Source organism: Lonchura striata, chromosome 6 (genome assembly GCF_046129695.1).
Source record: "Lonchura striata isolate bLonStr1 chromosome 6, bLonStr1.mat, whole genome shotgun sequence".
Classification (NCBI taxonomy): Eukaryota; Metazoa; Chordata; class Aves; order Passeriformes; family Estrildidae; genus Lonchura; species Lonchura striata.
In genome coordinates this window covers 4,308,677-4,379,712 of record NC_134608.1, presented here as the reverse complement: position 1 = coordinate 4,379,712, position 71,036 = coordinate 4,308,677, and the positions used below count along the sequence as shown (strand labels likewise).

At 42.1% G+C, this 71,036-nt stretch overlaps 2 protein-coding genes across 3 annotated transcripts; one reads left to right on the top strand and one right to left on the bottom strand.

Annotated features, from left to right (window-relative positions):
- Positions 1-11,882: 11,882 nt before the first annotated feature.
- Positions 11,883-21,606, bottom strand: AP5M1 (adaptor related protein complex 5 subunit mu 1). Its single transcript, XM_021534641.2, is given in 16 exon segments — positions 11,883-12,053; positions 13,066-13,162; positions 13,406-13,521; positions 13,629-13,714; positions 14,423-14,497; positions 14,499-14,560; positions 15,029-15,192; positions 15,195-15,255; positions 16,564-16,650; positions 16,652-16,702; positions 16,704-16,780; positions 16,783-16,890; positions 16,893-17,038; positions 17,040-17,201; positions 21,547-21,576; positions 21,578-21,606. Coding segments are annotated over 16 exon segments (1,434 nt in total). The 3' UTR covers positions 11,883-11,970.
- Positions 21,607-21,770: 164 nt separating this feature from the next.
- On the top strand, positions 21,771-47,837 carry EXOC5 (exocyst complex component 5). Of its 2 annotated transcripts, XM_021534639.2 has the most exons (19): positions 21,771-21,921; positions 26,398-26,489; positions 28,781-28,928; positions 29,284-29,478; positions 33,685-33,749; positions 34,196-34,224; positions 34,371-34,480; positions 34,967-35,011; positions 35,119-35,259; positions 36,328-36,410; positions 36,857-37,066; positions 37,315-37,350; positions 38,232-38,379; positions 40,414-40,522; positions 41,211-41,331; positions 41,731-41,817; positions 44,053-44,161; positions 45,107-45,322; positions 45,474-47,837. In XM_021534639.2, the coding sequence occupies exons 1-19, from the start codon at positions 21,895-21,897 to the stop codon at positions 45,660-45,662; spliced, it is 2,160 nt and encodes a 719-aa protein (XP_021390314.1). In that variant the 5' UTR covers positions 21,771-21,894; the 3' UTR covers positions 45,663-47,837. The 2 variants fall into 2 exon arrangements, with proteins under 2 accessions (XP_021390314.1, XP_021390315.1); XM_021534640.3 differs by lacking the exon at positions 37,315-37,350.
- The last annotated feature ends 23,199 nt before the right edge of the window (positions 47,838-71,036 follow it).

Below are 71,036 nucleotides of genomic sequence, written 5' to 3'. Positions count from 1 at the left end.
CAAAAGTTCACCCCCAAAAAGTTCTTGCCTTTCTAGAGAGAGGTGGCCAAGAGCAGCCAGCACACAAATCCTACCCCTGGGACCAACTCCCTCCTTGCTGATGGTCTCTCTGGTCTTTCCTCCCATACCAAGAGAAAGAGAAGGAAACACAGAAAAAGAGACAAATTCTTTCTGTGAACAAGCACTCCCTCAGCTCTTGTCTGTGGGCCAGCAGGACGAGCAGCAGGAGAGAGTCAAGGGATTTGGGGCATAGCTTCCCCAAATAATTGACAAGGACACAGCTGGACTTGAGGTCGTTACTGCAGAAAGCACCAAGGGCAGCCCTGCCCTCTGCTCTGTGCCAAGGAGGAGGGTGCCAAAGGGGATTGTCCCCTTGCAGCAGCTGTCCCAAGGTTTTTCGGGCAGAGCCCTGGAGATGGTGCACCCCACTGGGACATCCCCAGACATAGGAGCCTCCATGGGACCAGCACTGCCACGAGAGGAGCTTGATCACTGTGATTGTTCTTCCAGTTCAAACCATCCATTGGGTCCTAGCTGGGCATTTTCCCTTTTCTTTTACACAGCATTTTCTCCTTGAAGTACATTGGTGCTTTATTATCTATAAAATAAAGCCTGGGGCATAATTCAGAAGAAGGATGTCTCATGATGTGCTTATGATTTCCCGCTTGTGTCCACTCCCCCAGCAGAGATTCCCTTCCCTTTCCCTCTCCACAGCTCATTGAAACCTCAGTGAAATTGCAGCTGTGAACTTGGAATTATTCTTTTTACAAACTAATGAGTTTCCCATGAATATGGAGCTATACAACCACACACAATCAAACAATGCCCACACACAAGTTTGCATCTGTACAGAGCATTGATTGGACACTTTGAATGAATTATTTGCTGTGTGCCCTGGTCTCCATGAAGGAAAGCAGCAGGACTTTTGCGTGAAGCACATGTTAAGCCAGACATATACATAAAGTGACACAAAATTATTTTTGAAGAGAACTTAATTTAGAATCAGAAAAAATCCTCCCATAATGTGCTTTTTTTTCCTTAAAAAGAGTCTCTGGGGACAAAAGCTTTCTCCTGAGTGTAATCTTCAAAATCTGACTATCCTTTCCTTAGGCTGGGAGCAGGAAATATGATTTTATTTTTTTTTTTCCCCCCACAATAAAATGCTTGTTCCCACTACTCTCCTCTCCAAACGGGGCAGCCCATCCCGAGCGGCCAAAGATGAGACTAATCTACCTCCAACACTCCAAGAAATAAAATGTAAATGTTTGTCTTAAGAATACCTCCATTGTCAACCCCATCCCAGGATTTTTCAACCTTTGACTCCCAGCAGTGACCGGCTGAGTAGCAACAGCCGAGTGCTGAAAGAATTTTTCAACAGCAATTTGCTCGTTCCAATTTGCTTTTCAGGGCTGCTGCTCAGGATTGCTGGCCGGGGCTGTAAAAGGATCTCATCCTATTAATTTGGCCCAGCTTCCCCTCTTGTTCTCGTCATATTCAGTTTCTCTGGGAGTTCCAGTGAGTAAGTTAATTGAATTGGAAGTGCCACCAGGCGCTGGCCGCCGGAGCTACGGTTTCATGTCGGAAAAGCGGCTCCGGCCGGCCGCAGAAACAGATCCGGGCACCTGTGGAGGAGGTGAAGAAATGTCTGGAGATGATTTATTCCCGTGGCAATAGCCCCCAGCTCTGCTCTCTGGTCAGACACTTCAGCTCCCTTCACCTGGCACCGTTCATTCTCCAGCCAGATCCCCGGGCAGGCACAGAGGAGGCTGAGGAGCTGGGTGGATGTGTCGGAGCAGGGATTGGGAGAGTTTTGTAGGAATGGGCTGATGGTTGCTTCATTCTGCTTGCTCTCTCTGTGGCTCCAAGCCAAATGTGTGTGTTTTAGCAATGTAAAATGTTATTTCTCCTCATTGCCCAGCCTGCGATCCCAGCTCGCCCTCTGGTATCAATAAATACAACCTGCCTGACAGTGATTCTACTGGCACTCAGTAAAACTCAGGGGTAAGCGTGGCCACGCTTTTTCTGCCAGCAAGTAGAAAATCAGAAGCAAAAATCATTTTCTGATGGCTGTTGCGTTTTTAGTGGGGTTTAGGGGTGAAAGGTGCACAATATTGCATTCCTGAGTCTTGAAAGTGGGAAAATTCTTCTGAAAACAGGAAGAAACCTTGGAAAAATCCTGCCAGTGGCAAAGTGATTCTGCAGAAATTCATGAATATAATCCTGAGTCTATCTCTAAGCTTTGTTCAGATTGTTGTAGCCACCAGAGTGAGGCACCTCTGCTCCCTGGGCCATCCCAGGGAGCTGCTGTGGCCCGGGATGAGGCTCGCAGGGTTCAGGAGCTGCTGTGCCATGAGGCTGAGAAGGACCTGAAACGCTTGCAAAGGCCAAGCTGTGATAGCAAAATAATTCCCAACCTTCTCCTATCCCCAAAACAAAGCCAGACTTGAGGAAATGTCTGCCTGGATGAGAAATACATGTCAGAATAAAATAAAAAAGGGTGAGGATGAGGGTGGCTGAGTTGAAGGAGCAGAGGGAAGGTGTTTGCTGTGCTCACACCATGGAAAGCTGCAGCAAACCAGTCACAAAATCATAGGAAGGGAAATTAAATCTCATCCTGTTCCACCCCCTGCCATGGCAGGGACACCTCCACTATCCCAGGCTGCTCCAAGCTCTGTCCAGCCTGGCCTTGGACATTCCAGGGATGGGGCAGCCACAGCTGCTCTGGGAAATCTGTGCCTTGCAGGGAAAAATTCCTTCCCAAAATCCCATCTAACCTTCCCTCTGTCCCTTGGAATCCACCCCCTCTTATCCTGTCACTCTGAAAAATGTAAAAATGACATTGGTAAAATATCCTTCCCCTCAAAATAAAGTGACCAAGCGGCCTTCAGACAGCCCAGACCCCAAAGAAAAAAATGAAATAAATGAAATAAATGTCAGACCCGGCTCCATCCCTTCCTGCCTGCTTTGGGGCTGCAGCGCTGGTTTGTGCCACCACAGGGGGGCAGGAACGGCCTTTGGAGAGCATCAGCCTTTCCCAGGAAATCTGCGGCAGCGAGGAAAGTTCTGCCACCATTATTATTATTATTATTATTATTATTATTATTATTATTATTATTATTATTATTATTATTATTATTATTATTATTATTATTATTATATTAATGTTATGATTAATGTTATTATTTTTATTATTATTACTATTATTACTATTACTAATACTATTATTTTTTAATTATGTTTATTAATATACTTCTTGATATATCCCTGCCCTTTATTGAAATTGGGAGGTTGACCTGCTGCACCCTGCATTTAAAGCAGAGCTCTGTGAGGTGGTTTAGGGTGTTTCTCCTCTAGAAATACTGCTGAGGGCTGAGAAATAGAAATTATTCACATTTCAGAGGTGTTGGAGATGCCTCCTGGTTTTGAACAAACCCCTCTTTATTAAGCAAATAACCATCAGATTACTATAAATAATTAGCACATAGCTTTTAATGTAATCAGCATAAAACAACATCCTATACTATTTATTTGATGAAAATTTTTTTATTGCACCCTTTGGGGAAAACAGCCAACAAAACTGATAAATGCCATTCAATTTTGCCATATTTCCCATATTATTTATGCACTTATATGTGTATTTATTGTACAGACACAAGCACAGACTCACACAAATATCACAAAGCACAACACCCCCACTTTTCTTTTTGCTCAAAACAGGAGTGAACATTTTCTGAATCTCGTGCTGATACAACCCAATTTTCTAAATAATTTAATGTACATCAAATTTACTAAAATTATTTTCTAAATAATTTGATTTAGCTAAACCAAGTCATCAATTATCTGTCACTGATGAGGCACTACAGAGACCAGCACGGGTTTTGTGTCTCTTTGCTTTGACTGCTTGCAGTCCCTCTGTATTTATTATTCAGACAACAATTTGGGCTTATTTTCACATATAAATTTCTCTCCTTCACTGGCTCATTGTGCAGTTCATATAATCAATAAAGCAAACACAGAAAATATTTTAAAACCCTCCCATCTTATTTTTTCTTGACTTGTAAGTGGGTAAACTTCCTTTGGAAAGCACATGTAACATTATATTTGTTAGAAAGACCCCAAAGCCTTATGGACTATCACGTTACTCCAGAGTCTGGCATTTCTTAAAAGGGATTTTTTTCTTAAAGCCACTACACTGTAATGGCTCTTGAGAAGCTGTTACTGTCTGGAGTGCAAATCCTTCTTAGTTTGTGTATTATTGACCTGATCAAGTGTGATGGGGGCCTTCGATGAGCCTTCGGGGGGGATTTTTCAGGCTGTGGAATCCCACCAGGAAATTCTCATTGGGAGTTAAAATTTCCCTGCCCGTGGCTGGCAGGGGGATGGAACTGGGTGATCTTTAAGGTCTCTTCCAACCCAAACCACGCCAGGATTCTGTGATGCTATAAAATGGGAATAAATGAGGAGGGGATGCAGCAGGTTCCAGAACCTTTGTGTGGAAGAGCTCACCCTGCAGAGCAGATATTTATTCATTCCAATTATTTCACATAAAGGAGTAAAAAAATTACAACATAGATGAGGGATGGTTTACAGTTTGCCCATGGAGTGGAGAAATACCCAAATACAGCCCCAATTCTGCAAGGACTTACAAAAAAAAAAAGCAGAGTTATGCTTTAGGAGGTTGATTTTAACAGATTCTACAGAAAAGGGATTTGTTTAAGCAGCTGCCTGATATCTCAGGATGGGCAAAGCCAAAAAAGTGGAATAAGATCATTTCCCTCCCCTCTCTCAGCCATATTTACATACAAACAACCCCCTTAAAATCAGCGAGTTCTGAGTGGAAATCCCAGCAGCCACTTTCACCACGGGGAGAATCCCACAACTGATTTTGTTCTGCCTTTCCCCTCGGACAGGGAAATGCAGCTTTGTGCCAATCCTGTAATCAGCTTCTCACGGGCCGACCCAGCTAAGCCCAGCTCAGGACCGTGCTCCCGTGGTCGCTGCAGCATTTTTGGAGTTGATGCTGCTACAAAATGATGCCATAATTCAGCAAAAAGGGAAAACACATCAGTGAATGGATAGGCAGAGTGAAGAAATGCTTTGTTTCAGATGTCAGGCAGCCACGGAGTAGTTGTCTGATTTTTTTTTTATTTTAGGGGATGTTTCTGTCATCTGTAGCGATGTATTTTCTTTCATGAATAGGTTTTGGCACAAAGATTTTACACCATGCCTGCTGGAGGTATAAATATATAAATATAAGGAGGTATAAATATATATCCAGCCATATAAACCTGTCCCAAAGATCCCACAAATGGCAGCAGGCAAGACCTGGTGTTCCTAAGACAAAGGTCAAATAAAAAAAGGGATGCTAATAAACAGCACTTCAGTTAGAAAAGAGTTTTTTTGGTTCTTTTTTTTTTTTTTTTAATAATTACATCTTAAATTCCAGCAAATCTGATTTAGGAATTACTGAAAGTGAGATTGATCTATAACTCAGCAAAATTTTGTTGTTTGGATGTAATTTGAGTGGTTAGCTCTAGTATCAGTTTTTAAAATAGATGCATTTATAATACATGTAATATTCATTAATACGTTACATCTCTTATATATTAATAAATATGTGTACTTGCTGGAGAAGTGCAAATAGGATTTTTTAGCAAAAAAAACTGTCACTCTGATTTTTAAGATTTTCTAAAGCCTTCTGAGTTTACATTCTGTTAGAAAACTTTCCCACACATTTTCTATAAACAATATATTATTTTGCATTCCTTCGTGGGGGTGGAGGAAGTTGATGTACTGGTGGTTTGTCCAATGTCTTTGGAGAGGTGGCACATTCACTCTCCAATCCACTGTCACCTTTGGAAAAGTATAAAAGTTGGAGTCAGAGAATAAACCTTCTTCTTTTTTACCTTGCCATCGCAGTGGCTCGTGTTGTGCTTTCTCATGTCCTATAGCTACAAAAAAATGAAGAAATAATAGCCCGAAAATGGGGAAATAACTCAAAAAGAGCACAAAACTGGGAAATATCCTCTTTGCCCAAAAGCAAAGGTGTCATGTGCTGATCCAAAATAAACAGGCAGCAAGAAGAGTGGAAACCTGGCTGAAAACGGGGCCAGAATAAAAAAAAAATACCCCAAGGAGTGGGAATATCTCTGGTCAGAGCTCGGTCAGGACCCAACCCCACTTGGTATTCAATTGACTTTCTAACTCGGGAGACAGGACTTTCCATCTTCAAATAGTGGCAATAGATTGCATTCCTGGCCCTTCCCTTTGAAGGGCTGCGCAGGGGGAATAAACGCCGAGCCCGGGCGCGTTCTGGTGATCTCCCTAATCTGGGTTGCACTTTGTCAGGACGAGGTAACTGCTAGTTAAGTGAAATACCTTAGATCAAAGGGGGATTAATCGCCAACTGAATCCTTGCTGAATAAACCTGTCATTCAAGAAAATTATTTCCACTGAACTTAGCAGAGGATTGAAGGTATTTGCATAACAGGGACCCCACCGTACTTCAGCCAGGTTAAAAGGTTCAGAATTCAGGCAGTGTTTAGCTTTTTGGCTCCTTTTCCTTTCAGCGGCCCTGTACAATGGTTTTTAATCTGATAATGCAGCTAACTATCTAAATGATGTCAGAACAGGAAAGTATTGCAAAGTTTGGCTGAGGGATGGATCAATTTCACTTTCAGTAACTCCTAAATCTGATTTGTTGGAATTTAAGATGTAATCCGTAAAAAAAAAAAAAAAAAAAGGAAAAAAAGTCCCTTTAAACCGGAGGGCTGTTTATTAACCTCCTTTTTTTTATTTGACCTTTGTCTTAGGAACACCAGGTCTTGCCTGCTGCCGTTCCTGGGGTTCTTTGGGATGATTTTGGGACAGGTCTAGACCATCAGTGATGCCCACGGATCTGTGCCAAAGATCAGGTGGATCTGGGCAAACACACAAACAGATTTTCAGGCTTTTTGCTGCTTTTATTTTTTTTTTCCTAAGCCCATCTTTCTGAGGTCACACTGAATTCGAATGTAAGTGAGAGGGAGATAATTAAATAACGGGACCCAATAGGCTCCCATCATTTTCTAGGATCAGCCCTTGGAGGAGATTTAAGCACCACAGCCTCGCTCAGGGTTTGTGGCAATAATTTTAAACCTCACAAATTATCCCTGTTTTAAAGCAGCTGCTTTTGGCAGTGGCTTTTCATTGCAAATTCATTTCTCCAAGAGTGAAGAGAGGCCCTTCCAAGACTGGAAGGCTTATTAATCTGTGCTATAAAAATTGGGAAAAGCTGTTAAAAAATATATCTATTTCTGGAGAATGCTTTATGTCATGTCCCTTCTCAGCTTTCCTGGGGTTCATTTGCAAGAGCTTCCACCTCTCCTTCCTTTGGGGCATGAGGAATGATGTCAAGCTACATGGAGGACGTCAGGTTTCATAATCAGATTTTGACAACAAATGGAATTTAGGCACTTCTGCATCCAGCCCGAGCCTGACACCATTCATTCTTTCGGTGGGCACAGTTCATATTCATCACAAACTCAAAGCATCTTTCAAGTTAAAAAAATCACAAAGAATGGTTATCAAAGAAAATGAATAAAATCCATATTGAGATAATTTTTTAGAAAATGATTGAAGTTTTAACCCAAGAAAGGACTCTTAGAGTTTCTTATAGCTTAGAATAAGAACATGTCAATCACGATTAAGCTTCTGGAATTGGAATCCCTTTGAAATGCAGCTGTTTCTTCTTTAATTGTGGCAGCGGACTCAAAAGAAAAGAAAGGTCCAGCCTTAAAGATGAGTAAGGAATACAAAATAGCTCAGGATTAGTTGTGGAGTTCAAAGGTCGCTAATTACACTAAGGAGTTCCCAGACACAGGGAAAACATTAAACAGGTCACCTACCAAACGGGAAACAGACTTTGACTTCAAAAAAATAAAGAAAAAGGAGAAAGAAAGGTCCTGAAGAGATAGGTTTCTAGAGAAAATCAAAAGTGACCAGCTGATCTCATTGGGAAGAAAATGGGTTGGGTTTAGCTCTCTGCTGTTACGTGTCTCTGCAAATGGCATCAGGCTTTCAAAAACTTGTCTACAGCTCGACCAGGTTTCTTGGAGGCCTCATAAAAGCAAGAAGGAGAAAAGGGGACAGGCCTGTGGCTTAAAATAGTTGATTTTCAGTTGCACTGTGGGTCAGGAGCCTTTAGGAAAAAAGCATCCCTGAGGGTTGAGATCTGCCTGTAGTATTTGGTTTGATTTGTTGAGGGTGTGGCATCCTGGGGGACAGGTGCATCTTTAATGGGGAAGCTTTTGGGGGAGCCCTCTGGCCCCTTTGAGGGCAGTGAGGTTTGGTTAGGGGAGGAATGGGCCGTCCCAGCCCTTGGGAGAAGGACAGCTCCTCTCCTTTCCAGCTCCTCCCTGGCCCCCTTGACTTGGGAGGGAGTGGTGGCACTGCTGTCCTGCTCACATGCAGCACTGCAGCTCCAGGGGTGCTGCTTTCCTGGGAAAGCCTCTTGGGAATCCTGGCTGGCTGTCCTGCCTGCTGCAGGGCTGCAGCAACGACCCCACAGTCCTTTGGATCTGGGTGTGGGTGGAGAGAGACGCTGCTTTAATGCCAGCCTGCTCACAAGACAGAGAATCCCATTTTTAGGGGAAAAGAGCTTTTTTTCCTCTCAGGTCCTGCTCACCTGCAGGGGGAATTACCACATTATTGAGTTACCACCTTATTGAATTACCACCCTATTGAGTTACCACCTCATTCCTGCAAGAATCAGCACATTGGTGCATTTTGGGAAACAGGAGATTTGGGGAAATAAAGAAGAGGAATTTTAGGTGGTCAATGAGTGGCACCTATCCCCATGTTATGGGTCCCCAGGATGTCCAGGGGAGCCACAGTTAAATCTTTGTTCCCTGCACTTGAATTGTTGTGTTGGGTTTGTGTGGCAAGATTTTGGTGGCAAGAGGGGAATGAAATTTAAAAACAAACCCAAGGTGCCCCTGTGGGATTGCCACTGACAGCCATAAAGAGCTACAGCAGCTCTTCCAGGGAAACTTGCACTTCCCAAACTGGGATGCACAAAATTCTCATCTAATGTCTCGTTTGGGATCGAGGGCTGCCCGAATTTCCCACCATGGTGCCCTCAGGATGCATTCAGCCTTGTGTGGGCTTGGTTTTCCCCACTGTAAAAGGTGTTGAAATAAAAGGTGTTGAACAGGTGCTAAAAATAAAAACCTTTTATTTTGTCTGTCCCCTAGGGATGAGAGAACAGGGAGGTGGTGGTGAGGGAGTCAGCCAAAGTAGTGAGGGACAAACATGGACTTACAAACTCTCTTCTGGCTTAAATCTCAGCAGGGCTTGTACAAATAGGACAGAGTGTGGCCAATTCCTAGGACAGCATGAATCAACTGGGGACAGCCATGGAATGTTGAATGCTTCGTTGTTTCAGTGTTTACTGTAACAAATGGCCACAGCAATTAACACTGGTAAAAATAGCAAAAAAATGCAGGGAATAGCTGAATTACATGAAAAACGTGATGACTTCCAAATTATCTAAAGGAACAGGATTTACCCCAAAATTCCTCAAGAACTGGTATAAACCATCTTGGAGCTGTCACCAAATACCCTGGGGGAGGAAAGGGCTTCCAAAAAATTGGAAAACCATCAAATTCCTGAGTAGTGACCATTGACAGATTTGACAACATGGAACTGTGTTAGGGGGACTGGTTCCCCACTGTGGTGAGAGGAGCAGGAATTGCAGCTTCTCAGCCTCTGGGAACCTCAGTGCAAATTCCCCATTTCCCTCCACACCTTCCACAAGTGTTCAACAAAACAGGTTTGATGAGGGTTTCCCAATACCACTGGATTTGGAAACCTCAGCCATTTTTGCTGTGTTTAGTGGGTTATACATGGATTTTGCATTATGTTAATTTCTTGGAGATCTGTTACATCAATTCTCATTGCCAATGAATGTTCAGTCTCACCTCAAAAGCTTCGACAGTGTGTATTTGCTTTAAATTAATTTTAATTGCTGTTTCTTACATTACTCCCAAATTTTAATGAAATGAAGCAAATGAATTTCACTAATGAAGTGAGTTCCATATTTACTCCTTAATATTTATACCCAGTATTTTTTTGAGTGGTGGCAGGGGGGAATGTCATGTTTGCAAACCATTATTTAAGTCCTTACATTTATTGTTTTCAGTTCTTTGCATCTTAGTTTTCTTCTGGCTCTCTAAAACAAAATACAAAGTCTGGAGAACTCTTTGGCCACTTCTTTTGCATAGTCCTTGTGCTGTTACCTTCACAAAGATCTCATATAATCTATGCCTGGACAAAATGATAAATAGAAGCACTTCAAGCAGCAAACACTCTAGTAGAAGAAACAGCACTCTGTACCAAAAGAATTTTTTTTTGTTTTTTCCCTTTAACGCATTTTAAAAGAGACTGTTCTATTAAAAACTTGTTTATTTTATTAAAGAGCTAAAGGAATGCCATGAGAGAGTCAGAGACACGGGCAAGAGGAAAACGCAAAGGATCAGGATTTAGAAGAATCCTCTTCTATTAAGTGCCAAGATACCATGAATTTAGGCAGTGCCATTGCTTCCCAGAATTTACTAGGGAGTGTTTGAGTAAGAAAAGCCATTCCTGCAGAGAGCTGCTGTGCAGAACAGAGCTACCACCTTTCTCATGGGCAGGTGGAAGCCAAAGCCCGTGGCCTGGTGTCCAGAACAGGCTCCAAACTCTTCCAGCAGAGAGCTCCTCTTCCCACTCACACCGTGGTGTCCAGATGTGGACAACTCCAGCAGGGACAGGCTGGGCCATGGGTAGAATCACAAACTCACCTTTTGCTGCTAAAAAAACAGACACATCACCTGTGTGAGACAGGGCACAGCTCTGTTCTCTAAGTTTGCACAGCATTTTCAGCTCAACAGCATCTCACAGGAACGAATCCACCCTCTAGAACATTTAACCAACCCAACAGATTACTCTATCAATCTAAAGATTTTTCAGATTATAGCTTAAAATTCCCTCCTTGCACAGTTCCTGATCTGAGTTACCCCACAGAGCACAGTGAAACACAAGGCAGGGCAGGAGCAGCTCTGTTAGGAATCAGCATCCCCTGCTTTTGTGCTCTCCAGGTTCTGGCACCTCCTCACCAGCCCTTCAGAATCTGCACATTTCCTGATAACTCTCCTAAGGTCCATTCCCAGTGTTTCTGCAGATCTCAAAATGACAGGTTTGCATCTGTACATTGAGACTTTTTCCACTTGCTTTTCCAGGAAAAGCAGCTCAGTGAAGGTTTCTGGATCTTCCAGCAAATGTTGCTGTTTTTGCCTCCTCAGAACCAGTCCTGTGAGCTGAAAAACCCAGTTCACACCTCTGCTTCCAGAGCAAGCAGTTCACAGGCATGTGTGCAAGGGAACTCACCACTTCTGCTGGCAGAGGCAATAAAGATTCCTTCAGTAAAATTGCCTCCACTTTCAGAAGTGCTGCTCATGCCATACTCCTCCTCTTGAAAATCCTTGTAGTTATTGACTGGTGTGTATTCTGTACGCATCTTGTAAAAATAACAGAGCTTCTGCTTTGAACTGTTCTCTGAATCTAGAGTTTGGTGAGATTCTTGTGACTTTAGGACAGGAATAGGATGTTGAAACCTTTCCCATCCTGCAATGGGAAACCAGTGAAGTAAGTGGGAATCTCAATGTCTGTACCTGTAACACCAGGTACTTATTTTGTATCAGTTAGAAGGGAAAGTAAAACCAGCCACAGTAAGTACATTTCAAATTGCCCTCTCCAGGCTGTCAGCCAGAACTCAACAATTTAAGCCCAACTCACGTTTTTAAGACAAGTGACCTCTTCTTTTCCACCAACAGAAATTTTTAAGAACACGAAGAAAACAAAAGTGATGAAGAATATTTATTTTACTGTATCATGACATAAATCTAATTAACATTGTGCTTTGTTTAAATATAAAAATCATTCCCAAGTACATTAGTCAAGTAAGGGTTTGTACACCATAGATGCTGGTGCTTTGGAATTCCAGATGTAGTAATCAGAAGAAATTAATTCCCAGGCTAAAGGGAAAAAACAGGCAAGAAAAATAAGCATTACAGGGTGCCTCACAATCAGACATTCCTTCATCCAAGTTTAAGTGACTACTAATCCATCCTTACCAGTTTACAGAAAAGGTATAATGGCCTCTTTAAACTGTAAGACTCTTACTATTATTTGAAAATCATTTCTGATAATGAGACATTTAAAGTCTCAGCTTCAATTACTTTACTAATGTATCAGTCATGAGCTTAAAATTCAAACAGAGGTTAAGTCAAAAGCAGGTGGATGGCTTGGATTTTCTTCAATGAATATAAATTGCACACTCAATATAAAACATGAAAACGCTGCTTTTTCTGTGTTACAATTTAGGGCTGAGTGTGACCTATCACAAAATTAACAGTGTAGACCATGCTTTTCAAAAGGCATTTACAGAGTTCTGCTACCATGACTGGCAGAAGTTGCAACAGAGAGACAGCTACAAATAAAAGTGCTTCCATTAGGCAGAGCTGCTCAGGTTTAATGAGTGCTTTCTGTGTGCTATTTAGTTATTTTGGTGCAGGCTTGGCAGTGCTCATGTGTTAACAAAAAGCAGATTTGGGTTCTGCTTCACACGTTCAGTGCAGAGATCCACCTAGAGGTGCTGGTGTGGTGACACTGACAGCAGCAATGTCACCTTGTATGCAGGAGCTGAGTTCTGTATCTGGGTACTGCCAACCCACCCAAAATGTCTCTGACCAAGGTGTTCTAAAAAAGGGGCTAGATTAAAGAGAATCATTCCCTGTGTCCCCCCAAAAAAGTTCTGCCATTATGGAGAGCATAGGAACCACCTCAGGGCAGAGGGGAGAGAGCCCCAGAGAAAGGCTGACTTGGTAAGAGATCTCATTTCAAAGGGAGAGGCCAGTCCCTACTCCAGGGATACTTTAAACATCACAAAAAAACTCCAAATCAACAGCAGAGTACAAAAGTCCAACTTTAGTAATGTAATTTTAGTCATTGATAGTTCATAACTGCAATTCAATTTTAGCAACTCACATGCAGTAATTTTGGGCTTCCCTGGAATGAAAATCTGAACAGAATGCTGGTCTATGTAACATCCAGTAAGTGTAAAGTCTGGGATCCTAAAATACAGCTACAAAAAGAGAGGGAAAACACAATCAGATGCACATTGTCACCCTTGCTGTGCAAATCCTGGCAGTCTATGTCACACACTCTGCGTGTGCAAGGGTACTCCAAAGTGACAGGATGTCAAATCCTTTAGGCAGGTAAACAAAAATCCATGCTGAGAATATGAGATTTTAAATCAATATATCTTCAATTGAAGACAATAAAAAAGTGGCTCCTAAGGCCTCTTTTCCCAGAGCTTGTGACTTACTTTTACATAAGCAGTGTTCCCAGTGCACACATAATCAGTCGGGTGCTCTTTGCCTGCGGTGCCAAAAGACACATTTCCAGTCAGGGAAACCTCCAAAGATTTGGGGAACTTCTGTCCTAAAGGCAGAGACAGCATCTATGTCACACAGATGTCACACAGCTGTGCCCAGGCTGCAGAGAAGGGGCTGGGGAAGGAAGGGCAGGCACAGGGGGGTGGTCCTTACCAATGACCCAAAGCAGGAGGCTCTTCTCCCGGGACAAATCCAGCTGGCCATAACTAACTTTGTACTCTAACTGAGCAGTGGGGCCCCTAGGTGGGAGAGAGGAGAAATAAAACCACTGCAATTACTAGCATTCAGCATTTGTTAATGCCTGTTTTGTTACACAAAGCCAGGAAATGCTGACAGACATTATTTATGTGCATACACCTATCTGAGCACACTGCTAATTTATGAGAAAAAATTACAGAGCAGGAGGAAATCCCTGTGCTCTCAGCCCAGTAATCATGAAGGAGCTGTTGATGTTTCAGTTCACTGTTAGTGTTTTACTAACACTGTGATCAGCATCAGCAACTTCGTATCATTACATCTTTGAATTTTCATGATAATTAGGTGGCAGCGTGGTCATGGCAGCTGTCAGAGAGGCTTAGATGAAAACTATCGTTTTAATTTGAAATAACTATATTTTTGATAAGCTGATCTGTAGCTAGGATTGGCAGTCTTAAGGAACAGGTAACCCTGTTGGGTTGGAAGTGATCCCCAGCTTAATCCACCTGGGGGATTTTGGCAGAGTTTCATGTGAGAAGATACAACAGGCAAACAGGATGAACAACATAAGTGTTTGGAATGTCACCAGATATTCTGATATAATTCTGTATTCTGCCTCATTTCACCACGCTGGTGTTCACTGGTAGCACCCTGAGGGAGCATAATCTGTTATACTGACTCCTGACAAGTTCATTCTGGGAAGATAAATGGAAGAAATGGTAGAAATTTATTTAGGTTTTCTTTATTCTTACCTGTTGAAGAAAGGTATATGAGCTTCACAGTACTCAAAATAATTCTTTATGCTTTCATGGAGCTTTAAATTAACTTATTTTTATCTGTGATCCCTCTTCAACGAGTTGATAACATCCCAAAATTGGTGGAACAGGAACCTGGAAAAAACTATATTCATTCTCAAGATACATTAACACCATCATCACAAGATCAGTTATATGCTGTTTTCATTGCTAAAGTACTTTAAAAAAGACCCCAAACACATATTAATTAGAGACTGTGCTAAACTCTTCAGGCTGCTTGTGATAACAGACTTGGGGGGCATGCACTTGACATCTCAACCTGGATATAATTTGCCTAATTCAAGCATTTTAAGTGGCTGATTTAAAGTAAGAGCAGCATTGCCAAGCAAAGATATCAGTAACTCCTGAAGGTGATTCAGACAACTCAAGTCCTCGAGTGCTTTCCAGGCAATATATTACACAAAAACCATTTAATATAATGTTTTGTTATAAATGTTGGACTCAAACTCACTCCAGCATGTCCATGTGGGCTGATGCCCACACAGGTGTTTTTATTTCTGTTTGAACACTAGAAAACACCACGAGTTGGGAGTGTGCTGTTACCTGGGAAGTGTAGTAACAGAGGTTGAAGGAATCTGAAGGAGGAATGAAAGGGAGTTTGTAAGGTCCATTGTGCACAGAATCATGCAGAGGCTCAGCACTGGTGGACATGAGCATGGCAGGGTCCACGGAGCTCACACAGTGATGGACCACGAAGTCTTGGAGCAGGGCATGTTCATTGGGAGGGTCAGGCTGAGGGTGACGTTTGGTGCAGATCCCTCCGTGTCACACTGGGGAAAAGGGAGTCAAGACATTATTCTAAAACACCTGAACCGAGTCACAGTGAGATGTTCAAAAAGAAACCACATTTTTAGCATTAAAAAGAAATAAAATCCCAACCGATTTTCAGTTGTCTTTGATCATTAGTACCAACCACCAGTACTAAGACATCAGTCTCACACACTTGCTGAGAATTTAATTAATTACAACAGCCACTTAATGGATTCCAGCATGCTCTGGATGGTCTCTGTGGTCCCATGCCAGCTCTGTCACAGCAGAGTGTCCCTTGTCTCATCCCCAGCAGGCCACGATCACACCTGGGCTTTCTTCTTGTGTAAGGCCATCCACCCACCCTGCAAAATAACCTGTGAATTGTCCCTCTGAGAGCAGGAAGCTCCTCACCCACACAGTCCCTACCAGCATGGCAGGTGGGAAATGACCCAGGCTTTGGAAGTGCAGCATTTAGGTCGGCCTCCTTTGGAGATGAGATTCCCACTGCATGCAAATAATTAAATTACCACTTTATTAGCAGGGCTCTCTCTTTGTAAAACACTGGCAGTTACAAATACAGTATGCCAAGATAATATTGTGTGCTTCCTAAGCATTATTCAAAACAAGAATGAATGACAGTACAAATTAGAGTTACAAATTTGAATATATTTCATAATTATGATGGATGTATTTAGTCAATAGTCCTCAGTTTGCAATATTAAACAATGAGGTATTTCAATATTAAACAATGCCCAGGGAAGCCCATCTCTAGAAGTGTTCAAGGCCTGGTTAGACAGGGTTTGGAGCAAGTGGAAGGTGTCCCTGCCCATGGCAGGGAGTTGGAATGTGATGATCTTTAAGGTCCCTTCCAACCCAAACCATTCTGGGCTTCTACAATGAAAACCACTGTCACATACAAACCATCCAAAATAATTATACAACCAGTTTCTTTCACTAGGTTCTTTATCAACTGTTCTTATGTCGTGAAATACCAGCATTTGTGGGATCAAAATGTTGTTGTAGTAGAATAAGAAAGAACAGAAGAATAAATTTCCATTTGGCAGGAAAAATAATTAAAATGCTCATGGAAGGACACTTGTAGAAGACATTTAGACATCTCAGCCTGGATATATTTTGTCTAATTCAGGCATTTCAGTAGTTCATTTAAAGTAAGGGCAATGTGGCCAAGCAGTCAAAGGTACCAATAACTCCTGAATGTGAGTCAGACAACAAAAATCGGGAAAATTTTCAACTCAGTATATAATTGCACATCAAATAAGTATTTACTTTGCACAAAAACTACTTTGCACATATCAAACATCTCTCACCTTGCAGTTCACAGCTCCATAAACTTGCCACGTATCCACCACATCCCTCCACTCATACTGCATACACTTGACCTTCTCAGTGATGCCTGACATGAACCTGAGGTTTGCCCTTGTAGGTGCTGGATCTCCAGGGATCTCCAGGTTGGCTGCTCCTTATCTGCAGGCATCTCCTGGATGTCCTTGAAGGAGCTGCTCAGGCTGCGGATGTTGGTGTTCAGGGGGTGCCCAGGGGACAGGCCTGGATCAGCAGATTTCGGAGCTGCCTGACCTTGCTGCTCAGCTCAGCCTCGTTTTTCCGGCTGGGAGAGACGTAGTGCATGATGCCCACAGCAGAGCCAATCCCTGTGAGAGCCCGCTGACAGTGAGGAGGGGTGGCCGTGGCTCCAGGGTCCCCTCCACCAGCGGGACGCAGCCGTAGATGAGGCCGCTCTTGCGGAAGGCCAGCACGGGCCAGAGCTCCCCGGCGGCGGTGGACGTGGTTGATCCTGGTGCAGGTGTCCTGCTGCTCCACGAAAACGTGCTCGTCCACCAGCCTCAGCTCCAAGAGCAGGGCCTTGAGGAAGGCGCTGTGCGAGGGGATGGGGACGTGCGTGGAGCTGCTGAAGGTCTCGGCACGCACCTCAACCGTGGGGTAGCGCCTGCGGGGAGGGGATCGGAGAGGCTCAGTGCCACCCAAAACATCACCCCAAACCACAGCGTCCAGGGACACAAGCACCCAAGCCCTCTTCTGGCTGCAAAAGCATGATAAATATCTTGGGAGTACTGATATTGGGTTTCTCTTCATTGTTCAAACAACTCCTCAAAACCCACCGGGCCTACAAATAAGCTCGTGTACGTGGAAGCCTGCAGCAACCTGATAGAAGCAGTGGTGGGATCGGAACATGAATCACGGTCAATAAAACCATTCCATGAGTAGTTAGGATTCTTTCCAGCAAGTAAATACATTCTCATGAGTAAATACCTACTTTTTAAACTAAGTGTGAATATGTCCATCTATGCTGTCACACAAGGGTACAGGATTTTTGTATGACTCCCACCAGTGCAGAACTTCAAAATATTTCTAAGAGGTGACATCACACTGAAGACAAGTTCTCAGATATTTAAGAAAATTTATGTTCTATGTAACAAAATGCAACTACAACAGCTTTTTGCCTAGATATAGAGTCTACTATATGTAGATAGTGCTACAGCTTTGCTGCTATAACAATAATAACTCCACACTGCACATACAATATATGTGACTTAAAGCTTTTATGACTTTTTCATAATTTCATTTTATCAAGTATTTAAGATGTAACAATAATGTCATGGACAGAGGTTTTGTACAACTTAGAATTGCTATGTTGTACCAATACATATATTTAATTTCAAATTTTCTAGAGATAATATTTGAGGAATATCATATTAACTGTTTAAAACTATATCTGGGATTTTTATGTCCTGCAGTATTGTTGTTTAAAGGGGAGTGGGATGAATTTCTTTTCAAGGTAGCCTAAGGAGGAACTAAGGAGTTGACTTTTAATAAATAGCTGAGAAAATAAAAAAATATTACTTCCATGACTGCACTGGTTGTGCCCTGGTTTGGAACTGCAGACTCCCCTGAGTGTCTCTTACATGAAGTTTGCTGACAGCCTGGCTTTCCTACATTCTGTTTTGTGGATTCCCTCAGTAGTTATCCACAGACCCTCAAAGTGCCCCTCACAGGTCACACACACAAAATTAAATCACTTTATGGATCATCTTGAAGCAGATGTTCTCAGATGTTTGTTTGCACTCAGACCCAGGCTTGCATGCCAACATGGAAGAAAAAAACTGCACAGATATATAAAGGCTCTCATTTGCTGTCCCTTTTATACCGTCTTTTTTAGGACACATTGACAGCCTGCTTTCCAAACTGCCATGGAACTTGCAATCCCAGCAACGTGGGACTTTGTTTTATCTATGACCTCCATCTGCAGCACTTCCCTCCTGCTCCTGAGCACTTCCATGGATCTTATCCTCTTGCCTCTAAGTGCTCTACATCATTTTCTCTTAACTGAGTAGCTGGAGGCAACTACACTTCCTCAGGCTTATTTACCGTGACTGTGATTTTTTTTTCTTTCATTCCTAATCAGGCATCAAGGGCTTTTGGGGTTGTTTTTTTTATTTTTGTCTAAACATAGACAGGGCAAAGCCACAGCGACAAAATTCGTAAACAGGATACAGATGACAGCAAAACACCTCCCTGTGGTCCCACATTTTATTGTGAAGAGCAAAGAAACCAAGTGGGTTTACAGCTATAAAATTTATGAGGCTTTGCAGAGCCAGGGTGTTGATAAGAGGTTATGTGCAACCTTGGTGAGCAGCTCTTCTTTTTGGCCAACGTTTCCAAAACAAGGGAAGAGGAGATATTTCAGTCTGGTTTTGTCTTAGTCAAGTCCCAGTCTCTCTGCTGCATTTGCTGAAGCTGTCCCCACACCACAGCAGCCTCCTCCTCCCACTGAAGTCATTAGATCATTAGTTAGCCCTTCAAATCCCCGTTTTTCAGTATTCCCTTCTAGAAAGTGATGCAAACTTAAAAAAATAAAAAAGACAAAAGTTTCCAAGGATGAATGAACTTCGGTGACTCAAGAGGGAGACCATCCTTGTTGCCTGAATTAAGTTATGATCAGCTAAAAAAAAAAAAAAAAAGAGGGGGAATGCTTTGATGTCCCCGATGTCTTCCCTGAGGTCAAAGATCAGGGCTCACGTATCTCCAGCTGAGTGCCTAAGTCCTGAAACCAACAGTTTCCATGTGATCCGGGCATTCTTTATATTGTCTGCGTGCTTTGTTGAATTTAAGGTCAGTTAGGAGGATAAACTTGGGGCTTCCACAGCCCTATTATTTCCTCTGGGAACTTGAAAGATCTAAGTCTGGAAATCACTTGAAGCATCGAGGATAGTTTGCCCTTTTCAAAGGAGTGCTACTCCTTGTCTCTGCCGCTCACTGTGTGACAAGTCACTTCAGACACCCCTGTCAGCAGCCCCCCCTGCTCCGTGGTGATTACACTCTCCGAGGTTTTGGGGACAAGGCTTTCTCTTTATCTGTGTTTGTAGAGGGGAGGCCTCATCTCTAGTCCTGTAGGTAATACAAGGACCATAATACTAATCCTAAAACAATCAGAGGAGTGTCCAATGGAGAGATCTGTCTGCACCTGAAGATGGAAGATAGTTGTTTTTTTTATTTTTACTCCTAAGTTCTCTCTTTGCTTTTACTAAATTCAGACTAGGACTGTAGGTCACTTTATCCAGGACTTTTTTTTTTTTTTCCCCACAAACTTTCCCTAGCCCCAGTTATTTTTCTTCTCATTATCTGGCTTTCTCTGAAGTCACAGAAGAAGAGTAACAAAAAGGGTAACAAATCTTGCCAGCCCAATAACAGTAACCCGCTAAGCCAAAAGTCTTCCTTTATATCTGCAAGAATTCTGTATAAAAACTGTTCCTTTGGAGAACTCTTTAGTATTCAATAACTTAAAAATCCCCCAATAACTTTTTAAAAAAGTGTTTATATGCACAAATTAGCATCAAACAGAAAGCTGAATTTCTGTCTGAAAGTACTCTATTTTACCTACAGCTACAGAGCAACATGAAAAAAATATAAGGAAAATACAAGCAATAATATATGCTTATATATCTGTTTTGCCCATTTTTGTTAATCTGACAGTATTTCACAATCACTGCCTTGTCCTTTACCATGTTAGGAAGGAGAAGAGCTGGGCAAAATGTTTACAGTGACAAAAAAGAAAGAGGAACGGAGCAAGGAAACTCATGCAAAATGCAGAAGCTGTGAAAAAGCTCCCATATTTAGTTAAAAGCACATTATGTGACTCTGATTCTGAACTTTCTAAAATTGGAGTCAGAAATGCACAGCATCCAGCGGCGCTGGCACGAGACGAGGAATTTATTCAGTATCAGATGGTTTTGGTGGTTTTTGCATCCGTTTTGGGGGCAGCATCCTAGACCCACAGGGCAGCAGTGTCCCCCCAGGACACCCAGACCCCCAGAGCACCCAATCCCCCCAGGACACCAGAATTTTCTGCAGAGCCCCAGAGCACCCGATCCCCCCAGGACACCAGGATTTCCTTCAGGGCATCCAGACCCCCAGAGCATCTGATCCCCGCAGGACACCAGGATTTCCTTCAGGGCATCCAGACCCCCAGAGCACCCAATCCCCCCAGGGCACCAGGATTTCCTCCAGACCCCCAGAACACTCAATCCCTCCAGGGAACCAGGATTTTCTGCAGACATCCAGAGCACCCGATCCCCCCAGGACACCAGGATTTCCTTCAGGGCATCCAGACCCCCAGAGCACCCAATCCCCCCGGGCACCAAGATTTCCTTCAAGACATCCAGACCCCCAGAGCATCTGATCCCCGCAGGACACCAGGATTTCCTTCAGGGCATCCAGAGCACCCTAAACCCGCAGGGCACCGGGATTTCCTTCAGAACATCCAGACCCCCAGAGCACCCGATCCCCCCGGGACATCAGGATTTTCTTCAGGGCTTCCAGACCCCCAGAGCACCCGATCCCCCCAGGATATCAGGATTTTCTTCAGGGCTTCCAGACCCCCAGAACACCCGATCCCCCCAGGATATCAGGATTTTCTTCAGAGCTTCCAGATCCCCAGAACACCCGATCCCCCCAAGATATCAGGATTTTCTTCAGGGCTTCCAGACCCCCAGAACACCCGATCCCCCCAGGATATCAGGATTTTCTTCAGAGCTTCCAGACTCCCAGACCCCCCTCAGGAACATCCGCGCCCCCTGAGGGCATCTGCTCTCCCCAGAGCGCCCGCCTCCCTCCAGAGCACCCGGACCCCCCAGAGCATCCGCTCCCCTCAAGAACACCCTTCCCTCCAGGGCACTCGGATCCCTCAGAGCACCTGGATCCCTTCCAGATCACCGGGACTCCCCAGCCCGACCCTCGGACTGCCCAGCTCGCCGTGCCCGCGGTACCGTCGCTACCTGGAGAAGAGCACGGCGCCGCCGGCCGCGCCTGAGGAGCCACAGCGCCCGCAGGGCCATGCCGGTGGCGGTGCCGGTGGCGGCGATGGTGGCAGCGATGGTGGCGGCGATGGTGGCAGCGATGCCGGCGGTGCCGATGGCGGCCGGGGAGGAGCCGCGGCCGCGCCGTGGCCGCCCGGCGCGGCGCCATTTCCGGCGGGCGGAGGCGGCGCCGCGGCCGCCGCTGCTGCTGCCGGGGCGGGGGGACACAATGGGCGGCAGCGGCGGGGCGGCGGCGGCCACGGGGCGCTGAGGGGCCGCCGCCCTCCTTCCCTCTCTTTCCCTTTCCCTCCCTCCCTCCCTGCGGCCATGGCCACCACGGCCGAGCTCTTCGAGGTGGGTGCGGGCCCCGCGGGCGGGGGGCCGGCTCGCCGAGGGGACGCGGCGGGCTGTCGGCGGGGCAGGGCGGGCGGTGCGCGGGGCTGGGGAGCCGCGGTGCCGCCCCGCGGGGCGCGGTGCCCTCCCGGCCCCGCTGCAGCGCCTCGCTGCCGCACGGCCACGCCGGGCCCGGCCCCGCGCTGCCTTGCCCGGCCCCGGCGCGGTGGGAACGGCGGGGATGGAGCGGAATAAAGGAATAAAGAGTTTGCCCTCCCTTTACTCGAGGCGAGGAAGGGGAATAGCTCGGCCAAGGCCACGCAGGAGCAGGACGGGAATAGCAGGAGTCTGTCAGATTCTTCCCGTGGGATTGCGGAATGCCCTAAGTTGGAAGGGATGCACGAGGATCGTCTCCCTCCTGAAGGGAGCCTGCCAAAGGGATGGAGGGGGAATTCTTACAGAAATGTGTAGTGACAGGACAGGGGGAATGGCTTCAAGCTGAAAGGCTGGATATTAGAATACTACCACTCTCGACTGTGAGGGTGTTGAGGCCCTGGCACAGAGAAGCTGTGGCTGCCCTGTCCCTGGCAGTGCTCAGGGCCAGGTTGGATGGGGTTTGGATAGTGGAAGGTGTCCCTGCCCATGGCAGGGGGTTGGAACAAGATGATCTTTGAGGTCTCTTCCAACCCAAACCCTTCTGTGATTCTGTGGCTTCAGCTTCTGGCCTGGACCATGAACTCTTGTGATGTGGCCTGTGTTAAACAGAAAGTGTGGTGTCCCCACTTCCTCTTCACCCCTGTGTCATGGTGTCATCCCCAGGTGTCCTGTATTTGCTCTCCAAGTCACTCAAGAACTGTTTGTTTTTCTGGTGGGTTATTATTGGGACTCACATTGCCCAGCCTTCAGGAAAGGGTCTTCCATTTTCTCTGGAAGAACCCATCTCTGGGGTTCATGTAAATGCACTGTGTGCATTTGAGTTTGTGAATCATTGTGATGGCACACGAGTGTTATGACTCACATCTTTTGGTTTGCATAGCTTTAAAAAATAGCAGGACTAAAATACTGTGTTCCTGTGGCTGGATGCCAGGTTTTGTACCCTCCCTACACCACTCTAGGAGCCCCTTGATTTCTCAACATGATGACAGTGCCATTCTATTCTTTGTGGGGTGTTGAGTGTGAGGTGATTTGAATATGGAAAGAAAACTGTGTTTTGGCTGATTTGGGTCGTGCAACAGCTTTTTCCATTTTGCAATAGCAATAAAGATAAAATTGCAAATTAGGTGAGACTTTTGCCTGGAGATTGGGGCTAGAAATTATGCCTTTCCAACATGGAATCCAGTATTTCTGTCTCTCCCACTTTCAGTTCACTTTCACTCCAAAGGCAAGAGAGTTTTTGTTGATGTCCGCTAATTTAATGTTGCCTACTTGGTTAGTTTGAAATTTTTGCCTTATATAAAAACATAAAAATCTGCTTGTTATGGGAGTAGCCCTTAGCTGTCTGCTGAGGATGGAATTTGATTACCATATTTTCATGAGTGTGTGTTTTAAGTATATTTCAGTACAGATATGGGAACTTGTGCAGCAGGATCTGTGTTGAAAATGGGCATAACATGGACTGAATTCTCCCTCACATAACTTAAAGCATAATTTAACAGTGGATGCTTCTAAACTGGTTTTTAAACTGGCTGTGTCCAGTGTAGCTTCATTTGTAAACACCAGATCAAACCAGGTTATGACCCACTTCAGGCATATCTCTTATTAAATCAGGAGTATTGGCTGAATGGATGGGATCACATTAATTCCTCTGGAGCCAGAGGGAAGTTCAAAGCTGGAGAAATTGACTGTTGGGGCTCATCTGATAACAGGCAAAGGACTTGCAAATGACATTTGTAATAGCTGATTTTCAGCAATTTCTGCAGACCAGGATAGGGGACTTAAAATAGGAGTTAGGCTGTCAGCTATGAGGAACCCTGTTATCAAGATAGCATTTAAAAAAGCAAACGTGTATGGAAGATACAAACTAAAGTAAGAAGTTTTGGATCTGCAGTGGAACCTGGAAAATCATGTCTTAGAAAGATACTGTTGAACTTCATTTATTCTATATAAATCGAGTAGATTATTTCTAGCACACCCTCTGTAGAAAATTGAAAAGGGAAGCTCATTTTATTTCTCTGTTGATCCTGCACATAATAGCCACTGCAGTTAATATTTCTTAAATAATATAAAACACTATTTATATGATTTAAAAACTGAAGGACAGGTCTCCTGTGTAAGTATTCTTGAAAAATCAGGTATTTTCCAGGAAAGGAGGTACAGGTTTGTGTACACATGAACTCAAGGAATATTTAGAGGTATATAGAGGCATGATGGGGTGGAGAAAGATTGGCATTATAATATTGTTTTGGGTTCTGAGGCATCTACATCAGATTTCCTTAGGGGAAGAGGCTTGCAGAAAAACTTTATGAGTGTTGTTTTACAAAAATGAAAAAATATTTAAAGCCATTATATGTGTGTTGGTGAATTATCTTTTAGTATGAACATCTGGGAAAGGGAGAAATGTAGAAAATGTTATCTGCACACACAGAGTGTTAGTAAACCCTTTATTCAGGGTTCTTCCATACTTGGCTTTAGCATCCTTGTAACCAGAGTGGTACCTCAGCTAAATTACAGGATCTTCAGAGGAAAAATTGGGGATTTTCATATAAAGGAGAAGTCCTGCAAAGAGCCCTGAGGTAATTGGGAAGCTGGAAGCCTCCCCTGAATGGAATGTTACTGCACTGAATGACTCATTTCACCTGTAATTAAATTACAAAAGTGTTCCAAACTTTTAGATCTCAAGATGGCATAAGGAGGGAATTTACACTTGGCATGAAACGTGGCATTGTGGCTTTTGATGAAGAGGATTCTTGTAAAGGAAATTTCACGTTGTGTATCAGGAAGGACTTGGTTAAAGAGATGAGTGACTTGTAGGGAAATTGTTTTTATGTGGTATCAGCCAGTTATTTTTAAAGTGTAGCCAAGGAGGCTGAGCACAAAGTAGTTACTTGAGTCAGTCTGCATGAGGAGTTACTGAGTGATAACATTTCTGCCATGTCTATCAGGATTCAGCGTGTGACAAAGTATATTTAAAAAGCTTTTATCTTCCTGGTTAGTGGCTGGGCCTGACTAGATAGGGCATAATTTGTTTCTGAGGAACCAGACCTTGAACAGGCAATATTTGCTTTTCAACTCTTGGTTTTACTTTCAAGACTAACTCTGTAACACTATTTTTCCCCTCCTTATTCCTTGTGACAAAGATTCAGAGATATTGATACAGTAACCAATGTAATACCTGTTTAGATCTCTTTATTTTTTACTATTTTCATTTTTTTCAACCAGTTTTATCAAAATCAGTGGTGGCATATTCAATTGTTTCATCAAATACTCCTATTCACCAGAGCCACTCCCAACTATGTTTTGGGTTGTTTCACACTTCTAGAACTGTTGTTTCTTATGATTCAAAAGCTTTCTATAAAATCCTAGTGGTTGTGGGGATATTTTCCTTCCTGGTCTTACCAGTGCTGATGTTACCACCTAATCACTACTGCTGAAGTGATAAATACTATTTTTATTAATGATAGAAATTGGACTCTGTTTAGAATAATTTGGTATTAACTATGTGATAAAATGTTTGAGCTGGTGTGATTATTAGGCCAGCTAAAATAGGATGTCTTGAGTTTTTAAATGAGGCCTCTGCCTTCAGAAAATGTTGCTGGGTGGAGAAATAATCTTAATTCTTTACCCTTGAGTGGTATTTTTATGGAAGAACCAGCAAATATTATGGAAGAAACTTGTGTAACCTTGAGTTCTAGTATCACTCATACCCTGTTTTTTCTGCATGTGGAAATCAAATTCATCCTCTGTTTTTATGCCTCTTTTCCTCATTTTTATCTGCTCCGTTTCTGCAGATAAATGCAGAAACAAAATGCAGTGGGGTTGCATTCAGTGCCATCTCATGCTGGGTTTTTTGGGCTGGGATTTTTGGTCAGTTCTGTGTGTGGTGCCGTGGTGTGACAGAGAGTTGAACAACTGTAAAAGCCCCTTATTTTGCCACGTAATTTTTGTAGGCAGATGAATTCTCTGATGTGTTTTGCTGTGCAGCTGATGGCTGGCTAGGGTGGTGTAACCTCTCAAATCAGCTGCAGAGCTCAGGCACTTTGGAATGAAAAGCCACAAACTCAGCTGCAAATAATGTCATTTAGAGCCAGCTCTTCACAGACCTGCAGCACATTCTTTGCAAACTCTCTGATAATATCTAAACCTGATGTTCCAACTCATCATATTAAAAGCAGTGTTCTCAGCAATAAATATGTAAGCCCAAAAGGTGATGGAGTAATTGCCAACACTGTACTTTTGATTATAGTAAAGCTTCTAAACACTTTCAAAATGAGGTGTGAGCACCTGCTGAAGGAACAGCCTGCTGTGACACATTGTAAAGGTTTTTTCCTCTGTGGCCAGGAGCCTTTTGTGGCAGATGAATACATTGAACGCCTGGCATGGAGAACACCTGGGGGAGGTTCCAGAGGTGGAGAAGCTTTCGATCCCAAAAGGTAAAAAATCATCAAATTGCACAATGGTCAAAGTGGATGTATCTCTAATTGTACTGTTTTATTCCATAGATTTATTCCACACAAGCCTGTGTGCAGTGGTGCTGTGTGTCCAAGGGGGTTTCCATGTGGGAGAATTGCTAACATTTGTGACCATGAGTCAATTATTCAGAACTAATTTTTCAGTAAAGAGTACGGAAAGTCACTTTGTGATTGAGACCTTTTGAATGAAGGAAAATTGATATTGTTTGTGCTTGTCAGACAGTTGCTAGATTCAAGTATAATATGAGGCTTCACTGCTATGATAGTTAATGAGTTAATTTAATGAGTTTCTTACTTTAGTTTCCTGACCTGCCTTGTTTTAAGACACAGTAGTTTGCAAATAAAAGGCACAAAAAGGTAGAACAGCAAGAGAGGCAGCTCTGGGGACAAGATCTTGTGATAAAATAACCTGACTTACTAAAATGTCAGCAAATGAACCTGACACAGTCAAAGGACATTTATTCTGGAACACTCTGGCTCTTTGGAGGTGTCTGAGAAGAGAAAGGATGTTTTTGAATTTCTAGCAAGTTGCTGAACTCTTGACATTCAGTCTGAGGCCTGTATCCTATGCAGAGCTTTATGTGTGACTGAAGCAGGAAGAAGCCTGGAAATACACAGCATTATTCCCTGGAGCTCTTTCCCTGTGCTTCTGCCCAGTATATACATTAGGGTAGTTCATGATTTGCTCAAATTCCTACTTAATTTTACAGATTTTCTGTATTTCTTCTGGTTTGCTTGTGTGAACTTCTGGAAGGCACTTCCATATTTTTCAGGACAAGCAAGCAAAACCTGCAACTGTAAATACTTTTCTTGTGGCATCTTCTAGTATTGGGCAGGGAGCCAAAATTAATCTTAAAAAAGAAACAGATATTTTTGTACCTATTTTTTTCTTTTCTATTTTGGAAGATGCTGCTTTTGTTTGCTAGAAAGGGCATTGGAGTCTTTATTTCTCATCTGTAAACCTGACCAGCAGCTGCTTCTTCTGCTTCTTTCCTTTCTCAATATATTGAGCACTGCTGCTGAATAAGTGCAGAGTTGACACAAGACCTGTTTAAAACACAAACCCCAGCCTGAATCAGTTTGTTAAAATTAATAGAGACTGCCTGAATGTCTCTAGGCTTTTGTTTGAAAGAATGCTTTGTTGTTTAAATTTGATATTCCATATACTTCTGTAAACTTAGATGTGTTCCTTGTGGTTTTCTGTGAAACCTGCTGCAGTGTCCTTGCTCTTGGGCTTCTGGCAAGCAGGGAGTGAAGGAGAGGAGTCACCAGCTTCTGCCTCAGTCCAGTTTTCTTTAAGAAAAAGAAAAGCTCTCAAGTAACTGACTGGGCTAAAAGCCTCTTCTGACATTAAACCTGGACAGCAAAGTTCTGAAATGTTTCAGATGTTTTCCATTTTTAGCATGAGTTTTATGGCTGTGGAGGATCTGGGAGTAATCCTTTCCTTGACCAGTGACTGGGATATTTAGAAAATAAGAGCTGAAAATATGACTGAAATGGGACAGAATGAACAAAACCAGGAATGAGGAAGAGAGATGTTGAGAACAGAATGAAAAGGACAGAGGGAATTCAAGAATGCATTCAGATGTACTGTGATTGGGAGGAGTAAAATGTGAGTCTGAAAGAAAAGTTATGATGGGAAAGGGCAGAAAAACCCTCTAAAATGGGTATAGGAAGAAGTGAAGTCAGAACAACATGAAATTATGGCTGTCTCAGTTACCTATTAATAATTACTCATTGTAATGCTGATTTCTAACTTTACAGTAACATGTAGAATAGAGAATATTTTTCTGTTGTATCCCTTACAATGTAATGGCCTAAGCTTTCTTTTTCCATATTAGACTTATTTAGGGAAGATGGGGAAGAAGGGAATTCTGTATCTGTGGCAGAGCCATGTTCTCAAGTGATTGATATTTTGGTGTTCTTCTCTTCTTTGGCCTTCCATGCTCAGAGTTTTTGTGTTGTCATAGAGTGGTACACAACCAGGGTGATGTAGTTTTAGAACAAAATTTTAGAAACAGAGTTTTTCTAAAATATTGAATGTTATATATAATAATAGTATTATTTTCTAAAATATTTAAATAACATTTAAATTTATTTATTTAAATCTAAAATATAGAAACATGTCTAAGTTGAACATGGTTTGATCAGCCTTGTATGCAAGTTACTTTTTTTTTGAGGTGTTTTAAACTCCTCAGAAGACCGTCTCTTTCAAACTAAAGTCTGTTTTCCTGTATTTTATTCTAAATCAGATTATTGGAAGAATTTGTAAATCATATCCAAGAATTACAGGTAATGGATGAAAGGATTCAGAGGAAGGTGGAGAAACTAGAACAACAGTGCCAGAAGGAAGCAAAGGAATTTGCCAAGAAAGTACAAGAGCTGCAGAAAAGCAACCAGGTAAATCCAAAGGGTAGAGTCAGTGGGAACCCGTGCAAGTTTTCAAAGCATCCTGTGCCCCTTTAACTTTTCTCGGTACAGGGTGTTGCTGTTTGAGATAAGAATAAAGAGGGTTTGATGATAATTCCTCCTGTCAAAGGAGGCTTATCTGCATGTTCCATTAAGAAAAAAAAAAAAAAGTGGGGAGTCTTCACAATAATTTAAAGGAAGACTAAACTTTGAGTTGTGTGTGATTAATTAATTAGAACTTCTGAGATGCAGCACCTGAATTCACTGGGCTTCTGCCTGAAGGAAATCTTGTGTTTCCTGAAGTATGTGAAATGGAAATCATGAGTTTAATGTCTGTGTTCTCCAGGTTGCCTTCCAACATTTCCAAGAACTGGATGAGCACATCAGCTATGTAGCAACTAAGGTCTGTCACCTTGGCGACCAGCTGGAGGGGGTAAACACGCCACGGCAACGGGCTGTGGAGGCTCAGAAGCTGATGAAATACTTTAATGAGTTTCTGGATGGAGAGCTGAAGTCTGATGTTTTTACAAACTCTGAAAAGGTAAGAGCTGTCAGCGGGATGAAAGCAGTTCAAAGCAATAAGGGGGACAGCCCTAATTACAAGCTGCTACCATGACTTACCATGGTCAGACTTCAAACCACTCAGTGACTGACTTGTTAAAGTTTCATTGTTCTGAAATGTAAATTAACAACACTGGGCTGCAGATTGCTGATAAAGCATTTGTATTCAGTGATGCTTAATGTGGCAATGTTGGCATTTTTCATTTTATGAAATTATCGGAGATTTGGGAAACGCTGGGAGGGCAACTTTGGAGTGCAATACAATATCTGCCTCTTTCCTTTGAACCCCTTGCCTCAGATCCATCCTGTAAAGCAGAACGTTTCTGAATGCAACTTCTTTGTGCAACTTTGCTCTGTTGGGTCAGTCCACTGGCCTTGGATACCTTTTTGTCACAGCATGCCTTTGGGCTTTGTATAGTCCTGTGGTTATGTCTCCACCCTTGGAATTTAGAGGAACCAGGCAGGAAAACTTCAAAGAAATGTTCAAGCATTTTGTTTTTCTTGTGCTTCAAGAGTACGTTTATGAAGCAAATACAATCTGAGTGGTGTGACAAACAGAAATAAACTGCAGGAAAATAATCCAGCTCTAAGCAAAAGGACACATTGGATTTTCCAATGCAGTTTAAGTAAAGTTGTTGGTTTGGGTTTGTTGGTTTGGGTTTTTTTTATGTGATGTATCCTGAAGAATTTTCCTTCTCTCCTTAAATTCTGTGCAGTGGTATGGTTGTAGTCAGGAAAAAAATTATAATATGTGGAAACAGCAAACACTTGATTTGTACATTCAGCAAAAAGATGTGCTTGAAATGCATCTCATGGAAGACCTGAGAACAGGTTAATAGTCACCCCTCCCACTGAGCCGGAGGTGTCTCTCAGGGAAATGAAAAGCTAATCATTTTATATAGTTGTATTCCCAAGGAGTCACTTGCACAGTGCCTTTTGATTCATAGTCTGTGGATATGTGGTAATTACTAGTTGATAGCTTGCCCTAATTCAAGAGAGAGCAGAGAAAAACTTCCCTGATTTCCAAGGGAAACAGGTTTCAGCATAAGGAAAGTTCTTCTATGGAATGCCTTTCCCAGAGCTGCATAAATTTTTTCTTTTCTTTTTTTTTCCTTAGGAGTAATAAAACATTCATTTTACAAATATTTAGTGGCAGCATGGTGAATAACAAAACATAAGTTAGAGAATGATGTGTTGTCTGCTCAAGAGGCTCAAAGAATTCAACTTCTACTTTAATTTGTAAATTAAAGTTTCATGATTCATCCTGTTGGAGAACCAGAAAAATTTGGTAGATAAATAGGGTGAGTCTGGGAAATTTGTAAACAAATGAATCTCTGTACACCCCAAAGAATAATAAGATACTCATCAAATCTGGAGGAAGACAAATGTAAAGGCCTTGAGTGTTGTGCCAGTCTGCAGCAGGAGGGTGTGGGCACACAAGCAAGAATTTCTGGATACAAGTTATCTTACTGAGGCTAATTTCAGCCAGGCGGATTCTTGAACTTTTTGCCTCCTGGTTTCAACAATAAGTTGAAGTGTTTGTAAAAGAGCCTGCCCAGACAGGAGCTGTTACATCTTAATGCATCTTTGTACTAAAAATACTTCTAAAGTATGAGATGGTAACAAATATTCTTAAGTGTGAACCCTTAGTGCTTTGCCAGTGTCTTCTGATCTTCAAACTGATGGGGGGTTTAGATAATGTTTTAGAGGATGTTATGATTTTTTTGTGCTCTGCCAGCCCTCAAAAGTGTGGACTTTTCTTTGAGACATTGAGGGGACACTGGGAAAGGAGAGGCACCAAAAAGAATATAGTACAGTTATGCTCTAATTGATACTTTTCTCAGTAGTGTCTGTTCTTAACATCTGTTGGATTCCTTTCTTTCTCTACTCTCTATTTGTTGCTTCCCACTTTCTCCCAGCCATACTGAGCAATTTCTGACTTACCTCTGTGAAAGTTTTCCTTGCTGGTTTGTCCCTTTCTGTGCATTGTGTCTTCACCCTCTGAATCCTTATAATCCTTGTGCTGCTAGCTAACCAAGCTTTCTCCTGCACTGAACATTCTTGAAGTGAGCAAATCACTCCAACACAATTAAACTATCAAAATGATCAGCAGCTCATTTGGTTTATCATGCAATAACCTTGTCCTGCTTAATAGGTTTACTGTTATTCTCATGTCCATTTATCTGTTTATGTTCTGTACTTAATTTCATTATGCCTTTTCACTTGTGCATGTTTTGTGTTAAAATTCTCCCTTGCCATTATTTCTCCATTATTTTTCAGTTGTTTTTTCCCAGATACATTATAGCCCTTAAGTTGTATTTTACAAAATCAATATTTATTTTGGTTTTAATGGTTTACAGAAGCCTGATTCAATTAAAAATTAAAGATGTCCGGGTTCAAGCAGAAACTGTGGAGAATTGATTTGTCATGGCTTCTCTTGTGCATAGAAAAAGTCCTGAGTTCAATAAAATCTAAGTTAGTTAACAGCTATTGTGTGAAGAGGAAACAAAGAAAATGATGTGTTTGTGGGAGTTCTTGGTTGTATTTTGGGTTTGTTTTTTTTTTTTTTTTGTTTTGATTTTGTAGCTTTGGTGAATAACTGCTAATATATAGACAATTGTATAGACCCCAGTTGTTAGGTATTAATGTTGCTGCAAGCTAATAGAAATAACTGCTCTTTCATTGGATTTATTTGAGGAGTGTAGCAGCTTCTGCCTTAAGAGGCTATTGTAAGCTGACAGTTCAAAACATAAGCTGCTCTTAATAGTCAGAATGGATACACTTTGAGTGCCCCTATTTTTGCTGAACAACCAGCTTGGTGTGATGCCTGTGCTCTCTATTCTTACCTGTGTGTCTGCTTCTATTCTTGAAAAGTTTTAATCCAGCCTGCTCTAAGTGGTGGCAGAATAGGATTTCATTACTTCCTTCCCTCTCACTTCAGTTCCCTGGATCATCACTAATTGGAAGAACAAGATAAACTGCAAATTCTGCATGTTCTCTATTGTGACAGCTTACAAAGCTTTTAGTCATCAAATAATTCATGTTGCAAAAGAGCTCTGAGACCCTCAAGCCCAGCCTTTCCTCCAGCACTGCCACGGCCATCGCTAAGCCATGTCCCCAAGTGCCACATCCACATGGCTTTGAAATCCCTCCAGGGATGGGCACTCGACCACTGCCTTGGGCAGCTGTGCCAGTGACAACCCCTTCCATTAAGAATTTTTTCCTAAATCCTCCCATGGGAAAACTTAGAATCTAACCCTCCCATGGGACAACTTGAGGCTGTTTCCTCTTGTACTGTCCCTGTTCTCTGGGAGCAGAGCCAAATCCCCCTGGCTGCCCTCTCCTGTCAGGAAGTTTTGGAGAGTGAGAAGGTCCCTCCTGAGCCTTCTTTTCTCCAGGCTGAGCCCCCTTAGCTTCTCCTCATCAGATATGCTCCAGCTGTGTCAGGTTTGGCCCAGTCAACACTGCTTAAATCCACTCAAGTTCAGTTGCAAGCAGCTGCCTTCCCCACACTTTGAAATTTGTGGTTTCCATCATTTTATTCAACCTAAAGAAGCAGTCATTAAGCACCACTTAGATGCATGTCCTGTGCTGATTGATGGTGGAAGAATAATTGATAAAAGGTTCTGCTGCCCAGAGCAGAGGACAGATTTGCATGCTGTGTTAACCTATTTATTAACTTTTGTATTCATGCACCTGTTCTTATTTTTTAGCTTTGTAATTACCTGATTTCCATCTTGATTTTTACTTTGGACCTCAGAGTTTATAATTTCTAATACATCTTACATTTCTCCTTTGGGAGCGTGCTCTGCTTTGATCCCCTTTTTCCCCTTTCTTCCATCTCCATACCAAGCACAGTCATGGCTTTTTTTTTTGGTATGAGCTGTTTGTCCAGACAGCTCACACAGACATCCACAGACATTTCCAATGTAATGGAAAAGTCACATGTAATGTGACTTTTCATCATATTTTGACCTATATTACTTTATGTTAAAGAAAAATACCTTAAGCATCTTAAAAGTACATATGGGAACTTGGAGGGGTTGATCTCTTCCACGGGTATGTCAACTCAACCAGCTTTAGGGATAGGAACTTTGTGTATGAAAATTGGACAGTGCAGGGGGAGGAAGGAACAGCCCAAAATCAGAGCTTCTTTAACAACTCTGTCATGTTTTCTTCTCGCCAGATTAAAGAGGCAGCTGATATTATTCAGAAACTGCATTTGATTGCACAGGAACTGCCTTTTGACAGGTAAAAATCTATCTGAACATCTTTTTAAGAAAGTAAATCTTCACACAGCTATGATTTTTCTGATGCTTCCCTTGTCTCCCCTTTTGGTGCTGTGCTTCAGGATTCGTGGAGCTTTTGAGCTGGATTGTGTACTTATTTCTCTTTCCTCTATTCTCAAATTTGTGTTCACGCACTCATGTTGTAGGATCATCTTTACATACACATCCTAAACTGCTTAACAGACTTTTAATGGGATAATTTTGCTTTGCTGACTTAATGCTAGATTTGAATTAGATGCTTGTAGGTTTTTAGGGATATAAAGCGGGGGGGAACTTTTCTGTCGTCTTTGTGCTGCATGTTTTCATTTTTAAGCAGAGTGCCTGCTGTTCATGATCCAGGATGCCTGTGATTTCTCATGTGATGTGGATTTGAATTTAATCATGCTATTTTTTTTTTGTTGTTAACAGGTTTTCTGAAGTAAAATCAAAGATAGCAAGTAAGTTATCTATCCAGTTCAATCCATATTGCTGTATTTGAATTGTTAAAGATTATTAAAGAAATAAGCGATACTGTCAGTATTACAGTTTTTGCCTGAATTACGTAGCCTGATGGGTTTTTGTTGTTATCCCCTTTCCTCTCCAGGTAAGTACCACGATTTAGAGTGCCAGTTAATTCAAGAGTTTACCAGTGCTCAGCGCAGAGGAGAAATCTCCAGAATGAGAGAAGTAGCAGCAGTTTTGCTTCACTTTAAGGTAAAAGCTGAGGGGCTTAATTTAAATATGTGAATAAAACCGACCCACGGCACAGTAAGTGCCTGTTTTGATTGAATGTATTTGTGTGGGCACAAGCCTCACATCAGATAGTGTGTCACTTCTGGACTGAGGTGTTCAATCTGAAATCAAGTGCAAGGGAATAAGAGGCAGATGAGAGAGATTTGGGGCAGCATCAGTGGAGAACTTTCTAAAATAATCTCTTCTTGCATGGATGTGGCCTGACTTCTATGCTTGAGAAAGAATGCTGAAACTTGAGGTATAAATCCATGTAGAGTGGAGTTATGTTAGATATGTAACAAAAATGGGTTTGGAAAAGTCTGTGCTTTAAATTAATTCTGTTTGTTTTTTGTTTTTTGGTTTTTTTTTAATTAATTCTTTCACAAGCTTTGTATTTTCTAGATTTTGTTTTGTACTGAAAGCATGAACAGCCTGGTCTAACACTAAGTTGTTTTGCTCCTTCCACAGGGCTATTCCCACTGTGTTGATGTGTACATAAAACAGTGTCAAGAGGTAATGCAGTTTGTTTTACATAATTTCTTTATTCACATTGCATTATTGATTTATTTAGTCCTATAGGCTGTTGTAAATATATTCTAAAATGTGCTTCTCAATGCTAGGGTGCATTCCTGAGGAATGATGTCTTTGAAGATGCAGCCATTCTCTGCCAGAGAGTGAATAAGCAAGTTGGAGAAATCTTTAGCAATCCAGAGACCGTGCTAGCCAAACTCATTCAAAATATCTTTGAAGTTAAACTTCAGGTATTTCAAATTTTAACACATTGAAGTTCATTGAGGAGACTCTTAATAAAAAAATATTTTATCTAGTGATAGGAATTAATTTGCAGTATTTATAATCTTTGTATAAGGGTATAGGATCAACTCATTGCTCTGTAACAATTAGGACAGATAATCAAGCCCATATAAAATAAATCTCCTTGTGCTCTGAATACAGAGCAAATACTCAAACTCAATATGTAAAATTATTAGGGAATTGCTGTGTTCGTTGGGTAATTCATGAGATATCATACTCAAGTTTGATTCCTTCTCTATGCCCCCTACCAAGAATATGTCAGGAAAAGAACTTCCATATTTCATATCTTCGATTTGCTCATTCTTGGATTTGGTGTGATATGTGAGGTTAGCATTGAATAAGTGGAAATAATTTATGTTGTGAATACTGTCTTGCATCTAATGCAATATTTATGAAAATCTAGAATAATTGAAAATACTAAGTTTTTCATCCTGCAAATACACCCACTTAAGTTCTTAAAGTCAACAGCATGACTTTCCTTGCAAAAAGCAGTTTCCCTGGGGATGTCGTTCTCATAATGTAGAGATGGAGCTTGTGTTTCAACCCCAATTTTGTGTGTCAGTTTTGAATTGGTTTTTTATGGTAAATTATATTTTTGTCCAAATATTCAGTGATAAGAAGGCTGTAGGCTTGTATCTGCTTTGTGTGTGTATTATGACAAGCGAATATGTAACCATCTCCTTTTCCTTGTCAACTGCAGAAAGGCTCTGAGGCCTCTGGTGCTTTTGATTCTTAAAGTGAGGGGATTTTGTGTTAGTTGGTCAGACATATTTTCAAAGCCATCTGTCTTTTGTCTTTGCTTCATACAGTAATATTTTGTATTATTAAATCACTTTCTTCTAGAAGTGTGTTTAACACCCTGTGTGGAAAATGCAGGAAGTGTAAATCAGAGATGTAAGGGAGAGATGAATTTCCTTTAAGTAAGATCTACACTTTGCAGGAAATTCCATATAATGTAGGAAGTAGTGACCTGTGGTTGTCAGTTGATCTTCTAACAGATGTATCAAATTTTGCAGAGTTATGTGAAGGACCAGCTGGAAGAACACAGGAAATCAGATGCAGAACAGTATCTTAAAAACCTCTATGATCTATATACAAGGTATTTATATATCAATGTTGAAATAATTGGATTGAAGCTATTGGAAAATAAACAGATTCATTGTCAAGAAAAAGAAGCCAAAAATGTAAACTTCTCATAAAAGCTGATTTTTTTTTTATGTCTATTAACCTTTACAATGATGGGTTTCCTGAGGCAAATTTAAAATGGCCATTATTGTTTTCAATGGGTATTATTGTGATCTTCAGGAGTAATTTTAAAACTGCAAAAGCCAGTCCTCCCCATCTCACTGGCAACTTGATTGCAGTGGTGCTGTGTGTAATTAAACATGAATTATGTGAAATTCTTTACTTAAATGTGAAACTGCTCCAAGTCTTAATCACCATCAGGGTTCTGTTGTGCTGTGTACTTTACAAACGTGTAATGCTGTAATTCATCCACATTCAACCTTTTCCTCCCCTTCCCTTCTTTGTTTCTTTTGCATAAAGAACCACTAATCTGTCAAGCAAATTGATGGAATTTAACTTGGGTACTGATAAGCAGACTTTCTTGTCTAAGCTTATCAAGGCCATTTTCATTTCCTACTTGGAGAATTACATTGAGGTGGAAATTGGCTATTTGAAAAGTAGGAGTGCTATGATTCTGCAGCGCTATTATGATTCCAAAAACCACCAGAAGAGGTCCATTGGCACTGGAGGGTAAGTTCCTTTTGGGAAGTTTGATAATTCTGAAGTGGAAGGGAGGTGGTGAGGGGAGAAAGGCTGTACTTGCCATGTCAGATGCACAGTGATAAACTGCCAAAGACCTACAGCTTTTTATAATTTGCTTTCACTTTATGTTCTGCTCAAAAGTGTGTTGCTCTCAGTACATGTGAAATGTACTCAGTGCATGGTATTTGTACATACTGGAAATGAAAAATACCAGTTAAACCTATGTTTCAACTTAGGATCCAGATCCACAAAAGGACTGAAGCAAAACTAAGGTACCTAAAGCATGTATATGTGTGTATCTAAAAGCATACATTTTTTTTCACCTGCCCAGGTCTTGTGGTCCCCTCCCAAGACCTAGGAAGGGGAAAAGACCATAGCAATGTCAGTGAGAAAGCTCTTAGTGAGCCCAGAAGATGCAATGGACTTAGAGAAAGGTAAAACAAGACTTCATTATCCTCAGGGTAGAAAAACTAATGAAGGAGTAGTGAGAAGTGGGATAGGAAATAATAAAACTTTTGTGAAGCAGAGGTGCTAAAACTACTGCACTTTTCAAAGAGCTGCTGAGTTCAGTGTGTCAGGAATGAGGAATGATATGGAAAAAGCAGCAATGAAGTAATTAAAAGCAAAGATGAAAATTTAATTTTCTTGGGGAAAATTAAATTTATTGTAGTGCGTAACTGTATGGGTTGTTTTATGCATGGAAATGTGTTGAAGCATGCTTGACTAAATAAAGAACTGCTGAGATAATGGATGAGGATGAGAGGCTTTGTGGGTGTGGATGAGATAGGAAGCTCTCATTAGTGTTTGGAAAGTGCAGTGTGACAGAGTGGATGGAGGCTGAACCTGTCCACAGAGCAGAAGTGCTGTAGGATTCCAGTGAAATCAATCCTCCTGCAAGGGGAATAGCTGCTCCCATGTGTGAACGTGCCATTCCAGAACACAGTTGACCATGGAATCAGAGGTGGTAGTTTTGCATTTACTGCCAATTTTTGTTTTTAAAGCTTGCAAGACTTGTCTTAATGCTTGCACATCCTAATCCGTGTCTTGGGTCCTGTTTTTTGAGTTAACAAGTAAAAGATCCTAAATTGTTGTTGAGTTTGAGTGCCAAAATTTCCACCTGGTGAAATCTTCTTGGGGTCTGTCTTTGTTCCAGTATTCAAGACCTCAAAGAGAGACTAAGGCAACGAACAAACTTACCCCTGGGGCCAAGCATTGACACACATGGGGAAACTTTCCTGTCACAAGAAGTGGTGGTTAACCTTTTGCAAGAAACCAAGCAAGCTTTTGAAAGATGTCACAGGGTAAGTTTGCTTCCCGTGACCTCCCTTAGTGGTATAATTTTGTGTGGGAGATTAAGTCTTGAGCTTAAGTTTCTGGTTGAGGTGTGATAGGAAAAGAAAGGACATTTCACATTGTCTCTTGTGTTTTTCATGGAAATGGAACCACAGTGGAGGCTGAGGGTTAGTTTTTCCATATGGATCTAGTTGTAATTTGTGAGGATTAATTCTGGCTCTTTTTGGAAGAAGTGGGATGGTTAAACCTACTGGCTGCATTGCTTTTCTTACTAAATTAGACCCAAAACCTGAGAAACCATTAGTGTGATTTTCTTTTCTTGCTTTAAAAATATGCTGAATAGTTCAACAGTTGTTTTCCTGCCTCAAGTGTAATTTCTTCTTACATTAGTGAATAGTCACCAATAAAATGCTTGGTAACCCTCTACAGTTCTTTAAATGCTTCAGTATAACATTAAAAAGGTATTTTACTTCTGATTAAATTGCTGGTTTTACTGCCATCAATCATACTTGTCTGGTACTGGTGTAAATGAAAACCATTGAAATTCAATTGCGGACTTAAAAGTGATTTTTTAAATTAGCTAAACTCACTGATTTCTAGGAAATTTTAATTCCTTTAACATTCTTGGTGAGCTTAGGGCAGAAAAAACTTCAGATATTTAGATGTTTTAATATTTTATAAACTGAGTGGGACCAAAGACAGAACAGAGTGCAGACACAGAACTGTTACCTGCCCACCCTTGGGGTCACCACCTCCCTCAGGGTGAGAATCAGTGACTGTAAGGCAAGCAGGTAGATCATTATTTTTCGCAATGTCATAGTTACTAGAAGAAGTTGTGAAATTCATGATATAAACTGTTTTTTTCCACATGTGCACAACCTTTTGTTTCTGTTGAGATCAGATTTAATATAAATTATTTTAGAAGAATTGTATTTGAGTGGAAACTCCAATGGATCTGGCATGTAAGGAGATTTCCAGAATTAGAGTTTTAGAATTTAGGGGTTTGTGGTCAAAGCAGCTCACTGTGCAAAAGATAAGATAGTCCCTGGCTAACTAATTGTGGTATTTATGTCACACAGCAGATGTGTGCAGGGTTCTGCCAGCTGTGACTGCTTTAGGAAAAATAACTTGGTAGTTTTGATGTAGCCATATATTGAAACATTTCAGTGTTTGGGGGTCTCTGCTGTTGGGTTTTTGAGTTTTTTGGGGGGAAATACAGCAGAAATATTTGTGAGTGTTGTGTAAATGACCTGCAGCTGCAGTAGTAATCTTTCTTCCTTGAAGCTTTATAAAAGTCTTCACCTAATTCCTTAGGAACCAAAGCTGTTTTTCCTAGGTACAAAAGCCCTGTCACATTTTTCTTTAGAAAAGGGATTTACTGACAGGTTGCTGTCCAAAATCCCATGTTGCTTACAGCTCATCAAAGTCCAGATGCTGAGTGTAAATGTGGGCATTGCTGCACTTAATAAAAGTGTTCATGCTCCACTGACTCCAGCTGAACTGTGCTAAATGTAGCCCAGGTTCAGCTGCATTATTTTTGCTCCAGTGCTAAAAGAAGACAAACTGGAGCTCCAGCTAACCCAGTGTCCTGCTTCTCACTGTGGCCAGTGCCAGGAGGGTGTTAAAAGAATAAAAATACAGGGTATGCATAGAGTAATCTCTTCTGTATGCATTTTCCCAGCATCCAGTGGCATGCAGGTTAGGCAGTTCCTGAGACTGCATCTGGAAACTGTTGTAAGGGCTATTAATTAATATCTCCTTTTATTATTACTCTTATAGTTATTATTAGAAACTGTTAATGCTTTTACTTATTGTAGCATCCTGTGGCAGGTTCAGTTTACTATAAATGCTGAAGAGTTTATTGATACTATAGGCTGTTCCTGAATAATTCTCTGTATGGATACTTTTCATTTTCAGTAAAATTCCAAATATTCTGGAATACTTGTTACATTTTAAGCTTATCCCCTATGCAATATCCAATAAACTTTCAAATCTATGTAGAACTGACCTTTAGGACATTTTTTTTTTCTTTTTCTTTAAAGCTCTCTGATCCCTCTGACTTACCCAAGAATGCTTTCAGAATTTTTTCTATGCTTGTAGAGTTCTTATGTACCGAACACATCGATTATGCATTAGAAACTGGCCTTGCTGGTGAGTACAGCATTTCCTGAGCATTTCATCTCCTTGGCCTTTCTGTGCAGATGATCTTTGCTTTGCCTTATTGATTGGCCTTGTTCAGGATGCGTTGGTTAAATTAAATCTGTTTTGTGTGTTTGGGGGTTGACATTTAATAGCTTCTAAAGTGTAACTTTCATTTGGGGAATTGATGCACAGATGGAAACGTGCTTCTGTCTTTAGAAACATTTTTATCACAGAAGCAGCTGGGACATCAGCATTCCCTACCTCTGTATTCTGTGTCATAACATGAGAATATTTTTGTATTAAATCTTAATGTTGATAGGAATTCTGTGCTTGTTTGTATATTTGTGTGCTTCGAGTGACAGGAAATAAGAAAACTGCTTGCTTAAAGAAGTTAAAATCTTGACAGTGAGAACCTGTCTGTCTCATAAGACAGCATCAAACACACATTCTGGAGGAGTTTTTAGATTGACTGCTCTGTTTTGCCATCAGAAATATTACCAGTTAGGTATTTCTGTGTTTATGCTTGTTACCAAATAGCTACGAGAAGAATTCTATATATGGCACCGTGGTAAATTTTTGAAACTCTAAGCCTGTGCTTTAAGCATTCATGGAAAAAATCTGCATATTTAAAAAGCTATCATGCTAATTATAAGAAATGCATATTGTTACAATTCTAATGAAACCTCCTTTGCTTCAGGCATTCCCTCTTCTGATTCAAAGAATGCAAATCTTTATTTCTTGGATGTTGTCCACCAGGCCAATACTATTTTCCATTTATTTGACAAGCAGTTCAATGATCATCTGATGCCATTGATCAGGTACCTTTCTTTTGATTAACATTTGCTCTGGTCTTTTTTTTTTTTTTGGTGAAGAAAGCGATTTTTTTTTCATTTCTCATCTCTATTAAGAAGAGTTTATGCTTGGGGTAGTTCAACTTGATATTGTGGGAGGAGGAAGAAGGGAACTTTAAACAAATTGGTTTCTTTGGAAACAAATGGGAGAGGGTGAGCTCCAGGAATACTGATAGGAAGGAAAGACATGTTGCTCCTTGGAGATTTTACTGCTGCATTCCAGGTGGGACTCAAGGGGGTTTGTGGCTGTGCCATTTTCCTGCTGGGGTGGGAAATCTTCACTAGATCCTGTTGGAAGAACCAAACCCATCAAACAAATTAGTTTTGATGTTTTAATACTGTCACACATCTTCTATACTGTTGCAGTTCTTCTCCTAAATTATCTGAATGCCTTCAGAAGAAAAAGGATATCATAGAACAAATGGAAGTGAAGCTGGATATGGGCATTGATAGGCAAGTAGAGATTAAAAGTTTCTCTTAATCTTTTAAACCACACCTTTGTGATATATGTTAATTGGCCTTTTAAGAATGAATTATTCCTCAACTCAAAATTGATTATTTTAATTTTTTTTTAACAGATAAAGATCCATTATTGTGCATAGGAAATTTAGATTTTGTGTGGTTAGAAGGTCATGTTTTCCATGGCAGATTTCTGACCCATAAAACGCTTCTGGAAGGATGTTAAAGGATTTTGCTTATGTTGAAAGAGTGCAATAATTCACTGTTACCTTATTGTCTCAAACCGGTGTTTTTCTACTTTGAAAGAGGGAGAAATGATGATTGAAATAGGTTAAGCACTTGCAGGATTTCCATTAGGAGCAAGGTTTGACAAAAATAGGTTAAATGATTTGCTGGGATCTGTGCAGTGCTATGGATTAGACCGAGTCGTGGAAGTCTGGAGACCTGGAATAATTTTGATTCTGACATTGACTTGCTTTGAGGTTGTGACTCATTTAATCTTTTTTCTATTTCTCAGAATAATAATGAGGGGATAGCTATAAAAATTGTAAATTAAAATCACAGCTGTTTTGCAGCAGAGGAAAATAATAAACGTAACGAGCTTAATATTAGGAAATGGAGCTGTTGTGTGATGTCCTACTTCTGATTTGGTGTATTATTTTCTGCAAGTGCAAGAAGAAGGTGGAAATAGGGGATGTAAGGTGGCAATTGAGATTTTTAGCTGCTCCTGCTGCAGATGACCTTAGAGGTTTAAACATGAAGTTGGAAGCACTTTAAGCACTGAGGCCATAAGCTTAGATCTAGACAGATACAGGTCAGTCATCAGTATTGCAATGGTTTGTATCTGTTTGTGTTAAATAATTAATCTCTTAAAGAATAAGAGAATAAGTTCTTGTCAGAAGACAGTACAATCAAAGATTTGGATGAGGAATTAAAAAAAAAATTGTGTTTCAGCACATAAAAAAGAGATTAGTTTTGAGATGAACATTACATGTAAAATGTTTTTGTGAGGCTGTTTCATGCTGCTTTGTGGTGCCACTGATGATGTTGAGAATTGATTGTCCTGCTTAAAGGAATAAGTTTAAATAATAAAGCAAATTTTTGAAACATTCATGGCTTCAGCTTTATCTAATCTGGAAAAGTCCAAGTGCAGCTTCTTGAAAACCTTTCACAGCAATTGTCTACCTCAGTAGAAGTGATTTATTAGCCAAACAGAATTAGTTCAACTGGTTTTCTCTCAGAATGTATTTCGTGTAAACAGCCTTCTGGGAGTATTTATTCCAAATGGAAATTGAGGAAAATGCAAGATACTATTTCTTTAAATTTCTGTTGGTATGTGGACTTGGAACAAAATAAATCTGAAATACAAGCCTGAGCTCTGCGCATAGGAATAAAAGGAGTTTTTTCCTTTCTCTGGATACATATATTCTTCTCCACCTCACCCCAGCTTGAATCCTTCAAGGTCTGGAATGTCCTTGACAGTTTTCTTTGGGAAGGTTGGGGGAATGAGGGGGGTGAAGGAGAAGGGAGGGGAAGAGAAGAGAGCCAGGGGGATGTTCCTGGCCAAGGTGGCTACTGGGAGGGGTTTGCAGCCTCTGTAGCCTGCTTTGCTGTTTGACCTTTGCTTTGGACTCGAAGGAAAGCAGAGCCTTGACCTTAGATAATGTTCTGAACAGATAAATCCTATAAAGGAGAAATAATTGATGCTGTAAAGCTCCATTAGATTTCTGGGAGCAAGAGAAATACCAAGCTCTGGCAGAGGAAGAAGTTTCTTCTACCCCCTCACCCTTCCTTCATTTTCCAAGTGTTTTCTGGGGCTTGCTTCTGGCTAATATGCAGTGTGATCTAATTCTGCTAAATTCTTTGGAATGCTTCCTTTGGATTCTCTCTGTGCTGAAGGATGCTATCCAATTTCTCTGAAGAGCTGGATTTGAATGGATTACCTCACAATTGATGTGTCCCCTTTAAAAGCAGCAGGCTGCATCTTCTGCTCCAAGACACTGAACTTGGAGAAAAGAGTTTTTAGAGGTTGTTTTTGGCTGATGCTCCTTTTTATAACTGCTTCAATAAAATCTTTTCTATAGAAAAATGTTAGATGCTGTTTTTTTTTTCCCTCATTGCTTTATGCTGCTTAGTTTTGTCCAGAATCGTGTCAGTATATATAAATATAAAAGTCAACAAAATGAAAAAGTTCCCTTCAAAACCCAATCTGTATTTGTAACTTTAAAGGACACTGAATTGTATGATTGGACAGATGAAGCACATCTTGGCTGCAGAGCAAAGGAAGACAGATTTCAAACCAGAAGATGAAAACAATGTTTTGATTCAATATACAAATGTAAGTAACCAAAGTCCCAGCTCATGAGTGTTTCCAGGTACAAGATGCTCCTTACCAAACTCCCATTAGACAACATGTATAAATACTTAATTTACTTCCATCTTGCACCAAGCACCTCCAAACTCTGTTGTGGACTACTTTCTCAAGCTGAAAAGGAACATGAGTAGTTATTATCTAGTGTCAGACACAAATCAGTGAGTGCTGGAGGAACTGGCTCATTCTTCCCCCTCCCAAGAGCCCCAAATTTGGAACAAGGCTTTTAGCTGATAATTAGCTGTAAGCTATCAGTTTCAGAAAATCAATTATCAGGTACTCTCCAGTTGCTGGGTGCTTTTTCCTCTCAGAATGGCAGGAACATGGCAAAGCATCACAGGTACAGCATGAACATTTTGCTGCACAGTGTTGTCTCTCCAGTGAGTGTGTCTGAATGCCAGCCTAGGGGCTGCTGGGATGGCTCACATTAGGGAAAGAGGCAGGGAGGAGGAGGGAACAAACTCAGTGGGAAGAAGTAAAGGCATTCCCTGAATGCCTGCAGCCAGGTGGGAATGGGAAAAGTGCAGCAGTAGGACAGAGGGTGTGGTACTCTGTGGGAAGGGTGAAAATCCCTGTATGGCTGTTAATTTGGATTTATGATTGTGTCTCACAAGAGGTTTTTAATCACACACCCCTTTGGTGAGTCACTAAATTAAAAATCCACATTGAAATGTTCTATTCTGAACTGATAGGAGCTATAACTTATTTGAATATTTTCTTGCATCCATCTTTCTACTTGCATTTTTGCATCTTTGTGTGGCAAATAGAAATGTGGAAAATTATTAATTGGAGAATAAACTTTTACAACACATCATTGAGATTAATCTGAGTTAGTAACTGATATTCAGCTTATGATGTGGAAGAAATTAAATTACCTAATTCTTACTTACTTCTTTTTATTTTTTAATCCAGGCTTGTGTTAAAGTGTGTGGGTATGTTAGGAAACAGGTGGAAAAGATCAGGAATTCCATGGATGGCAAGAATGTGGACACGGTTTTGATGGAGCTCGGGGTCCGTTTCCATCGCCTCATCTATGAACACCTACAGCAATATTCCTACAGCTGCATGGGAGGAATGCTGGCCATCTGTGATGTGGCTGAGTACAGGAAGTGTGCCAAAGACTTCAAGGTGAGCCTGTCCATGAGGAGGGACTGATGGTTGTAAATCCTCTCTCAGGAGGAAGAGTTTTGAAGATGTAGATGGATATTCTGTTCTAAGACTTCAAGCAACTCTAATTATTTCTGTTTTTTTTTTTTTCTTTGTTTCCTCTTGCCCACAGATTGCGCTGGTCTTACAGCTCTTTGATACCCTGCATGCACTTTGCAACCTTCTGGTTGTAGCCCCAGACAATTTGAAGCAGGTTTGCTCAGGAGAGCAACTTGCTAACCTGGACAAGAACATCCTTCACTCCTTTGTCCAGCTGCGTGTCGACTACAGGTCTGCTCGTCTGGCTCGCCACTTCAGCTGAGAGCATGGCAGGAAACCTTGCACCTTTGGGCAGCCTCAGTTAATTTAGAAAGCACAGGGAATTATTTTTTACCAACCAACCATGGGTGTAACTTTTGTGGGACAGTAAGTGTTCAGGATAAAGCAGCAGCCATATTTAAACCTGGCCATGTAGAAGGCGAGCAGGTAAAAATCTGGATGATGTTTCATGTTAGCTCAAGTTCTCCCAGTGAAAGAATTTCACAAATCTACTTGCTACTGAATTTTTTTTTTTAATTGGAAACATGTTGGTGTAGGAGAGCAAATGGTGCATTGAAAGTATTTTAGTCTTCAATATTGAATTATCAGATACCATTGGTTAGACTTGAACTACAGAGCATAGCGTAGGTAATGGATTACATAGAATAGACCAGTGTAAAAACATTCTTCATCAATTTTAATGACTTAGACTTCAGCACAGCTAATCATAATCAAATTATCTTTGATTGGTGTTTCTAAGTCATTTCTTTCATTTAAAACATTATCCTGCTCAATGTAATTTCTTGCTCTAATTAATTAGCTTGGAATTTCTTTGAGATGTAGGAGTAAAACACTATCCCAGTAAGACGTAATTTATTCATTGTGTAGGATTCTAAACAGAATTAAAGTGGTAAAAAGTTTTGGATTTTTTTTTTTATTTTTGGTTCTTTGGCTTTGGTTTTTTGGTGTTTTTTTTACCTAATAGTCAAGGGCCCACTGGAATGTACTGGCATTGTATGATCTGACATTATTGTTTCTGTTTGATACCAGCACACTGAATTTTATATATGCTCCTGAAGTAAATGCAGCTGCCTTGCCTAAGGCATCCTTATTACAAGTGAAGGTGCCCATTGTTGGGTTACTATAAAAGAACTTTTTTCCTGTCTTATTTTGTATGTAAATAAATTCAAATTCTAACGAAGTGAAAGGATAAAATGTAGCCCAGTTTTTGCTGTGTGGCAGGAATGGCTCCAGCAAAAACCTAGAGTGGCAAATTCTTGTGCTGAAGAGAATTGATCCTCAGTGCCTGAGCAATATAAAATGTTGAAGTGTGTGAAAGCTGCCCTTCCACTGATCAAACTGATGTTGGACAGAGGCTACTCTTTGTCTGTTGTGCTCCAGAGTTTATTCAGGAGCTCCTGACACGGACCCACAGTGTGCACACAGTGAACTGAAGCAGCAGTAGTGTTTGAAACCTCTGGGGTGGCTTTTCCACAAGCAGCTGGAAATTGTTGTAAATAGACCTTTTTTTTCAGAATGGGCTCTTGTGGAAACCAGGTTGGAACTGCAGTGGAGTAAATCCTTTCTAACATGTTCCTTCTACTGTGGGCTCAGCACATTATGGAAACTACATTGTCTCCCATCTCCAGAGCAGCATTTCTATCCACTTTATGGGTTGGTCAAAGAATTGTATTTTCCTCTTCTGTAATGATTTCCCAGGTGGGGTCAATATTGACAAGACTTGTTGGAACTTCTCTTGCTTAGCTGGGGTTCTCCTGCTTCGTTTTGGATTTAGGGGAGCATTCTGTCAGTAAAGAAGGGAATGGTTGCCAGCCTGACTCTCAGCATCCAGGGAGTCTGGCTGCTCTGCTGGGCTGCTCTGCTCTGTTCCTTGGCCATGGCAAAGCCACAGAGGGGTTTGGACACTGCAGGAGGCACCTGCTTGTGCTGCTGCCATTTTTGTTCCAAAAGCTCTGATGTGCATTCAGATGATACCTCTCTGTTACCTCTGCAACTGAAAGCCAACAATTTTAAGGCTGTGGTTTTATGAACCAATACAAAATCTTTCTATTAAAAAAAAAAAAAAAGTGTCAATTTGCTAACACTTCAGAACAGTGAACATCATCTTGAGATTGCAGATCACAAAAGTGCTTCAGAATTTGTTGTATGACTGTTTGATTTTTTTTAAGGTTGTATGAAATGTATTTACCATATTCCTTGCTTTATTAGCTGTGTTTTCCATGCATATGCTCAGTGCAATATTTCCATTATGCCTGTTAACAGGAGGCAGCAAAAAGTAGGTGAACACTTAGATGTGTAAACTCTTCCTCAATAAAAAGAATTCCTTCCAAATACTTCTTTCATTTCATTTCCATGTTCCTCAAAGATATTTATACTCAATTGTATAAGCCCTTCTATTTAAAAAAAAAAAAGAATAAAAGTAATTTTACTGACCAAATTTAGCACTGGTGTGAGCTTTCTCCTTCCTTTAAAAAACCTCCCCATGCACACACTGAAAGTTTGTATTTCTGGAGAAGGCTGCATTGTCAGTAAGTTTATTTTATAATACAAGTTGGGTTGGGATGGGGTGGGGGAACTATAATTTTCACACATTTGTAAGTTTAGAGCCCTTATAGCATATAATTTAGAAAAATATTTCCAGTGGCTTATGAATGCAATAAAATAGTATCTAAAATACAAATATGCCTTTTAATGTTCATATAATGAGTTAAAGTATTGCCTGTCTAATGTTCCCTCCTACAACATGGGCATTTATTTATCAGGCTGGCAGCCAAATCTGGGAGGGGGAGAGTGTGTGTGTGTGTAATTATGTTGTCTACAATTGGTGAAAATGGCTTTGCAGTAAACTGTTGTAGGCTGGAAAAGAAGCTGTGGGTTTTTTTCAAGTCCTATAATTTATCAAGGTCACTTGCTATTTTGTTCTGTTTGTGTGTGCACAGAGGGCAGGAAGGAATTCTGTAACAATCCTTCACAAATAATGCAAAAAAGAAAAAAAAGGAGGGGGGAGGGAACAACAGTTTTAGGAAATATAAGCTAGAGAAACAGAGGGTAAGAAATGAAGAACATGAACTAAAAAAGGATATGGAGAAGGAGCAGTTTTAAATGAGGAAGCCCATGAAGGAGGAGGTTAAAATACGAATGATGGAAACCTGACACACACATCAACCTGGGAGAAAAAGCAGGATTGGCATTGAATTTCCACAGCTGTGTCCCACCCTGCAATGAAATCAGCCTCCAGAGGAGGGGAGCTGGCTAAAATCCTTGGCTGTGGAGCTCTTCATTCATCTGGAGAGGTGGATTCAGCAGGAGGAGAATCCAAACCCAGCGTGTCTGCTGTGAAGGACGGGGGGAATCTGCAAGGAGTGGAAGTGCATCAGCAAGTGCAACCTCTGGAGGGAGGAATTGGCCAGAGCTGACTCTCTTTGAAGACCACAGTGAGCTGGAGGAAGGTGAGTGACTGCTGGGTTTGAGGGTGGCAAGTGTAGACAGAGGGAAATTCAGGCTGTCCTGACTGTGGTGAGAGGACTTGGGTTGGGTTTGGTTTTATTTTCCTCTTCACAAAGTCATTTAAATTCGTTGGTGGTGTGATGGAGTGTTGCCTGAATTGACTGCTCTGTTTCTGTGGGAGATTTTGTGTCTTGCAAGGTGCCTTGGGGAGGGTGAGGCCCCTTAAGTCCCTCTCTGGGCTGGGTACACCTTGTCCTGTCCTTCAAAACACAAAGTTCCAGGTTCCTCAGTCCAGTATGTCCATGGATGTAAACATTCTCAGTTCTGGATATCATGACAAACTCCACAGCAGGAGGTGGCTCTCTGGATTGGCTTTTCATGGCAATAACTGTCTTAATTCAGATTAGCACTTGAGTTGAGCCACTCAAAGTTTGAGGCTATTATTTTTTTTTCTGTACAAAAGAAGCAGATAGCTAAACAATTGCTTGTCTAAATGCAGGTAGCAGTCCTTACCCTTTGTCCTTGTCCCAGGAGCAGCAGGGAGGACAAGCCAGCCACCAGCTCTCTTCTAGAGGACGACAGAAAGGTAGGAGCACTTTCTTATCCTCATGTTTTGCTGGATTTTGGCTTCTGGGCATTATTTCCTCCCCACCACCTCCTCTATGGTAGCTGTAAATGGAGACAGATTTCTGTTTTGCTTCTACATCAAGGCTGGCATGTTGTAGGCTTTTTTTTTTTTTTTTTTTCCTTTCCTGGTATTTCCACACCTGTGTTAAGAAGGGGAGGGAGGCAGATCTCCTGCCCAGTTACATTCAGTGTTTTGTTTATCTTTTATTCTCCTCCATTCTAATTTCTTTTGGTGGTAGGAGATTTCTCTACCACATCTTCTGCTTATCTTGCAGTGGGGAAGCAGCTGTGTTTGCCTGTCGTCTTTTCTCTTGTGTGGGGCACAGCCCTGTGTCAACACAGCCCTCAGTGTGAGTGGAAACCTTGGTTTCTACTTTTATTCTGTTAGCTTTATGTCCCTGGGCCCTGTTTTCCTTTCAGATCTCAGGACTGAACTATCCCTTCCCCTCTGTTCCACTTTGCTAGAGAAGGAAATATCTTTAACTTTGCAGTGTGGCTTCTTGGAGACCTTTACATGTTATCTGGTGCTTCTTCATCCACGTGGAGCCTGGTGGGAGAAGTGTAGCTCCCTTCCCCTTCATCTCTCTACCTTCCCCAAATTTTCTCATCTCTGCAGGTCTCTCTTTCCATCTCTTTTCCCTTGACCTATACATTAGATTGAAACTTCTTGTAAGGGGCCAGCCATGGGGGGAAAACTCAGATATTTCAGCTTTTATCTTTAGTTAATGTGCCAGGAAAGTAACATGAAATGCAAAGTCGAGCCACTTGTGAAGAGTATCTTTAAGATCAACTTAAATCAAAATTACTTGTTTTCATGCTTGATTGAAGTTTTCTTAGTAATTGATTTATTTGTCACTTCAGTTCATCCTGATATGGGATGAAACTAAATCTGAGGCTTGTTTGTAGCAGTCCCAAATCCTGCTCATCTGCACTGCTGTTTTTCCTCTGTGGAGTGAGGAGACCTTGGAGCTGAGGAATATGGAATATGGCTGAGCCACAGGCTGTGGCAGTTCCCACACTTGCCATGTCCTTACCTGTCCTCATCCCTGCTGTCAGGGCCAGCCCCCATATTCTCAGCCATCCCTTCAGTGAAAAACCTTTTCCTAATACCCAGTTTCCCTATGGGGTCAGACTTGTTCCACCCACTGATGTAATTTTAGATCACGTGTGACCATCTGAAGAGAGCCACAGCCATCAGTGCTGCCTTGTTCTGCTGATCTTCCCATGTGCAGCATTTTTGAAAGTTGATATTTTAAATTTTTTCTTCTTGAAGTGCTGCTGCAAGCCCCTCACGTTGTGTTTATTTGTTTTCAGACCTGGGTTTAGCAAGGACAGAGGAGAGAACAACTAAGAGGTGTTGGCCCTTTTCATTTGCCCCCTTTGTGTGCACAGTGGGGCTCTGTAAATTTTGGGGCTGTTTCTCCTCCCCAAAGGAGGCTGTTTGCACCACACTTCCCTTGGAATGGATTCACCTGAGCCCCAGCTGATCTGTTCTCAGCCCCATCCCAAGGGTTTGTCCTGGCACAAAGGAGCCCTGGCAGCATCTTGGATGTGCAGTGGCTTTTCCAGGTGGCCATCACTCTGCTGTTGCTCTGTCAGGGGTTCAGCCTCATCAAGAACCCCTCTTTGCTTCTAAAAAAGCAAAGTGGAGAGAAAATATGTCCAGAACCAATTCCAAGCTCCAGGTGTCAGGATAAACAGTTCAGGTTCACCTGGGTTGCAGAGGGTCATTGTGAACCTTCCACTGATATTTAACTGATGTTTCAGCATTGTGGAGAAGCCAGTGAGCACGAGCTTGCATTTGAAACATTTTTATAACATTCATTTTACTGTAAACAATTCATTAAAATGACTTGCTAAGTCTTAAGCAAGTGGATTTTTGAAGGTTGCTCATTTTACTTATCCACCCAAAGTCAATTTGAGTATGAATATATAACATTTTACTCATAATAGCAAACAACTTCAGAGAAGAGACATTTATTCTGGAGGCAGAGATTCAAACTAGACAGCAATGATGCATTACAAATATATAATTATTTGCACTAATATTTGAGCAGGTGGAATGGATTAGTACATGGTCAACATTGCACTGCTGATAACATGTATTTTTCTATATTAATATGTACTGTGCAACATGTATTAAAATTGTCAATAATTCATTTTAACAGAGATAGCAATATTTATATTGCTGTGTTCTACAGACAGCAGAGTGAATTGTTAAAATGTGTAAAGCTGGGCTAGATTTAACTTAACTTTGTTTCCCAGCATGTGTGGTTTTAGTTTCTCATTAAAGAAAAACAAAACAAAACACCTTTCAACCTAGAAAGATTCTTGCTCTTCCATGGAATTTCTTTGCTGAATTCTTTCCTTCTCCCTCCAGCCTGTTAGGGAAAAAATTGAAATAAGATCTCCAAGACCCAGCCCAGCCCCTTGTGATAGGATTTCTTCTGTGGATTTTTCTGAATTATATGAAGCTTAGGTAGGTGTTTTGATTTTTTTCTATTTTTAAGACCTATTTTGTCTTCTGCTATGTTGCTTGTTGTTCTCCCTTCTTAATACATCTCTGGAAGCCTCTGAGGTTAAAGTTAGTCTGTTTAACCAGTGAATGCATCTCCTTTTATAAAGAAGGGTCAAGAGGAGACATTCTGGAATAAGCAGGAAATGCTGCACAGTGATGAGCCACTAAGTTTTAGAGGAATATCTTAAACTGTCAGAGGGCAGGGTTAGGTTCAATATTAGGAAGAAATTCACCCCTGTGAGGCTGGGGAGACACTGGCAGAGGCTGCCCAGAGCAACTGTGGCTGCCCCTGGATCCCTGGAAGTGCCCAAGGCCAGGTTAGATGGGGCTTGGAGCAGCCTGGGATAGTGGAAATTGTCCCTGCCCATGGCAGGGGGTGAAATGAGATGATATTTAAAGTCCCTTCCAACTCAAACAATTCTGTAATCTTGGATCACGTTGCCTGCCAGTGTTTCTGAACAATTATTTTGCTCTGACATGCAGATCTGGGGTTGTATTTGAGGGGGAAAAAATGGATTTTGCTGCTTTTTTGCCTCCTGGGAAAATCTGTCTGTAGGGAGGCAACTAAATTGCAAGCAGCGGCAGTTCAAAGCAGCCAGAATCCCTGCATCCATCTGAAGACTTTAAAAGAATATTCCTGACCAGCCAGACACAAGTTCAACTGGGCTAGTGAATGAGTGAATCTCTCCATGTGTGTACCTTTTTTTTGTATGTTTTTCTGTATATTTGCTGATATATATATATCAATCTCAGAAGTGACTGTGGGGAGGGATTGCTCCTTCCTCTTGTCTAGGCAACTCCTTTATTCTGAAATAGCATCTTACATTTGAAAAGCTTCTTTAAATGTGGAAAGACATCTTTCTTCAGTGTCAGAGCATCTGCCATCAATGTCTGCGTGAACTGAGCCCCCAGTTGAGACCAAAGAGAAGAAAAGTCTTGCTTAGCTGTTGAGAGTCAACTTGCTGATTTTTTATTTACTTTTTTCTTCCTGCAACAGTGAAAGCCTTATAGTAATGGCCAAATAGTAATTTTGAGGCAGAGCTTGAAGTCCAGGCCTTCTGAAGGAGACCAGAAATAGCTGGCTTATGTTTGTTCAACATATAGGGCACAGTGCCAAATTCACTGCTGGTGTGAGCAGCTGTAATTTTGCCAGCTTCAGTGGAAATATGAATTTTTAGAAGTCCATAAGCACGTTAGATACATACCTTTGTCTTCCCACAATTAGTTTTGTTGCCTGCATAGCATGAGGCTTTCTGTAGTACATAATCCAATGCCTAAATATAGTAATTCCAATGCACTTGAGATCAATTAGATTTGTACTTTTAAACTCAGTTTTGTCTATAAAGATAATGTTATGTTGCTGAAGGGATTTGGTATTTAAAGAGTCTGAACAAGTCTAAGTGGCTCTTGGGCATTATAATTTTTTATTTAGCTGCTTTTAGCCCAATCACTAATCAAATTAAAACCTACCATGACTGGTGTATAACTCAGAGCAGACAGTAGAGTGTCTTTAGCTAATAACACTTAATTTTTTGATGCAAGGGGTGCTAAGGTGGTGGTTTTGTTAGCAAAAAAGACTCCTCTTTTCTACAAATTGAAAAATAGGTTAAAGTGACTTCAGGTACATATATGTTCAAGGTTGTAGTAGTCCTGCAATGATGGGCAAAGCTCTCTTTGAAGCCTTTACACTGTGAAGGTTTTGCTTTAAAGGAAATGGCTTTATTTGGTCTTCACAAACAGCAATCCTGTAAAAATAATGCTGCTGGTTGTGTGAAGGGAGGAGGGGGAGGGCAAGAAAGAGCTGTCAGCTTCCCTCTAGGACAGAATTCCAGAAGGGCCCCTCAGATCAGGCCACTGGAGGGGCAATTCCTTGTGCAGTAGTAGTGTGATCCAAAACAGGGCTTGTTTCTGTTGAGAAAGCCAGAGCCATTCTCTGTACAATGTGTAATTCTCTCCGTGGTGGTGTTCTCCATTCAGACCCACCATGTGAGGTGAGGAACAGGAAGGTGGGCAGTTTTCTGCTTTGTTTCATGGAAAAATGGCACATTTAGCAATGTGAAGGGCCAAGCTGGAAAAGAGAAGGCAGGAAATAAAGATTCAATGGTAGTGCCGAGTGTTCCATCACATGCCAAGGGCAGAAATCAACAGTAATATCAGCTAAAGAAGAGAGTTCATCCTGGGGTTTTATTTCCAGGATTCAGTAAGGTTCTAATCAGGCTCAGGAAATGTCTGCTCTTAGAAATTCTTAACAGTCTGTCAGCTTGATTTTTTTTTTTTAAATGGCATGAGTGTCAATTGTGCTATCACACATGCTTTTACACTTGTCTCCAGCTTTGAGTTGGAGTGTACTTGCTTTTAATTGTCAGTGCCAGAAAATTGCTTCATGACAAAAAAGACAAGGAACATCTCTCCTTCTTGAGCATTCCCCGTACAAAACAGACCCAGAAAGATGTGCTGAGGAAGCTGTGGGAGAGTGACATAACATTTTAAAAGTTTTTGTTTTAATTCAGAGGATAGTTATTTTTTGGATGTTGAACCATGTGGATTCCAAGGGGGAACGGAACAGAGCCAGTTCTGTGATGGAACAAGATTGTAGAAGACAACACAGCTACTCTGCAGTGCCACACAAGACAGAACTGGAGCCAAAAGAAGGAAAAGTGGAGCAGCTCCCCAGGCATGGTAACATCATGGGGGACTGATCACCAAATTCCCATTCTGTGAGTTTAAATGGGCACTGGGCTCATTGTGCAGGCTCTCTATATCATGGACTAAGAGAGAAGGGATCTGTTTCCAAGTCTGATTCATCCTGGCATGGAACTAAAGTGGGACAGATGATTTGGCTCCTAGAAGAGTCTCAGTTGCTTCATCACTTCTGAAGGGATGCAAGCCACATGTTTAAACCAGCTAAAATGAGATGCCTAATGAGTAAAATAACCTTACCTACTTGGTAGAGGCCAAGAAAGCCATGGCTGCTTGTTAATTTGACCCTTGAAAACCATCTGAAATGAATTCTGCTTGTGTGGCTCATTGGATTGCATCTTCCCTGTTAACAGGAAGAACCTCAGGAGAACTTTGCTTCCCTGCTAAGGCTGGAGAGCAGAGAATTTGACAGCGGGCAAATGCTTCCTTTCTGTGTGCAGGAATTGTCTCTAGGAAAGCTGCACAGCCCCTCTGGCTGCCGTGGCACTGCTCAGGGGTTTATCTCCCATGGCAGTGCTGTGGGAAGGAGCACGTCAGGGGATGCAGGCATGAAAACTGCTGCCTGAATTGCTTTGATCTTGGTCTCTTTGGTGATCACAAAGCCAAGGGATGAGCCTCTTCTGGAGGAGCCATTCTGTTGTGACTGATGAAGAAAACAAGCAAATGGAGGAGTAAGAGAAAAGAGGTTAAACTGGACAAAAGGCTTGGACTGAAATCTGAAAAACGCTTCCTTTATTTCTCCTTGCTTTACTCTAAACAAGTCTTTGATTTCTTTAATCTGACACTGGCTAACTTCAAACAAAAATGAGTTTTCTTCTAGCTTGGTTCCCTTCTGCTTGGCACCTCTCTCCCTGCACACCTGCTGGTCCTTGGCAGAGCAGAGCCAGCCCCTCTCCCTGCCTGTCTGAGTGGCAGCTGCTGTCTGACCGTTTGCTCGTGGCGCTGGTGCTGCAGCCTGGACAATCTACAGATGCCACCCATCTGTTCCATCCCTGGCTTCTGGGAGCCCCTGTTCTCCTTGCAAGTCTCCAGCCTTGTTCTTTTTCCACGGTGAACTTCCCTTCATAGGTGGAGTTTTTGCAGTGCAGGGTCTGAGTGATTTCTCAGGGTTTTTGGTATTTCCGAGCTGCTCAGGCAGCGTGTTGGGGTGCCCCTCATGGCTGCCTGCTTTCCTGCAGGGCTCTGCTTATGACCTGCCCTCACATGTCCTCACTGCTTTCACCCTTTTGTTTTCCAGCATCCATTTCTAGCTAAGGCTTATCAGGCCATAACAGAAATAATGTCTGTTACCCTTCCCAGTGCAGCTGAAGAATTAAGAGATTGTTTTTTTCCCCTGTGCAGCATGGAAGGTTATTTCCAGCCAGCCTATTTGCCCTTCTCTGTGTTGTGAACAGTGAGCCACAAAACATCTTTTTGCCCCATCAAAGGATCACTTGTTTATTTTTTTTTTAAACAATTCCTGAGTTGAGAGTCTCTAAAGATGAAGGCCAGCACCAACATCAAGGAGAAATTATTTATCTCCTTCTGAAGAAAATCCTGGATTTGGCTGGACATCCTCCTGGATGCCCATCTCTTCCAGGGTGCTTCCATCTGACCTGCCATTCCCTTTCAGCTCTGCCTTGGGTCTACCTTACCTGGAGGCAGTTCTGATCCTCAGCAGCGCTCCCTCTCCCCTTTTCATCCCTCCTCCCAAGCCACCACACACTCCTCAGCCAAGGCATTTTTGGCAGGGTAGGCAGGAACTATTCCAAGAATAGGATCTTCACCAGTCACACAGTTGCTTGTCATCTTGTCCCCTCCTGATTCACAGGTGGCTTTGAGTTTCCCCGTCTGGCAACACAGGAGGCAACAGCTAGCAGAGCCTCGATGACAGAACTCAATGTAACAGCAGAATTTGGAATGTGACAGCATGAGACATCACCTTTCTGTGCTGTGGTATCCTGAAGGCAGGCTTCTTATCCTGCAGAATCCTGGAAATCGTGGTTGACATCAGCCCTGATGGAATGAAATAGGTGTCACAACCAGCCCAAGGTTGCCTTGTTGTGTTCAGTGTTTGATTAGTTGGGTTTTGGCATCACTGTCTGCTCCTGTACCTGTCAAGGGTGTGATGTACACTCACTGTGTCAGTTTAGAATCTGTGAGTTATCTTTGCTAACTTGTTTTTTTTTTTAGTGTAGCCTTTGCAGGTGGAAAATTCACCTATGGCTGTACTTAGCTGCTTGACTTCCCAGATGTAGGATAGACATGGGATAATTCAGATTGAAAGGCACCTGAGGAAGTCACCTGGTCCTCCCACCCCCTCTTTTAAACACAGTGAATTCAGGTCATAAAGAACACTACATTCAAGAGCCCCAGAAGAGGTGCAGAACCCGATTTACTGGCTGTGTGCATCTAAACCTTGTTTTGTCAGGGAAGGTGTTAATTACTTTTGTTGTATTTGACACTGGAGTGAACCAATCCTGCTTTCCTGGGGAATGATGCCCAACAGGTTCCTCCCTCTGCTCGGTGATCTGAGAGGTCTTTGCCACCCTAAAAGACTCTGTGATGCTGAACTCCTTGAAATCCCTCTGGAGCACCCTCTGTGCTGTCCCACAGGTGGGTGAGTGGCTGTGTGTGCTGTGGATCCTTGTGAGACACACAGCATCTGGCACATCTCCTGTACATCAACATATGTTCTTACTGGACACCAGTTCACACATTTCAGCTGGTTAACAGATGGGATAAACAACAAACTGCTGCTGAGCTCACTCTGCAGCCAGCCTTTGGTGATGCACTGATTTGTATTTCTGATCTTTGCATTGAACTTTTTGCATAACATTTATTGGATTGGTTTTTCTTTTTGGTTAAAAAGAAATGCCTTGGGCACTTTTGGTTAAAATGGAACTGATGTGCCAACTTGAGAAATTAATGGAAACCTTGAATGGGTTGGAAGGGACCTTGAAGACCATCTAATTCCAAACCCCTACCAAGGGCAGGGACACCTTCCACTATCCCAGATTGCTCCAAACCCCATCCAACCTGGCCCGGAGCTCCTCCAGGGCTGGGGCAGCCACAACCTCCCTGAGCAGCCAGTGCCATGGGCTCAGCACCCTCCTAGTAAACTAGAGAGAGGAATCAGTTTGGATACATCCATGGCAAGATCCTGATCTCACCTACTGGTTTCAGTTTAGGAAACAGCTTTAGGTTTAGTCCCTAATTTAGGGAATTGTGAGGTCGCTTTCTGTCTGCTGTCACTGACATCTCACCTGGACAACTCTGCTTCTAAGAGAGGTTCAGTCAGACACTGTCTGAGACACCTGGGGTTTGCTTGGCCAGATGAAACAGAGACACTGAGCTCCCCATGGAAAGTAATCCAGGGTTATTCCTGTGCAGAAGTCCAAAGGCATAAAAGTGAAGTCACTGGTCCCAAAGCTTGAGGGATTAATGTTTATTACAGTGTCCTGCAGCAGCACGGAGCTCAGGGTGGATTTGTTATGCAGATTTTTGCTGAAATTCTTCACGGGAGCCCTCTGCTCTCTGGGTACCCTCCCAAATGATGCTTATGTTCCTCTTGTACCAACACAAAATACAAAGAATACTCCCTAAAAGTCAAAGGATGCCATGAACGAGGGGTTCTTTTGGTGAACAGTGGAAGATGATTTTGGGGAGCACATCATGCAGGGAGGTGTTGTGGAGCTGCAGAGGGGCTTTATCCTCTGGAAAGATTCCTGTGGAAGCAAGGCAACAGCTGGGAATGTCACTTTATTCCTTTTCCATGCCCAGGTGGGATTCAGTGCAGTGCTTCTCTCCTGCTTTCGGTCCACATGGTGGGTGAGGCTTTCCTGGTCTGTGTTTCTGATATTCAGTTTGTATAGGAATAGAAAAATAGCTTTAAATCACATTTAGAATAATAAGTTCTCATTCCATCATTCTCATGATGGAGACAAGGAATTTTTTAAGTTCCTAAGCAAGGATGGAAAATGCTAAATGCTTCCCCAAGCATTTTAGCACTTACATTTTTGATTCTCCAAGGAAAGATTTCACCCCCAATACCTCTGTGAAATCTGGGGTGGTTTTTTTTGCAATGTGGCTGTCATTTGAGGTCAATACTCCGAGGAGGAAAGGTGCCTCACTCACAACCCAAGCAGAGAAACAGTTAAGCATCTTAAGCTGTGTAAGCAAAAAAAAAAAAAAAAAAAAAGAGGGGAAAAAAGTTGCCAAGATATTTTTGACAAAAGACAGGAAAATGACAGGCTGTTTGGGGTATGCAAAAAATTTTTCCTTTCATACATATTGACAGCCAGAGGGGGGTTATTATTGAGAATATGGGTAAAGTTACTGCCAGTTTCGGCTGGTACTCATGTTTAAAAAGAAACTATGGAAACCAGGAGTAGGAATATTAATTAAGTTCAAATTTGGAATGCCTTTGCCAGGAGTGGCTGTATGAATTCAATGAAGCAGCCTGTTGGGTTGCAATTCACTTGGTTGTTTGCAATTTAATAGAATGCTGAACTTTTCATAAATTAACATGTTGTTTCAATAATCTGATTAAAAGGTTATATGTTGATAAGATTAGCCTTAGATGAGTTTTTTCCCCTTCTTGCTTAAAGAACCAGTGTGTATTTTCTTTAATTAGTTTGCAGCCATAAACTGCACCTCATGGGCAAGATCTTTGACTCCTTTATATTTTGGAAATGAAGTTGGAGTCAGTGCAGCTGTGAATTTACATCAGTGAGGGTATGACCCTTGTCCCTAGGTTTTGGTGACCATCTCAGTTATAAAGGTGTTCCAAAAATACTGGTTGTGAAAAAGGCTTCAATTAGCTGTGCAAGATGACTTAATCCTGTTTTTATGGAACAGGAGGGGATGTGTGTTGTCTCTGGTAGCAGCCAAAGGAATGGAAACACGGAATGCTGGCTGGAAATGCCTTCACACAGAGCAAACAGGTCCTTGTTTGTGCAGGCAGGTTCCCTCTCTGCTCCATCCTTTGTGTGATTTCTCTTCTCCATCCATATCCAGCTCTCCAACAGAACCTGCACGCCCAGGTTCATCAGTTTGGCAGCACACTTGTTGGGCAGAAACAACCAAAAGCCCAAAAAACGACCTGAATTTACATCAGATAAGGAAAACCACAAAGCTGGAAAATCAGATAATCAGTTATGAGTCAGGGCCCAAAGAGCAGCAACTATTCCCACAAATTATTCCTGGTTTATGTCCCAGCCCTGAGCTCAGCTCACTGAGCTGACATGCACACTCAGTGTTGATGTTTGCTGACCAAACCTCCCTACCCCATGGTCTTTTCTGACAGCCACGGAGGGACTTCCCAAGTGACAACTCTCACTTTGCACAACTTGTAGCTCAACCAGGAGAAGGTGGGAAAAGTGATGGAGGGAGAGGTGGGGGACAGAGCTGGAAGGCTGAGTGTGACTGTCCGGTGTGCAGCAGGCCAGGTGAGTTATCCAAGGGATGCTGCTCTGCTTTGAGCAGCACAATGAAAGGCATTCCAGGTAATTCCCTCAAAACCCTTCACCAGGAAGTCTGTGGTTCAGGGAGGCTGCCAGCTCTGTGGAAGAACAGAGCAGCTGCTCTGGTTTTTAACTGCCTTACATCTTTGTGGTAAGAATGGGGACTGTGTTCAGAAAGCACTTATTAAGCCAAAAATAACCCCCCATTCTTCTGTGAAAAGCGAGTTATAAATATAATCACAGTCAGCAGTAGATCTCAAATCTAAATTGCATGCTTTGCTGAGAGGTTTTTTCCCCCAAGCAGAGGTGAGGAGATGGCAGGGATGCACTTCCCGGAGCTGGCAGAAGGGAGGCAGCCTTGTTTCAAGTAATGCTGCTTCTGGGCGATAATCCAAAACGCACAGTAGGCAGAAGTTAAAAGGAAGTGCTTGCTTTTAGGTTTTTAAACTATATCCCTTAATCCTGGGTGATGATTGACAATCATGATTTAGAGTATGAGGTGCCCCTTTCTAATCCGGCAAGTTTGATGTTATTTGCGTATCTAGTATGGCTTTATTCAACTCAAACTAAATGGGAGCCTGTGCAATTGATGCCACATTTCAGAGATGAGTCCTGGACTGGGAGTCTATTTACAGATTAGTGCATACACAGCTTCCACAGTCGTGGCCTTTTTTAATGCATGTGTGTGTGTCATTTAAAGACTCCAAAAGGCAAATTTACAATTAAAATGTTTCTTGCTGGGTAAGAATACTGGTGGGAGACTTTTTACATAATTTAATTCACCGTGAAGGGAAGCAATATACAAGATTATATTAATCCTAGTTTGATAATTATAATAAAATAAGAATACATGTTTGTATTTAATAGTGATAAAAAACCCTATCGTTTATTGGCTTTGTGTTTTTATTATAACATATGTGCTTGATCTCAGCTCCAGCAGAAATGCTTCTCCTCTTGCTGAAGTTTGCAGCAAGTGAATGTAAAATGAAGACAAAACAGTTAATGAGCATTTGCCCAGGGTTTGTTTATTATAAAGGTGAGCTGACACTTCCTATCTCCTGTGATCAGCAGCTTTTAAATCAATTTTGCTTAAAGAAAAGTAGTAATAAATCATGATACATTAGAAATGGCAAAGAGAGGAAACATCTGGGGGAAAAAAAGGCTGGATATAACTTAAGCATGTAAAGCTTTGCAGCATCTTCTGCATTTTCTAGGGTTTACTGTTGATATACCAATTGCAGAGCAACTAAGATGCACACTCTTGCAGATTGAAGCTTTGCATGTATGTTTAGCATTAATCAAAAGCAGCTGTGGTGGAGGCAAACCTCCTTTCTAGCCAGCCAGATTATATTAGATTAAAATGATCCATATGTAAGGTGTTGCAATACCTACTACTGGGGCAGGAGGGAAATCACATTATACTTGCAACTAGATTAACACAGGGATTGAGCTGACAAATAATTCTCTCCTGCTTTTATTTTGTCATGTGGGAGAAAAGAAAATGTTGCTGGGCCAGTGAACTGCCTTGGCAGGCACAGCTCTGCCATGGCTTTGGCCACACTTGCCAGCTCCTGGAGTTGACAGAGGATCCCAGAACAGTCTGATGCCATGGGAATAATTTATTCATTTAGATTGGAAAAGGCCTTTGAGATCATTGAACCCAACTGTTAACCCAGCACTGCCAAGCCACCACTAACCCATGTCCCCAAGTGCCACATCTACAAAGTTTTTAAGTCCCTCCAGGGATGGGGACCCCATCACTGCCCTGGGCAGCCTGTCCAGGGCTGGACAACTCTTTTGGTGCAGAAATTTTTCTTACCATCGAATTTAAACGTCCTCTGGTGCAACTTGAAGCTAATTCACCTTGTCCTGTCCCTGTTGCTTGAGAGCAGAGCCCAGAACTCACTTCTGGCTGTCCTCTCCTGTCAGGGAATTGTGCAGAGCCAGAAGGTTCCCCCTGAGCCTTCTTTTCTCCAGACTGAGCCCCCACAGCTCCAGTCCCTCCCCCAGCTCCACTCCCTTCTCTGGACACACTACATCCCCTCAGCATCCTTCTTCTTGTGAGAAGCAAAGAATCGACCCCTGTTGTAAATGCAGGCAAACCTGATGGGAGGAGATGATGATGTCTGACTCAGTTCAGAAGGCTGAATGATTTCTTTATTATAATTATGCTAAAATACATTCATATACTATATAAAGCAAAATACTAAAACCACAAAACCTACTGATTCTACCATCTCTAACACAACTCGTGACCCTCTCTCAAGAGTCCAGACCCAGTGCACTGTCCTGGAGAAGCAATAGCTCAATAAAATATTGCACAGGGCTAAGGAGTGGGGAGCAGGGGGGCTGGGCTGGATTTGCATAACGCCAGTGTAAGAATTTGGCTGCCAGCAGGGCAGGGGGAAGCAGGGAGCTATAGAATTCACTCTCTTGCTTGTGAATAGCACTGGGGGCTCCATGCTGAACCACTGGGATGGAGCCGTGGTGGGCCTGGGCATGCTTCCAGCACGCTCTGTCACAGAGCAAATTCCTCCCTCCAGTGGTTTTGTCTAAGCAAAGAGGACAGGGATGGGATCCTGATTGTCTGGGACCCTTGAGGAACCCATCTATATTGTCATCTTTTTATTGTTTTTGCTGATTTTTAAATTTCTTTTATTTTCACAGAGCCCCTAACAGCATCAGATTTGGGCCAGCACAGGGCACTCTGTGATGAAACAGGTTGTTTTCTGGTATCCAATTATTCCTATGCTAAGATCACCTCCCTAATACTTTTCTGCATTGAGTGGGAAGCTCAGAGCAGGCTCCTGCACCCTGAAATTATAATCTGGTGTCTGATACTCTTGATACTCTGCTGCTACCCCGTGCTGCTCTCCTACCTCACAAGCCAGCTGTTGAACCTCTCACCCAACAGCCATGTGCTTTCCTTTTCCTTCTTTTTGTTTGCTTTGCACCCCTCTCTCAGGGTTAATCCACTTCTTTCACCCATCTGCTGCTCAGATTTTCTTTTCCCACCTGGCTCGTGTCCCCTGAGATCTGGTGGCACAAGGAGTTTGAATCCTGCCACACTCAGAGAGCTCTGTCACACTGTACCTTTCTAGCATAATTTGTCACGAATTTCAGAACCATGCTAGGGTCTGAAGGTTGTTTTTATGCCTGCTGAGCTGGTGTGGTGTCCAAACAAATCCTGTGGGTGATAAAGCTCAAAAAGGCATCTATTTTACCTTCAGTTTTCTATACACTAATGGACTTGGTGTGCCCAAAATGTCTGGGTAGGAGTTTTGATGTTTCAGTTCACTTACATGTGAAAAATGCAGGGAATACTTTGGTTTATACCAGGACTTAGATGTCTGCAATTTTTTTCTTGGCAGGGACTCCATTTTTTATGAGATCTTGGGCTGCATCTGCAGCTGAATGCTGCAGCACCATTGTTCTGTATCAGTGCTGCAGCTGGAGGCAAAGCAGGGCAGGGTCTGCAAATCACTCTCAGTAAGTCAGGAGTGGAGAGATCTGAAAAGTATTGAGATTTGGACTTCTGATTCCACTCAGGAATCCTTGACAATTAAATCTGTTGAGCTCAGTTAAACCCTTTCCTGTTTAATGAGTACTTTGGGTACCTGGAGCACATGCCAGTGAACCTCAGTGTCATATTCCACAGCTTATAGCTTTTTATTATCTCTCCTTGTATCCCAGAGAATGGCAGCAAGGATCACATGGACAGCACTGGGGTAGCAGCACTGTTTAGGTGTGAAATCAGGAAAGCTGTGAAACCCCTGTCCCTGCAGCCACTGTCTCCTCAAGGTGTTTATTTATCAAGCTGAATTGGTGGCGGGGAGAAAAAAACCCCAAACTTTGGGCTGGTTTTAGGGATTTGTCTGCCTGTACAGCCACACCTCCTCGTGCCATAGGTGCAGTGCCAGGGCATCTTCCAGAGGATGTGTCCAGAGCAGCTTTTACAGGTCATGATCCTCCATGTTCAGGAATCTGATCTCTGTGTGTTGGGAGAAGCAGGCTCTGTGATAGTGAACTGCTATTTTCTCCAAATGTAGGTCAGAACTTGAGCAGGACTTGTCATCACTCTCAGATTAAACACTGCTACCATTCTTCTAGGATAACTCTGTTTTCCTCCCATGTGCAAACCATCTGTTTCTTGTGAATTTGTAGATGTAAACCGTGGCTGTTTGGACAATTGATGTCTTTAAAAGATGTCTTGTTCTGTACGTCTCAATGAGATTTAAAAAAATCAATCAAAGCCTGAAAACTATATACTTTCCTCAACCCTAATGAATGCGTGTCTCTAAGCAAAATTGCAGCTTGCATTATATTTTGAATTAATTGGCAAACAGTTACATAAAGAGATCATATTAAGGTCTCTGAAGAAGGAAGCTGGGTTAAGAATGAGCTTTCATCTCTAAATCTGCTTTTTCTGACTTTTTAAAAGCTTGATTTGTCAAGATGTAGTTGACTTCTGTTTTGTGTATAGATTTTCTGTCTTTGTTTTTCTTTTAAACAAAACATGTCAAGGGGAAGCCAATATAACATCAAAGGACTAAAATAAAGAGCTTTAAGGGAAGGAAAAGACAGATGTTAAGATTAGGTGAAGGAGGGAAGGCAAAGGTGTGGAGGAGATATAAATTAAGTAAATAAAGACATGGCAGTGAACTGCTCTAATGAGACACAAGGCTAATTAAAGAAAAGAAACAGATTTAATTATTCTCAGATATTTTACAAGGCACAAGAATGAGGTTAGCTGTAATCTCAGTCCTGCTGCAACTCCGAATTATTTTTCCTTTGCTTTTTTTTAATCTTCCTTTATGAAGGCACTGAAAACCTCCCTGAGTTCTGGCCTCGTGAGTCATGTGCTATTTTCCTGCTGTCCCAAGGTGCAGTAATGTTTTCCTGGCCCTGCTTTCCACTTGATGTTCAGGGAGTCATAGCTGAGACCTGGGTCTCACACGTATTCCTGGATGAACCCTATTTTAGGACTCAAATTGTGGGCCATGCCATGAATTCCCATTAATCCAAAGTGGCCTGAAAATGAAGTGCAAATGGGACAGTGGAGCTGGGGAAGGGGTTAGAGCACCAGGAGCTGCTAAGGGAGCTGGAGCAAAGGAGGCTCAGGGGGGACCTTGTGGCTCTGCACAGCTCCTGGCAGGAGGGGACAGCCAGGGGGTTGGGCTCTGCTCCAGGGAACAGGGACAGGAGGAGAGGAAATGCCTCGAGCTGTGCCAGGGAAGGTTTGGTTTGGAGAGTAGGAAAATTCTTCATAGAAAGGGTTGTCCAACACTGGCACAAGCTGCCCAGGGCAGTGGCGGATCGCCATCCCTGGAGGGACTTAGAAGCTTTGTAGATGTGGCACTTGGGGACATGGGTTAGTGGTGGCCTTGGCAGTGCTGTGGGAACAGCTGGATTTGATGATTTTAGGGAGTTCTTCTGTCACCTCCCACTGCTAACAGTGTTGCTGTTTTAAACCTGAGCTCCAAAAGATTCCTCAGCCACCCTGAGAGGCCTCCAACTCTCCCTGTCCACTGATAAAGGCTCCAAGGCACTCAACATGAACTAGGGGAGTCTCCTGGCATCAAGGGCCTGCAAGCTCGGCTTTGCAACCCTGATTCATCAGTGCCTAAATTGGGTTAGAAGGGACCTAACCAATTGTGTTAGGAGGGACCTAAAGTCCATCAAGTTCCAACCCTCTGCCCAGGGCAGGGACATCTTCCGCTATCCCGGGATGCTCAGAGCCCTGTCCAACCCAAACTGTCAGAAAATCCCAGGGACTCTGGATCCTTGAATTCCCAGAACCCCAGAATGGTTTAGGTTGGAAAGGGACCTTAAAGTCCATCAAGTTCCTACTCTCTGCCATGGGCGTGGACCTTCCACTATCCCAGGTTGCTCCAAGCCCCATCCAACCTGGTCTTGGACACTTCCAGGGATCCAGGGACAGCCACAGCTTCTCTGGGCAGCCTGTGCCAGGGCCTGCCCACCCTCACAGGGAAGAATTCCTTCCCAATATCCCATCCATCCCTGCCCTCTAGCAGTTTGAAGCCTTTCCCCTTCTTCTGTCACTCCATGCCCTTGTCCAAAGTCCCTCTCCCCCTTCAAGAAGGGCAAGGCTGCAGTAAGGTCACCCCTGAGCCTTCTCTTCCCCAGGCAATCTGGAGAGGAGAATCTTCATCTGCCTTACCTGAAAAGGGAGAAATTTTTAAAGATTAAATCAGGCCTATTCCCACCCAAAGCTGGGGGGCACGTGGCATGCAGGCATGGGAGCTGCCTCTGCAGAAGTTAATGGCAAAACTTCTGTGGCCTTCCATGGTCCAGATATTTGCCAACCATTTTGTCATCATCCAAAAGGAAAGAACTCTGTGACAGGTTCAGCTTTCTGACACTGATGCCTTATGAATCCTGATTAGAACAGAGACTAGACTAAGTTAAAGAATAAAGTAGTGATTTATTAAGAGGCCTCAATGGATCCACCTTGGGCAGCACAACCCAAAATGGTCCCAAAAAAATTCATGACCAGTCAACAGGGTCTTTCACTTTTATAAGTTCTGCTCCATTTGCATATTGGGGTTAATTGTCTAATTCCAGCTTTAGCCCATGCAGTCCCATCCTGCTTGTTTTTCTCTCTTCAGCCCATGTTGTTTCTGCTCTTGGGCCTGAGATTTGAATAATTTGGAGCAGGAATTATTTTGTCTTCCCTGCTCTGTGCAGAGACCTCACCATCCCCTGATATGAAGCCCAGACCCACACACTAAAGCAGCACAGAATGTGAAAAATAAAAAAGCTAAAACCTGAGGCATCACACGATGCCTTTCTCCCCCACCACATTCCTCACCCCCTCCTTCTCCTCCTCCTCCTCCTCCTCCTTTCCAACCATTCCCCTCATCCTGCAAAGAAAACTTGTGGCGCTCGCCTCTCGCGCCGCCTTGGCACCGCATGAGAATCCTTGCAGCAAAAGGAAAGAAAGGGAAAAATCCTGAAAGCCGTGCTTTTCCCAGCAGGTTGGCACCACCGCTCCGGCTTTCATCCTTGGGAGCAGCATGCCAATCTCACGCCAGCACAAACAGATGTGACTCTAGAGCTTTGAGTGCCCAATGAAAGGGGCATTGCTCGCTCTGAAGGCCGCCAAAATGTACCAGCCTTCGGATTTTCCATTGAGACAGACGGTTTTCTCAGAGCTCTGCTTCAAGGTGCCTGGATTTGGGGTTGACTTGTTTATTTCTTTCTCCTTTTCTTTTGTGCCCTGACATTACACCGAGACTCAGCACGCAATTCCTCAGAGGAATGTTATCAGACCAGGTTAAGTGCACGGTGAGGCTGCTCTATATACACGGTGGATGGATGGATGGATGGATGGATGGATGGATGGATGGATGGATGGATGGATGGATGGATGGATGGATGGATGGATGGGGTGAAATGTATTCCATGTCCCCCAGGAGCTCACGTGTGTTGTTATTACACACAAAATGAGTATACACAGAAGATTGGTAAGTTCAAAAGAGAAAAAAGACCCAGTTTTATTCAAACATTTGGTATTCCAAAGGTGACTGTGGATTGGAGGATGGAATTACCGCCTCTCCAACCATACTGGCCTAAAGATCAATCAATCATTTTTTTCCACCCACAGAGAAATGTGTAAACTCTTCTATTTATACATGAAATTGTGTGGGAACTGACTCTCAAACATGTAAACATTATCAGAAGGCTAAATAATTTTATGACAACTTTAAAACTTTCAGAAGAACCATAAAAGAAAACGTAACACTTTTAAAAATTAGGGCAACACACGTGCATTGAAAACTTGTACAACGATAAACTGTATTTTCATTTTCACAAAACCAGCCAGTTTTCATGCCATTTGAGATACATAAAGTGGTAAAACGCGTATGATTCCATAGGCGCTGCTGAATCAGAAAAAGGAGGTGCTTAGCTGGCAAAACCACTTAATCCAGACATCTACAAGGGAAATCATGTAAGTCCAACGCTGCTTAGTGGCAATGAGTGCCACTTATTAGGGATTGCAGTTCTGCTTAACTGGGACACCTCCAGATCATTTAGGAGGCTTAGAGGAGCAGGGTGAACAATTTGCAGGCTGTATTCTTCTGAACACCACATCCCTTTTTATCACATGCAAAAGAATTTCCCCAAATGGCCTGCAACGTTTGGGGTGGTATTTGCTCCTCAGAATTTTGCAGAGGCTTCCTAAAGGCTGCTCCTGGCATGACCTGTGAGGGTGGGGAGGTGGCACAGGCTGCTCAAAGAAGCTGTGGCTGCCCCTGGATCCCTGGAAGTGCTCCAGGCCAGGTGGGACAGAGCTTGGAGCAACCTGGCATAGTGGAAGGTGTCCCTGCCCATGGCAGGGATGGAACTGGATGGTCTTTAAGGTCCCTTCCACACAAAACCATTCTGGGATTCTGTGTGTTGGTGCAATAAGAAATCACTGCTTGCTCATGAGTCTGAGCTAAGAACTTTCCACAATGATTGGCCAAATTTTTGTCAGACAACAGGATCTACTGTGATCACCTCTCCTGACACCCTGGCTGATTTTTGCCAGAGAGTGCCATCCTGAAGTCTCTTCATCAGGCCCATCACTGTTTGGTTGCAATACAGTTCAGCTTTCGTCATGGTAGGAGCCACAAAACTGTCTCCCCCTCCTCAGGGATGCCTTCCTGGTGCTCAAGCTTTATATCAGAGATTAAATCCCTTCAGACCCAGGAGCTTTGTGCCAGGGTGAGAGAAGCAGCAGCTCTTAACTGATGAATCCTGCTGGGAAGAAATAACGTAGCTGAACTGTGTACTGCAAGACAGGAGCATTTTTCTTTGAAACATTCTGGAGGGTTTTTTGACTAACCTGGCTTGAAAAGATGGACACACCATGATCTCCTTTGGCACGAATTCACCAGCTTTCACTATTACTGCGTAAGGGCTCCAATGGCATTGGAAGTCCTGCTCCACAAAGCAAAAAGTTAAATATATGATGAGAAGCTGTTTCCTAAATAACTTGGGATTTGCATAGACTGAGCAGACAACTAAAAGCAAGTGATATTATCCCCATTCTGCACAGGGAAAGCTACAACTTGGAGGGATTAAACAAGTTCTCCAAAACTCAGAATCAGGATTTGAACTCTTGTGACTTTGCAGTCCCATCTTAACTGCGAGTCTTGCTCCCTCCTGAGAAAAGGAATGCTCAGGGTAAGATTAGGCTCAGACTGGGAAGCAAACCCAATGCTGAGGCATCTGACAAGATGTTCTTGTGAATTTTTAATTGTTGGCTGTGTGGACATGTGTGTAAGGCAATAACCTAAGGAATTCTGTCCTACATTTTGGAAATTGTTGTAGCTTTGCAACTCTTGGAATGAGTCTCGAGTGAAAAATCTGCTCTGCTGTGTGTTCTCTCTCATGTTTCTACTAGATAAAGCTTTGAATCCATGAACTTAGTGGCTGTTATTCCAGGAATTTCTCCTTGGAACCAACTGACAGTATCCCTAATATTTGGCTAGAAAAACAATATTTTCTGGAAAAGACTAAGATGGCGCAATCTGATTTCAAATTGATTGTTGCCTGTTCCTGTGCTATACGAATACATGTACAGATCTTCTGTGATTTTAATACCAGCAAAAAGTCAACATTTAATTAGTCCCTTACAAAATAACTTTGAATCTTTAGAAGCTTGAAGATAAAAAAATACTTTTTTTCTTAAGTTTGGTTCATAGGTATTGGTTTCTTAGAAATACCAGTGTGAGTTTAATTCTAAGGAACAAGAACCATGCTTATTTGTTTAAAAAGCACATAAAATGAAACTGGGAGAAAATGGAGAGCTTTTATTTTCTCTTGAGGAAAGGCTGGACAGGTGAGAAAAGCTGCAGTTAAAGGTAATTCCTATTTTTCCTATGAAATTGGTCTAGATCCACATTGTATAACCTTTCCTACTGTTCTTTTATTCACTTCAGACTTGAAATATATTTTAAGGTCTGTCCAGTGGGAGGTGAAGTCCATATTTCTAGATAAGGATTTTTACTTTGACTGGTATGTCTTAAGTGCTGAAATAGAAGGAAAAGTCAAATTTTTGTGCACTGCAGTCTGTAAATTCTTGCTCTATAGTCAGCTGGCACATGCAAAACAAATGTCTGATAGTTTCTGTGATTTTACTTTGCCCCTTGGGACAAGTCAGGAGCTGGGCCTGTCTATCAAAACTTTAAAATTGTGTCCAGCTGTGAAACTGGTGGCAGAAATAATTTGGAAAATTTAGGAGCTGGTCTGTTGAAAGTCAGCTACAAAAGAGGAAGATTTTTAAAAAGAAGCAGAACTTTCCATTGATTTTGTGAGCTGTAACTCTGTTGATTTAACCCCTTCTTTTGGAATGGTGTGAGTTGTTTCATCTACCACTTATTTATTGATGGAGATCTGAGAGAGAGCAACTACCCAAGGTTGGACCAGGAAAATAAATCACTAATGATGAATAGCACAGAATGATTTTCATGAGCTGTTTGGCAGTGAGGGAACCTGAATTGGCTGTTGATTCACCAGAAGGACACAGAGATCCATGGGACTGAAGCCACTAAGGGAAGGAATCTCACAGCTTTCCCCTCTATTTCCAACCTTTTTGTGACTGGGCCAGTCAGAGCAAAGTTACTCAACCCCTGTGATGGGAGTCAGCACATTTTGGAGGGGTTCTTGGAGTGTCCTGTGTCCTGTGGAGTTGGACATGATGATCCTTGTAGGTCCCTTCCAACCCAGGGTACTTTCTGATTCTGTGTTGATGACATAATCCAGCTGCTGTGGGCTTTGAAGGGCAGAAATATTCTGCATCCAGTGGCCAACTGATATGATCCTGATGATAAATGGAATGCAAAGAAAGGGGTGGGACATGGGTGGCCTGACTGTCATCTGGAAACTGCAG

What these genes read in the sequence shown, in the direction of transcription:
- EXOC5 (XM_021534639.2), top strand. Translation starts at nt 21,895, where the DNA reads ATGGCCACCACGGCCGAGCTCTTCGAG. An exon ending in CAGGAACTGCCTTTTGACAG is followed by an intron (nt 33,750 to 34,195) that starts GTAAAAATCTAT and finishes TGTTGTTAACAG; the next exon opens with GTTTTCTGAAGTAAAATCAA. An exon ending in TTTTGATTCAATATACAAAT is followed by an intron (nt 44,162 to 45,106) that starts GTAAGTAACCAA and finishes TTTTTAATCCAG; the next exon opens with GCTTGTGTTAAAGTGTGTGG.